Source organism: Arachis hypogaea, chromosome 17, assembly GCF_003086295.3.
Source record: "Arachis hypogaea cultivar Tifrunner chromosome 17, arahy.Tifrunner.gnm2.J5K5, whole genome shotgun sequence".
Lineage (NCBI taxonomy): Eukaryota > Viridiplantae > Streptophyta > Magnoliopsida > Fabales > Fabaceae > Arachis > Arachis hypogaea.
Window position 1 is genome coordinate 102462873 of NC_092052.1, and position 71441 is coordinate 102534313.

The 71441-nt window shown below is 35.7% G+C and overlaps 5 protein-coding genes and 1 non-coding gene across 8 annotated transcripts; 3 read left to right on the forward strand and 3 right to left on the reverse strand.

Moving 5' to 3' along the window:
* The first annotated feature begins 7877 nt into the window (after window positions 1-7877).
* Window positions 7878-10990, forward strand: LOC112766937 (F-box/kelch-repeat protein At5g42350). Its single transcript, XM_025812830.3, has 3 exons — window positions 7878-8074; window positions 8210-8300; window positions 8909-10990. The coding sequence occupies exon 3, from the start codon at window positions 8975-8977 to the stop codon at window positions 10709-10711; it is 1737 nt and encodes a 578-aa protein (XP_025668615.1). The 5' UTR covers window positions 7878-8074; window positions 8210-8300; window positions 8909-8974; the 3' UTR covers window positions 10712-10990.
* Window positions 10991-12031: 1041 nt separating this feature from the next.
* Window positions 12032-16088, reverse strand: LOC112764690 (U-box domain-containing protein 44). Its single transcript, XM_025810420.3, has 4 exons — window positions 15611-16088; window positions 14489-15055; window positions 14043-14352; window positions 12032-13815 (listed from the first exon to the last, which is right to left on the reverse strand). Exons 2-4 carry the CDS (start codon window positions 15044-15046, stop codon window positions 12236-12238), a joined length of 2448 nt encoding a protein of 815 aa, XP_025666205.1. The 5' UTR covers window positions 15047-15055; window positions 15611-16088; the 3' UTR covers window positions 12032-12235.
* A 4293-nt stretch (window positions 16089-20381) lies between these two features.
* LOC112764692 (uncharacterized) lies at window positions 20382-22127 on the forward strand. Of its 3 annotated transcripts, none has more exons than XM_025810424.3 (7): window positions 20408-20706; window positions 20792-20909; window positions 21017-21094; window positions 21303-21328; window positions 21489-21576; window positions 21685-21812; window positions 22005-22127. In XM_025810424.3, the coding sequence occupies exons 1-6, from the start codon at window positions 20518-20520 to the stop codon at window positions 21777-21779; spliced, it is 594 nt and encodes a 197-aa protein (XP_025666209.1). In that variant the 5' UTR covers window positions 20408-20517; the 3' UTR covers window positions 21780-21812; window positions 22005-22127. The 3 variants fall into 3 exon arrangements, with proteins under 3 accessions (XP_072078187.1, XP_025666209.1, XP_025666208.1); XM_025810423.3 differs by having other exon boundaries at window positions 20418-20706; window positions 21005-21094; XM_072222086.1 differs by having other exon boundaries at window positions 20382-20706; window positions 21005-21094; window positions 21685-22127.
* Window positions 22128-22733: 606 nt separating this feature from the next.
* On the reverse strand, window positions 22734-30833 carry LOC112764693 (uncharacterized). Its single transcript, XM_025810425.3, has 13 exons — window positions 30194-30833; window positions 28638-29934; window positions 27880-28098; window positions 27566-27783; window positions 26983-27057; window positions 26164-26235; window positions 25987-26085; window positions 25754-25825; window positions 25557-25671; window positions 25001-25069; window positions 24627-24912; window positions 24400-24478; window positions 22734-24027 (listed from the first exon to the last, which is right to left on the reverse strand). Exons 1-13 carry the CDS (start codon window positions 30329-30331, stop codon window positions 23266-23268), a joined length of 3501 nt encoding a protein of 1166 aa, XP_025666210.1. The 5' UTR covers window positions 30332-30833; the 3' UTR covers window positions 22734-23265.
* A 1086-nt stretch (window positions 30834-31919) lies between these two features.
* Window positions 31920-33378, reverse strand: LOC112764695 (WUSCHEL-related homeobox 8). The gene is made up of 3 exons (XM_025810427.3): window positions 32930-33378; window positions 32459-32851; window positions 31920-32192 (listed from the first exon to the last, which is right to left on the reverse strand). The coding sequence occupies exons 1-3, from the start codon at window positions 33102-33104 to the stop codon at window positions 32131-32133; spliced, it is 630 nt and encodes a 209-aa protein (XP_025666212.1). The 5' UTR covers window positions 33105-33378; the 3' UTR covers window positions 31920-32130.
* Window positions 33379-52958: 19580 nt separating this feature from the next.
* LOC112768522 (small nucleolar RNA R71) lies at window positions 52959-53066 on the forward strand. Its single transcript, XR_003185939.1, has one exon. It is a non-coding gene; the product is annotated as a small nucleolar RNA R71 (small nucleolar RNA).
* Window positions 53067-71441: the final 18375 nt, after the last annotated feature.

Genomic DNA, 71441 nt, shown 5'->3' on the forward strand with positions numbered 1-71441 from the left:
CCTATTTAATTGCTCCATATGTTCTCTAGATAGAGTTAATTTTAATTGGTTTGGCCTCTCTTGATTATTCCTACTTTACGTAATTACCTCTTTTTATGTTTTTTGTTTATATAACTTTTAGGTAGTTTGTTTTACATTCTTTAGGATTTGTTAAGGTTTTCTTATGCAAAGAATTTTTCATTTTTATTGGATTGAATTAAAGCTTCACAAATGACATGAAAAGGTATTATTTCAAGACATATTAATAGGATTTTTTTAAATAAGTAATTTAAATATTTTATTTATAAATATAAATAATTTAGACATAATTTATATTTTTATGTCTTATTATTTATCTCGTTTATAGTGTAAATGAATTAATTATACACGAATTCTGATTTACACTGTAAATGAAATAAGACATAAATACTTGTGAACGTATCACGACACACATATTAAGTAAAGCATATTTCATTTTTTACACTATAAACGAAATATGTTCAAACATCGCCTATATATAGAACTCATTCATGGCGACTTTAAAGCATCACTTTCAGAGGTTTTTCACTTCTCTTCTCTCTCTTACGCCTTTTTTCTTGAGATATTTCAGGTGTTTGGACACTATGGTGCGCACAGATATACGGGAGAAACGATATCAACCGACTGAATGCGACGTGGCATATTGCTGGAACGATTAACTTCGAGGTTAATGTTGTTATTTTGTTCTTTCAATAAAAGAGTATATAGTTATAATTATGGTAGTAGTGTTGTGTAGATATATTGTAATATGTATGACTAGATTAGATGTTGTGTTAGAAATATAATATAGGTTAGGTTAGTTGCTAGTTTAATTTTTATTAGTTGTCGATATCTATTTTTAGTAATTTGTGTTATTGAATATTAATTGAAATTTTTGTTAAATAAATATTTTATTTAGAAATATTAGTTGTTAGATGTTTTATTTAAAAATATTTTATTTGGATATTATTAGATTTGAAAGTCTCATCACACAAAAAAAAGATCTAAATTACCTCATCAAGTTGGCTGCAATCACAGACCATCAAGTGTCCCTCATAGTAAGGTACTGCACCAAAATCATTTATCGTGTTTGGACAACAACTCTACAATGCTTGTAACAACCTCAGAACTTTGTTATATGATTCCTCCTAATTACTATAAATTTGTGCAATTGCCTTTTGCTTTGTCATTCACAACTTCTTATACGAGGGCTTGAAGTGATAGCTCTATCTAACTACACCTTATAGGACAGGAATAATAATAGGGTTTAGACTGTATAAGCGGCATGATGATACTACAAATGAGGTTACTATCCAACTGTCGATAGTCCTAAGACATGGTAGGGGCTAGACAAGTGTGCGTTGGCCTAGTAAGCCTTGTGTTCCAATTCAACAGGGAGATGACGAGACTTTCTATACACCAATTGGTAAGGTGACATGCCAATTGGTGTCTTAAAAGCTGTCCTATATGTCTATAATGCATTGTCAATCTACTTGGCCTAGTCTTTCCTTGATGCTCCCACTATTTTTTCTAGGATTATTTTAAGTTCTCTATTGAAAACTTCAACCTGGCCACTTGTCTGGGGATGATAAGGAGTGTCAATCTTATGTTTAACCTCATACTTGTCAAAAATAACTCCCTCCATTACTAATGAGTATTCTAGGGACACCAAATCTACAAAAAATATTCTTCTTGAGAAAGTTAGCAATAACTCTAGCATCATTAGTGAGTAGTGATATGATTTCTACCTACTTTAAAACATAATCAACTACAACAAGTATATATTTGTTAGAATGAAAGGAGCCCACAAAATCAATTTTCCAAACATCAAAGAGTTCAACTTCTAAAATGAAGTTTTGTGGCATTTTATTTCTTGCTGAAACATTTCCAATCCTTTAACACTTATCACAAGATGTAACAAATTTTCTGATTTCTTTGAATAGAGTTGGCCAATACAATCCACATTAGAGTGTAACACAGAGACTCCAAAGACATCCTGCTGCAGATTATCTGCAACGCACATGGTACTATGTTCAATCAGACTCCATAATCTTGTACTCGATACTCCTCTGGATGCTGGAATTCTTCGTATCTAGCATGACAACCTCCTTTCTCTTGAATATATGACCAATACAAAACTTCACAATACTATCTATGTTGAATATATTGAAAATGGAATATCCTCATGCATTGTGTCAAAATTTAGCATGTGATAATGGCTAGCTGCAGTTGACAACTCCAAAACTAGTTGTGGAGTGGGCAGAAGGTATTGAATTGTTCCACCTACTGGGATCTATGGTACAAACTCTTCCTCATCCTCATAAGAATTATTTTTATTATTGTCTATGCGTATTCTTCATTTGACTCCTCAATATCTACGTCCATGTGTTCCATTAGACTAGTATAGTGCAAAGAAAATGGTGCAAAAGGTGGGTCATTTTGGACAAAATTCGAATGCCCAAAATCACTACCACCTATGTCACCAACCTCTGCAGAAATCTCCATTACTTGTTGGACTATGATTCTCCATGGACATCAAATATTAGGTGCACATGTGCATTGTCATCAAGACAAAATACACGAAAACGAAATACTCTATTTTCTATTGGTACTAACAACCTATACCCAACTCTTCCAATCTCTTTTGTCCCATTAGCACTTATGCTCGTCATTATTAGGCTCTTTAACTCAGACAGAGAACTTGAACGATGAGTGTGTAAAAAGATAGAATTATCACACTCAAATACAACCCCATCATCACTATTTCTCATGTAATAATTAGAATATACACTCACCAAAATGTATTTACCACTAGCCATTTTTACTAAATTTATTGAAAGTATGGAGAAGAAGAATGGAAAAAGAGTGAATTGTCTATGAGAAAGGCTAATACTTGCAGTTCCTTTGTAGCTGGTTTAAATTTATTGCACTGTATCTTTTTACAGTATAAATGAACTAATTATGGACATATCTCATTTATAGTGTGTCTGAGTTGATTTAACACATATTTATTTATGTTGTAAACAAGATATATATAATTCGTCGTCTCTCACGTTTCACGAATGCACCTGTTTTATTAGTTAAAAATAGGGATAAGTACGATTATGGTCCCTAACGTAGAGGTCGAAAATTTATTTCATCCCCGACCTTTTTTCGCTACAAAATGGTCCCCCAAGGTTTCAGTTTATTTTAAAATCGTCATTTTTACCAATTTTATTTTTTATTACAAAATTACTCCTCATTAAAAAAATTATAAAATAAAATAAATATAAAATAAAAAAAAGAGGAAAGAAAGGGTACAAAGAAGCGGGGGTGGGAGAGAAAGAAAGGGGGGTGGGGCGCGAGAGGGGGGGAGGGAGGAGGGGGAGAGAAGGGGGACGCCATACCGCCGCACCGCCACTGCCCGCCCGCCGCCGCCGCCGCCTCTTCTTCTTCTTCTTCTTCTTCTTCTCCCGAGAGCAACTGCGACCCTCTCCCCTCCTTCTCTCCTTCCCTGTCTCAGACTCGTCGAACCAGAGCTCACTGCCGGCGAGCCTCCCCTGCTTCACCATCGCGCAGTAACATGGAGCCTCCCCTGCTTCACCACCGCCAGCGAGCCTCCCTACTTCCCCTCCCTCAATCCCTATCACAGAAGGAATCAGAGCTCACCGCCGCCCGTTACGCTCCCTTCAGCACCTTCCTGTCATGCCCAGACCACCGGCGCTCCACCACTGCCTTTCCTGTCCCCTCTTTTCTGTTTTCTATTTTTATAATCTGGTTATCATTTTGCTTTCAATTTCTATTTTTGGTTAGTGTTAGATGCTTGATTTGATTCTGGATTAGTTTAGCTGGATTTTAATTTTCTGTTAGTTGATTTTAAGGTATTGAATTGCTGAGAATTGCTGCTGAATTGTTGTTGTTGTTGTTGAGCTTCTGTTATTGAATTGCTGAAAATTGCTTCTGCTGTTCTTCTGCTTCTGCTTGATGTTCTGTTTTTAGTTGATGGTTCTTCTGATTTTCAATTTTGTTGATGGTTCTAATGATGATGATGATGACGATGACCATGATGATGGTGGTGGTGGGTTCCTGGTTTAACTTGGGTTCCTGGTTGATTTTGTTGTTCTGATGATGATGGTGGTGGTGCTTAGGCTTCTTTGCTGAGGTTGGTTGATTTTGGAGGTGAAGGGAAAGGGTATTTTCGTTCGAAGGACGATTTTAAAACAAACTGAAACCTTGGGAACCATTTTATAGCAAAAAAAAGGTCGGGGACGAAATAAATTTTCGATCTCTATGTTAGGGACTAAAATTGTACTTATCCCTTAAAAATATGTATTTTATATCATTTTAGTGTAATAGCTATTTCATTTACGTTGTAAATAAGATAAATAATAATATATAAAAATGTAAATTATGTTCAAAATATCTATATTTGCAAATAAATTATTTATTTAAAAAAATCGCAGATTAGTAGTCTCTAGCCAGTAGACACACTAATGTGACTTATTATATAAGAAAAAAAATTAAAAAAATAAATAAATAAAACGCTAGTTTAATATTAAGTAAATGGGAAGTTCTATGGTGCTGTCCTAAAAAACATGCATGTCATGCTGTCTCTACGTGTTGTGCTGAGATAAAGACACGTTTAGTTTTTTTTTAAATTGAATCCCGTTCTCCGTTTTACTTAGGGGAGGGATTAGTTGTGATTTTTAAGATTTGTTATGTGGATAGTGGGCTTGGTAGTATGGGCCAAAGTAGTGAATATGATGTCAAATAAAAAAGGACAGGGAGAAAATTGCAATGGGTAAAACAAGCCAACCCAAAAGAGAAAAAAAATCCTTTGAGTTACAGGTATTATTTTAACATGGGACAAACTATTTAAACAAAGTTAATAGAGAATAACAAAAAAAACAATGTTGACCAAAAAAATTTCTATAAGCATGAAAACTGTTGACCAAAAAAAATTCTATAAGCATGAAAACTGTTGACCAAAAAAAAAAAAGTAGCATATAAATAATGTTTTGCCTAAGTATACTTACTGAATTTAATTTTCTTAGTATAAGCATGACAATATTTTAATTTGCTTGTGTTGGATGTAGTTATTATATTAGATTGCCTTCTACTGTGTGTACTTCATGTATTACATTTATCGATCATGTTTAGATTTTTTTGTTTTTGGATTTAATTTAGTGTAACTTCAACCAATATCCTATCTGTTATGGGTTGGTGAAAAGACATGTCCAATCCATATATGAATTTCAAGTTTGTTATTGTTACATGTATGATTCTATTATGGAGTATTATAACACATTGATTTTTATTTAAGTAAAAAAAAAAAATTTAATCATAAATTATTATTTTTACAAATTAAAATATAATTTCTTAAAAAAATTTATTAAAATAATAGTTTATCATCAAAGACAGATACATGTATCACATTATACAAAAAAGCGCTCCACTACAATTAATAAAAGTTTATATAATAAATATTTTAATTCATAAAAAATATAAATTAATTTTATACTTATTGAAATTAAATTAATTTGATAAAATTATTAAAATGATTTAATAAATATTTTTATTGGATATCTATATAATTTTACTAACTTAATTCAATTTTCAAAAAATATTAAATTAATTTATATTTCCATTATTTAAAATATTTTTATTTTGTTTTTTACTTGAAAGAAAATTTCTTTCGTAAACACAAACATCTTATAGAATATTAGATGACAACCATTCATAAGCATTTAGCACATCAAGAAAAAGTAAAATACATAGTAGATTATTTTTTTATTTTGGGTTGGCCTTTTTTATCCACTATAATTTTCTCCCTACTCTTTTTTGTTTGACCTCATATTCACTACTTTGGCCCATACCACCAAGTCCACTATCCACATAACAAATCTCAAAAATCACAACTAATCCCTCCCCTAAACAAAAACGGAGAACGGAATTCAATTTTAAAAAAACTACACGTGTCTTTATCTTAGCACAACACATAGAGACAGCATGACATGCATGTTTTTTGGGACAGCACCATAGAACTTCCCTAAGTAAATACCCATTTAAGATATGTGAAGATGATTGATATCTATTTGATAATTTGTTAGATGATTTAAGATTATTTAATATTTAAGCTTAAAAAATTTTAGGATTTTGGTTTAATAATTGAGAGTTATATCAAATTTCAAGAAAAATATTACATTTTGATAGCAATAAAGAACCAGTAATAATATTTCCTTTTTATTCGACTTAATAATAACCTAATAATTTCACTTTATGAGTTTAATGAATTATATTATAACCATCATTCTTTTTAATAAAAATGTTACGATATTAATTATATATATGTCTAAGGAAATAAAATATGTGAAAAATAAATAATTTACTATTCTAGAATCAATTAAACGGCAAATCATAATTTCAGAATTATGATAAGATTTTATAACATATGACACATACACTATTTTAAATATGTGACATTATAGTATAATTTTTAACATAATATCTCTTATAATCTATACTAACTTGAGTTATTTAAGATATATTTTCACCATAAAAAATGAAAAAAAATAAATGAATTACGACAGTTTTCTATTTCTAATTTATTTTTTGATAATTTTATTAAGATAATTTTTTAATTTAAAAAGTCATAAAATACTTCTAGATGTTTTTATATAAAATTATTTTTATACGAGTAGTCACTTAATAGTAAATAATACTCCCACAAAATTTTTATATAAAGATGATAGTTGGATTAGTTTGTTTGGCATACTTAATTATATTATTTTATTTACATTTTAATTTTTAACTATTATATTTTTCATCTTTATACCAATATTCACTAAAAATAAAATAAAGAGTAAAATATTATTTTTGTCCCTAATATTTGGAGTAAATCCTAAAGTTATTCCTAACGTTTTAATCGTCCTATTTAAGTCCCTAACGTTTCAAAATTGACTTAATGTTGTCATGCTGTTAGGGATCCGTTAACAGAATTGACGGTGGGACAAAATTAGGACGATTTTAAAACGTTAGAGACTTAAATAGGATAAAAATGTTAGGGACAAAAATGATACATAAAAATAAATTTTAATTTAATTTAATTTTTCAATAATATTAATTTTTTACTGTACATAATATTCAATTATTTTTTAATTACATCTAAATAAATTACACTTAATCACATTACTTTTATTTTAAATAAATTTATTTTTTTATAATTTTAAAGAATTTTGATATATTAGAGACAAAAGGTATAATTTATATTTTATTATATATATATATTATTTTTTTCTGCAAGTTTATATACTAGTCATTCTACAAATATTTCATGATAACTAAAAATCTTTAAGAGTAAAATTATAAAAAAATTAATTTATTTAAAATGAAAGTAATATGATTAAGTGTAATTTATTTAGATGTGATTAAAAAATAATTGAATATATGTATAATAAAAAATTGATATTATTGAAGGATAAAATTAAAATTTATTTCTATGTATCATTTTTACCCCCTAACGTTTTTGTCCTATTTAAGTCTCTAATGTTTTAAAATCGTCTCAATTTTATTCCGCCGTCAATTTTGTTAATGGATCTCCAACGGCAAGACAATATTAAGTCCGTTTTAAAACGTTAGAGATTTAAATAAGACGTTTTAAATAATTTTGACCAAACGTTGGGAAATAAAAATGAGAGGGTAAAGAAAAGAGAAAGGAGAAATAAATTATCATTTGTACCCATAAAATATACAGACACGCAGATAAATTTACCCATATAAAAATAAAACGATAATTGTAACTACGGAAGATGATTTTTATGTGCCAAAAGTGTCTGAATATTGGTTATGTAATTAATCTATGTATTTTTGGCACACATAAACTATGTTCTATGATTATAATTATTATTTTATTGATACATTTGTATGTACAAATGGTAATTTATTCAAGAAAGGAGAGATTGAAGGGGCTGTATGAAGGGTGGTGGTTCGCTTTTTAATGAGTGGTGAAGTCGCTTTACTAAATTCCCGTCTCCACCCACTAACCTTCTCCTCATCCAATGTCTTTTTTTCATTTCTTGAATCCCCTAATCTCACTAATGTATGTTCTTCTTTTTCTCTTTATTTATTTAATATTACTATTATTCTTCTGCTTTCTTCTTCGGTTCCTCCTAATCGTAGAGGTTCCATGAAAACAAAAGGTAAAGTTGTTTTCTTTTCTGTGTTGATGTGGTAGGTACAAGTACAGCATGACCATTTTAATTGGACTCTCGAATTGGTGATTCCTTCCCCACCTCTTTCTCTCTCTTTTTCAATTGCATTGCAATGTAAGTCTTCTCTTTCCCCTTTCGTTCTCTTCTTTTTTCACACTTTCTTCTGCTTTGGAAATTCTGTGAACGTTTGTTTCCGTTGTGCACAAGATTAGATTTATCCAACCACAAAAGTCGCATGGATATGTGAACTCAATTTATTTCCTTCTCAAGATTTTAGTTTGCGGTGTTTTTTGTTGTGTTGTGTTAGGTATCAGTCACTGTTCACACTCATCTTTCACTCTCACTCACTGCTACCTCTTTTCTTCCTCAAGTTCATCTCTTTATTCTTATTATTTTATTTTCTTTTTCAATTTCCACATAGATTTGCAATTTTCACCCTATGTTTCCACTTCCCTTCTGGATCTGGGTTCATTCACTGCCTTCCAAGGAAATTTCCGTTTTTTATTCATAATTTTTGTTAGAAAAAAGTATATTTTAAGGATCGTTCTTGTTTTTTCATCTCTGCAACTCTTGATGGGGTGTAGCAAGTGTTTTTAACGGAGAAATGTTTTGTTGTGTGTGGAACGTTAACTTATAGAACATTAATGATGTATGTGTGGTGTTGCAGTTGGTGATTGTGATTCTAATTTATTGTGTTTTTTCTTTCTTGAGATGAATCATAGAAGGCAAGTTTCAAGATAGCTATGGGGCTTGTATTTTTTCTTGTGAAAAATTAGTGAGTGAGCATAATGTTTTCTGAAGGATTGGGGGCAGACGAATCTCTTTGTCAAGATGTCCATAGTTTGAGCGTGTCCAAGCGTCTTGTGAGGAGTGTCAGCCAGAAGCTGAGAAAGAAGAATAACAGAAGTGCGGGGGAAGAAGATGATGATCTGAAGGGTGTTGCTTTGAGATGCCTAACTCTGTACAGTCGAGGTGGGGGCTGCAAGGTAGGCGCCGACACCAGTGATGAATTCAGTGATTCAAATGGTAGGAGGAGATCGAGTGCCAGTGAAGAGGGTAGGGGATATAAACCTATTTGTGGCCCTGAAGAAACTGCCGTGGATTGTTTCTCGTATGGGGTGAGGGACATATTTTGGCGGAGACACTCTAGAAAGAATTCTGAAATTGAAGAATTGGCAGCAAATACTAGAATGCATATCTTTCTCCCGGACGATGTTCTGGAAATGTGTTTGGTCCGGCTCCCGTTGACAAGTCTCATGAATGCTCGCCTTGTGTGCAAGAAATGGAGGGCATTGACTACCACTCCTAGATTCCTCCAAATGAGAAGAGAGGGTTCATATCAAAATCCATGGCTGTTTCTGTTTGGTGCAGTTAAAGATGGCTTTTGCTCTGGGGAGATACATGCATTGGATGTGTCTATGAATCAATGGCATAGGATAGATGCCGAATACCTAAGGGGAAGGTTCTTGTTCTCTGTTGCCAGTATACAGGATGATATCTTCATTGTTGGAGGATGTTCTAGCCTGAGCAGCTTTGGGAGGGTGGATAGGAGCTCATTCAAGACGCACAAAGGGGTGGTCGTATTTAGTCCCTTGACGAAATCTTGGCGTAAAATACCATCTATGAAATATGCAAGATCAGTTCCTATATTAGGAGTTTCTGAGGTCAGTTCGGATTTCCCAACATGTCAAGGTCATCAAAGCCGGCAGGATAGACGTCCAAGATCAAGGATCGGTGGGGTGTCGGATGTCTATGAGGATCCTCATAAGCTCTCAATGAGACGTCATTGCAGATCTTCTTTCAATGAGAGTGAAGCTTCATCTGTTACCAGTAGAAGGACATACAAATTCCTTAGACAAAAGAGTGATCATTCAAGTTCAAAGGGAAGTAGAAGAGTTTTGCTGATAGCTGTAGGAGGTCTGGGATCATGGGACGAGCCTCTGGACTCTGGAGAAATATATGATTCTGTATCAAATAAATGGACTGAAATCCAGCGATTGCCTTTTGATTTTGGGGTTGCATGCTCTGGAATTGTTTGTGGCAAGATGTTTTATGTTTATTCCGAGACGGACAAGCTTGCGGCTTATGATGTTGAACGGGGATTCTGGATATCAATTCAAACCTCTCCATTTCCGCCCCGTGTTCTTGAATACTACCCCAAACTTGTATCTTCCGATGGCCGTCTTTTCATGCTCTCTGTGTCCTGGTGTGAAGGGGATGGTCAAATCGGGCGCCGGAACAAGGCTGTTAGAAAATTATGGGAGTTAGATCTCATGTATCTTACCTGGACTGAAGTCTCAGTGCATCCTGATGCCCCAATGGATTGGAATGCAGTATTTGTGGCAGACAAAAGCCTTATTTTTGGGATAGAGATGTTCAAGATATTTGGTCAGGTGTTGGATTTTTTCACTGTATGTGATGTGTCTGATATGGCACGCTGGCACCATATTTCAAGGAATCATGTCACTCATGTGCTGGATGCTTCTTCTTGCTTGACCAAAACTGTGGCAGTGCTACATCTTTGAAATCCTTAGCTTACATGCATGCATTTCTACTTTGTATTTGGCTGCACATAATTTTATACGGGCAAGTCTACTGAACTTTGCAGGTTCTCTGTTTCAGGGTTTCTTATGTACCTTATTTAATTCATTTCACACCAATCATAAAGTTGAATTCCCCCCTTTGGCTTTGCACTTGTATTTTTCTGCTATCCATCAAGTTCCTGGAATTATGTGTTTGTAAGATGAATTCTACTCTCTTTTATTCCTTGGTCATCTAAATTCATTTATTAGTTCACCAATCAACCTCATTTTGTCTTTTAGTATCTGGCCTCAAGCATTAGTCATTTTCATAGGTAGGATGCTAATTCCAATTTTCAAGCTTTGCTTAACCTTGGGAGTTAAATGAAAGCATTATTCTACTCTATAAAGCAATTTGGGTCCTGGACTACTCATTTAAGCAATTGCCTATTTTTATTTCTTCCTTATGGTACTTGAACAATTAAGTCAGATTATAATGAGAGAAAATAATAAACAAATTTCGTTTGAAGAGACGGTAGAAATGTGAAGAATTCGAGAAAGAAAAACAAAATAGGGTAACTCTTGGAGTAAGAAATATTTTTCAACGTATTACTTTGTGTCGCTCTATAGGTGTATTTAAAAGGTTATTAATTTATTGAAATGCTAAATTATGAAATAAGGTTTTTATTTTTTTTAAAGAATATCAGATTCATTTATAATTTAATCGTTAGAAGACAACGCATGCCAATGATGACAGGATATCAGTCTGCTTTAAGAGCTTTTGAAAATTGAGTAGTAGGACTAAAAGTTGTAAGGAAATTAATTCTTTTTAAGGGAGTTGTGTAATAATTGGTTATGGAATTAACAAAATTGAACATTTCTAAATTTTTATTCTTTCCATGCCTTTTTTAAGTCTTTTAATGTTTTAAATTTATATGTCAATTGGTTTGCGTGTTTTAACACGAAACTATATATACTTTTTTTCCTTTTAAAAAGATTGAATTAATTAAAATATGTAATCAAAATGCATTATCGTTATTTCTTATTTATGCAACTTAATATAAATTCGATTTTTAATTAAAAATAGTAATATTCAATTATATTGTCATAGATAGCTTTGCCATTACAAGCGACCAGATAACAATGTGGTTCTCTTCTCACCATCTTCTGCGTATTGAAAAGGTCACAACAGGTCTTTATACAAATTTGGTATTGGTTTCACGAATATTTTTAATTTCGATGGGAATTTAAACCAATTTCTGGAATTTCCTGGCCCAAATTTTCATACTGGTGTAAGTTCTGTAAAGAAGTTTTGACCCTTCATAATAGTCTTGCAAGGAAAAATTAACACCTCCTAAAAGAATGGGTAATTAGTATACAACAATCCCAACTGCAGTTGAATCAATGCATAGCAGATAAAATAAAACAAAAATATAGATACAATCCAAAACTGCTTGGAACAACAGAAAATTACATACAAATATTTGTAATCATAATTGTAAACCTCACATTGAAGCATCTACAACAGGCTTACGCTCCTCCCATGTTTGGGAAGATTCCGGAGAAGTTTGGTATCTTATCAACATGCTTGAGGGCACGCTCCGCAATCTGCCTTGTTCGGTAGTCGCCATGCTGGAAAGCATCCACAAGTGCAGTGCTCACATTTTGATCGCCTGAAACTTCATAGGCTATATCCTCTGTTCGCAACAATCTCTCCACTGCCCAGACTGCCCTCCTCCGCAAGTTCTCTGTCCGTTTCTCGAGTAACACATCGAGTATAGGCCTCACTCCCTCGGCATCCAACAACACCTGTACTCCTTGTTCAATATCCACTCCATCATCTATAAGAGTAGATAAGGCTGCAAGTGCTGCCTCAACTACATTCACATTCGTGTGGTCCAGTAGAGCTACCAACTTAAGGACTGCTTGCCCTTCAAAAAGGCAAAATGTTTCTTTTAAAGAGCACAACCCTCTGTGAATCCTACACAGTCCAGTAATGACCGGTTGTGTGTAACAGCATGTAAAGATTGAAGCACAAACACCTGGCGGTGGCAGATCAGGCAACTTTGTTAAATTTTTCGACTCTTGGGACAGATTCTCCAAAGCTGTGGCGGAAACCATCTGTACATTATCAAGTCCGTTAGTTTGAAGCATTTCAATAAACAATGCAGCAAGATTGTGGTCACGACAGAGTGCAAGGGCTTCCGGCTCCTGATCTATGACATATGTAACCCTTGCAAGAATCTTCACAAGCCCTTCAAGAAATGGTGTCATGAAGCGACTGCTCCTGATCTCACCCTTCCTGATGGCAATCACCCTAGATATGACCAGCTGAAATGCACCTTCATCTAGCAGCTGCCTTGTGAGTCCCAAATCCCTCTCAGGAAGATCCGCTAAAAGGCCAACAGCTGCTGCCTGCTCTTCAGTGATTCCTGTACTCTCTGATATGACTTTAACTAGACCACTAAGCTGTCCGACTGAGCCACGTAGAGCATCGGCTAGTTCCTGACCCATGTGGGGTGAGAGATTTCGAAGAAGTCTTATGGAAGCTACACGCAGATCTTTCTGTGGAGCCTCAATGAATTGAACTAAACTGATAGTGGCGCCGGAACTTTTGATAGCAGAAACCACACTCAGAACTGTGGTTGGAGAATTAGTGAGTCCGACAAGAACTTGGAGAAGTTTGCACTCAATTGCTGGACCAGTATTGCTTATGAGATGAAGTAGATTATGAACTATGTCCTCTGAGACCAGAGTTTGGTGACCAGGTCCGAAAGGAATTGAGTCAAAGTCTTCCCCTGAGTTCACCACATTGGCAAGAATTGTAGCAGCAACCTCTTTTAATCGTGTTGGAAGCTGATTTGGACCCACTGCAAAAAGGTCATTGACAAGAGGAGAAAGTATTCCCGCTTCGATAAGAACCTTTGCACTTGGCTCGCACGATATCTGATTTAGTGCCTTCAGTGCAGCTTCTCTTGACTGCATATTACCACTTTTCATTATATTGATCAAAGATGAACCTGCAGTTCTAGCAACATGGACTTTGACGTCATTGTTCAAAACCAGCTCACCAAGGAATCCAGCCATTGAAAGTTTTGTTTCCGGTGGACCTGAAAGAATACATGATAATGATTTGATTCTCACATATGAAAGAGAGTTCTGCAACCAATCTTGAGTCCCGATACTAAGAATAATAACAATTATAATAATAATAAACGGATACCCATTTCAAAAGCAAAATATAAATTATGCTCTCTTGAGAATTAACATAAATAGTGAGCAAAGTAGCCACACAACACAGCTATGATTGAGATTAATTACAGAGTAGTGTTAGCACCTTCAAGAAGTTGGGTCAGAAGAGGCTTCAATCTACCATTTTCAGCCATCTGCCGTACGTTATTCTCACACTTCTCCAGATTCTCCAATGTTTTATCAGCCTTCTCAACAGTAGAAAGATCTTCTGAATTGCTGCTTGTCATTCCAACTAATATAAGAATAGCTCCATTAATTGAACCAATCTTCTCACATAGGGTTTCAGATTTTGAGAGCTCATAAAGCAAAGAGACAGCTTCCTCTCTTTCTTTTGAAAGCTCATGAGACAGGAATTTTACAACTGTACGCACAGTGTCACCTTCAGCCAACAATTCCTTTGGAACAAAGAGAAGATGTTAACATAAATCCCAAAGGCAAACTGCCAGAGCTAAAAAATAAAATTAAAAGTTGAAAAAATACGCACACATACTGCAAAGGAAAATAAATGATAGCCAGCAAAGAAGTCACAACCTTATTTTCATCGTCTTCCTCTACCACAACTCTAAGAGTTTCCAAAGCTCTACATCGTATCTTACGGCTGCTGCTCTTCAACATGTCAACAATCATGGGTATGAGCCCTGCACTGCGGACATTATGCTTATTTGACCTGCTTCTTCGGCATATGTGCTGGATATACTTTAAAGTATGAAGCGTATCATTTTCTGGACTTCCCATATTCAACGAGCGGCGAGCCATATCCAGCTGTGCAGCTTCATTCCTGGCCGTCCACTCTTCAATGGTGTTTCGCAGAGCCATACTTGGATTCAGTTCTGCACTCTTTAACTCCTGCAGAGTCAACGGACAAACAAGTTGCCGTCCACTTTCCTTGCATTCCTTGAACCACTTTTCAATTGCTTCACGTTCAAAAGTCTGTCCATTTTCTAACGTTACAGGGTCCCGCATAACTTGCTTTGTCAGAGGACACACGAAAGCATCATAAATGGGCTCAATGTGCAACCTATCGAAATGAAAGCTATCATCTGACTGGCTGCCAGGGTCATTGCTTCCATCCCAGCTTGAAGCCATCATATATGTTTCCTATTCCCCCAAAGAAAACAACACAGCAAGGTAGTGCTGATAAGTTTCCATTGTTCAATAATGACAATTCATAAGATCAAAAGAGTAGTTAAACAATGAAGAAATTTGATGTAAACGCACAAACAGAATCATGCCTTGGCAAAGATATATTCTTACTACAACGACGAAATTGCAAAGAACCATTGAATTAAGTCAAAATTAGAGAACAGTTCAACAATCTAGTGCTAAAATAATAATAATAATAATAATAATAAGGATCACTGAATTAAGATCTCCCAGAATCGACACATATCGCCTTAATTTAGAAAGAGAGCCATACAAACTAGTCCAGATTAATTTCCATTGAAATTATCGTTGCAATCAAGAGGAAAATTCCGAGAAAATTCAAACCCAACAAAAATAAAAACATTTCTTCAGAGCAGAGATAATTTGGGTTACGACCAAGGACAACAAAACAAAGGGGGGTTGGGGGGGGGGGGGGGAGGATCAATAATTTTGTCTAAATTTCAAAAATAAATAATAAATTGCAGAATTGAGCTGATCAATAAGAGTTACCTGTGTAAATCAAAATTGGTGGAAGTGGCAGAGATACTATTCTGAAACCCTACTTTTTAGTTTATACTAAAGTTTGAGAGTTAAAGAAAAGAGGTTGAGGAAAAGTTGATTGGAGAAAGTGGTTGGTGCAGTGTCATGGTATAAAGAGCTGGAATTGCAGAGATGAAAGTTGAGATGTAGGAACAAAGAAGAGGAGGAGGAGGAGGAAGAAGAGAACAACAGCAACAGAAATTGCAAAAATAAATAAATAAAATTAAAAGAGAGGAAAATCAGAGAGAAGGAGAGAAGGTTGACTGGGAGGAAATAGTCATCAACTCAGCCAGCCTGAGAGAGAGATTATTATGTTTGTTTATGATATTTTTTATGATATAAAAATTATAAATAAAAAACATTTTCACAAAAATAATACAAGTAAAATAACATATTTCTTATTTATGTACAGTGTCCCTTCAAACACTGCCAGGTTGGCTCCACTCGTGTTTTTATCAATATCAATCATTACTTTATAATGATACTACGGAGGCGGTGGACCTTTGGATTGCTAAGGTGCCGCGAGCTCGACTTATATAATATGCGTGTCATCTCTACATACGGTTGTCTGTATGGACAACGGCGGCTGGTAATCATGGTGGTACTGTATCGACTTTTGCTTTGAGGAGAGAGTGAGAGAAAAAGTTCACACCATATTGAGAGAAGGAAGTAATCCTAATTTGATTTCATAAATGACGAGATTTTGATTTGATTTAAATTTTAAATTGAAAACTATTCAAAATTAATTAATTGTCATAACTGATAGGAATTATGATTTGATTCAAATTTTAAATTGAAAACTACTCAAAATTAATTAATTGTCATAACTGATAGGAATTATGATTTGATTCAAATTTTGTCTCTAATTTAATTCTAATTTCAATTTAATCTCATTGTACACATTGTATAAAATATACATTGGCTTTTTCTTGTAACTGTTTAACGTGAGTTATCTTTTTTATTTTTCTATTGACCCTTTGTTTTCTAAACTCTTTATTATTACTTCTTTATTATTACCTGCACACTTACCAACCATTAATTAAAATTTTAATTATGCCTTTTTGGATTCTACGCGTAGGTTTTCAAGGATGAAATGGATGGTGACGGTATAATAAGTGAGTGAGGCAAGATATTTCATCTACTAAAACTCCAGTGGATTCGTTTCTTTAGTCTGAAAGTATTTCATACACCATGAAGAAGAGGGTTTTAAATAATCGCAAGTCTGTTCGTGCAAAGGGTGAGTGTTATGTTGTATTTAGGGGACGGACACCCGGAATATACAACACTTGGGAGGCGGCAGAACCACAGGTGAGTGGCTATCCGAAGAATTTGCATCGCCGTTATCGGAGTTTTGAAGCGGGTAGGAGAGCATGGGTTGATTACATGCACGAGCAGTGTGTGGGTGTTTCAAACAACGGCCAAGGAAGTCAGCAGTTACCTGTTGGTGTTGCCTCTGGTTCGGCAAGTGCAAGCGACTCCCATCTTCATCATGACCTATACTTCACAGCAGACGTGGTGAGTGGTGGACCGCATCTTTGTTTTAACTCATCCTCACATCAGGTGTCACAGCCAACTTCCCCAAATGAAAGTGAAGACCACCTCCCGGGTTCCGACGGTAAGTGCTTTTTATGATACTGTTGGAATTTTTCTATTTTAGACTGTGAATAAAGAAGTTGGGTTTATTTTTGAATAACCGATCGTTTATTGTGGTGTTGCATTGGCGCAGCAAGTGCCATTGCGCGACTTCAACATGCAGTCAGCAAGTTAGAGGGGCGTGTGTCTCAGCTAGAGGTGGAAAACAAGAAGCTTTTAGAGGCAATGGATCAGATGTCAAATTTGTTAAGGACGAAGACTCACAACAAGTAACAATTTTTCCTAAAAGTCGGTTGATTTTGATGTATGCTATGTTGGGCGATTCATAAGTAATTGACTAGTGAAAGCAATGCACATGGCCTCATTATGTGAGTTTTTTTTTGTTGGTTTCTAAAATGTAGCTGTGTTCAATTTTTGGTTATGTGTTTTATATCGTCTGAATGTCATGTTTTGTGTGTGACTGCGTTGTTCGATTTTTGGTTATGTTGTTAAGTAGGAATGAATTGGATCTCCTTAACCTTCGTAACCTATTTGGTTCAATGATTCATTGTTGATTATCTATAAAAATATATAATTTATAACAATATATAATGGGAATTAAGAGGGTTTGGTATTCAATATTTTTTTTCTATTTTACCCCTATTTTTATAATCTAAAACTACATCCTCAATCACGTACTCACGTACGACAGAATGATGTAACTGCTTCACTTAAAAAAATTGCTCACTCTCAATCGTAAGATTATAAAAATGGCTCTATTTACACTATAGTTTAAACAAGGTAATTTTTTTAATTAAATGTACAAAGAATAATTTTTCTCTTTAAATTATTATCATACTATTTTAATATACTTTTGATGCTTATCTACAATATATAATGATAATTAGTGTCTAAATTTAAATTCCAATATTACTCTTAAAGAGAGGTTTATTATTAAAAAAATTCTTTTGTCAATTACGTTAAATAAAAAAATTTCTACCTATTTTTTTACAGTAACCTCATTAAGATATTCTTATTAGATGAAAATTATTGTTACAAGTATTTTTATTAAGATATGTTTTTAAGGAATAAAAATAAAATAGTTCAATAAGAATAATTTAAAAAAACAATAAATTTACACTAATAATTTTTCTCTTCAAATTATTAACGTACTTTTTTAAATACTCTAAGTACCTACACAATATATAATATCAATTAGCGTTCAAATTTAAGTTCCAATATTATTATTAACGAGAGAGATTTATTAGTTTTTAAAAAAATTTACACACAATAATTTTTGTATCAATATATCATGATTCATTTTAAAAATAATATTTATTCATCTAAGTCATAGAATGTCTTAAAAAAATTATATTTAAATAATTTTTTTATCTTTTAACTATTTTATATTTTTAGATTCAAAACTTTGTATTTTTTTTATTCAAAATTTATTTTTATATTTTATTTTAATTCTATTATTCAAAACTATTAATATGAATTTTAGTTTTTAGGATAAATAAAGAGATGGGATTTTTTTTATAAATTAAATTATTGAAAAACTTATTTATTATAAAAGAAGTCAAATGTATTTCTTGATTATAAGAATACATATAATTCAACTTTTGAATGTAATCAAAATAAATATAAATTTATTCAATTTTTTAAAATTTACATTAATTATTAAAATTATAATATAATGAATGTACTCCTATACAAATATAAAAACGATTTCATAACTATTTTTTTGTTAGGAGAAAACATGACTTAATAAGCATAAAGTCTAATTTAAACAACTATAGATAAGTAAAATAAGTAACAAAAAACGAACATAAAATTTAATTTTTTTTGTTATTTAGTATAAAAATAAATATAATAAAATAAATCATTGTTTTCATACAAAATGACATAAAATTTGACATTATCCCTTTCTAGAACTATTTATTTTTTTTAGTTTTTATTCTTATTTTTGTGCTTTATTTTAATTTTGTTAAACAAAAAAGTTCTAATATTATTTAACTTTAATTTTTAACTTTTGCCACAAATAAAAATATATGACTTTGTGTGTATTAAATAATAAAAAAATACTCGAAACAAAAAAAGTTAAGTTTGCTCTTTCATTATATTTATAGGAGTGTAAATTATTCGCACAAGTGTTACAAGACCTTTTTTTTTTTTTTACTTTTTTTTTTAAAGTAGTATTCACTTTTGATTGTAATAATTATGAATTAATACCTGGTGATAACTAATTGCGATTGTAGAGAAGATAGAAGGAGAAGAAGAGAGAACAAGCCAATATAAACATGGGGATGAGCCAATGATAAATATGTAGATAGATAATGGTAAGGAAAAAGAATAATGAAAACAAAAATTAAAAATTCTAAAAGAATAATAAAACTAAAGATAATTTGAAATGTTGAATATAAAATTATTAAAAATAAAAGTTTTTTAGCCATTAAAATTATACGAAAGAAAAGAGTGATTTAAATATAAATTTTTATATTTACGCTAGATTAAATAAAATTGAAAAATGAATAAATTTATAAATATTTATAATTTTTTATCTTCATTGTTACACATAATAACAACTTAATGATTTAAGTATTATACTTAAATTAATTTAAATTTAATTATTCTATATATTAAAAAAATTAAATAACTTATAGATTTTTTTTTATTTTTTATTTAATTATTTTATACAAAATTTTTGAATGCTTGATATCTTAATTTTTTTTAAAATGATAAAATATGATTTAACAAGCAAGTATGAAAAATAAATATCTGAATAATAGTTATACATCTAAATATCTAAATCAAACAAAAAAAATAATTTTTTTTAACAAATCTTTAACAACTCTAAAGTTAATATAAGGGATAGTTATGGATCAAGGCGATGAACAAAAATGAGAGCTATTATAATGATGTGGTGATAATTGATTGCATTTGAAATTAATAGAAGAAGAAAACAAGGAAATAGAATAAAATAAAGTTAATAGTGACGAGACAATAATAATTATTAATATAATTTTATTTTAACAAAATATGATATAAATAAATCACGTTAATATTAAAATAAAAGAATATTTATCAAATAAATTTAAAAAATAAATAATATATCAATAAAAAAATTAAAATTAATTTCTTAAAAATAATAGAAAAACAGGAAGCAGCTAGGATATATAATTTAATTTTTTTTTTATGCATCAAGATTAAATCAATACATATCGAAATTAGTCAAATTACCAATATTTGGGATCAAACAAGCGTTCCAGCGATCGGAGGCTGGAATTGTGAACTAACTAATTTTCATGGAGGAACGGCATTTCATTCCCGAAAGTGGCGGCGATCAAGAACCATCGCAGGAGGCGGTTGAAGTTGAGAATCGACGGGAAGTGCGACTCCAGCCTGGAGCTGAAGAGAAACTCGTGTTGCAATTCATGGACTCGCTTAATAGCTATCTTTCCCTCTCTCACTCTCTCTCTTCCACACTTGGACAAGTAGGTATTCATTCTTCTTCCTAATTCCCTAAAAAACTAAAATCTTCTCACAATTCTGCAATTCATTTGCCCTAATTTTGGACAGGCATGGATGGAATTAGCAAGTGCGAGGCATTCCATGGGAACTGCACGCATTAATACTTCTCTTTTGGACCTCAAATTCCATCCAGCTTCTACAACGTTGAAGATTACCGAATATGATGGTAAAGTCTGTGTTTTTATAGTGGAACATGGTGGTAATTGTTCAATCCTTTTGCTGTGTACTTCTTGATTATTTATCTGTTTGAATATATTGAAGTTGATTCGGTAGATGCAAAAGCATGGTTCGTGTTGCGTAAATGGGTATCCTCTGAAGAAGATGAAGATAGTAATAGCACCAAATCTTCTGGTATGGCATTCTTACCTGAGTAATTAGGGTTGTGCTAATTTAAGCATATTTTTAAATGAAACATACCTACTCAAACCAAACTTCTGCTTCATTTGTTATTTGATTCTGCTGTTGTGTACTTTTAAGTACTTCTGTTAGATGTTTCTAATTTTCTTATACATGGTGGTTTTACAAACTGCTGAGATGACCATTGCAAAGAAATTTTCAGAACTCGCAGATGATGATGATGTAGTAGTAAGTATTCTACACTTTCTTCTTCTTGCACTGGATTGTTATTAAGATCATTGCTACCATGATGGAATCATGGAGTGAACAAATTATAGACATTTCCCTTGTACAAGTTTCTAAGCTTTGAATTGAGTTATTGTATAAATGTTGTTAGTGATATTCACAGGTTCGAAGGGAGCGAGCGAAGTCATTGTCAGTCTTTGGAATTTTAATTCCGCCAAAGCTTCGAGCCGCCCAACTGTCATTTGAGAGAGGTAGACATATAAGAATTAAGAATTGATGATCTTAAATCTCCTTGCTTCCCTTGCAAATGTGCTGATAACCAGGATATAACACATTCTGTCGAATGAAATTCTTTGCAGCACTAGAGACACTAGTAGAAATGGCAAATATGCGATCGTCATTCCTATATTCGTTTCACCAACTTCATCAAGAGGTAGAAGATACTAAGGAATAGGCAGCATTGGGTGGCAAGCAGTATCATCAAAGGGTAACATGATTTTCCCTTTATAGAAACCATTATCCTTTCTTCCGCCTTTAGCTGGAAAGACAGAGACAGAATGAGGAAAGTAAAAGTAATTGGTTTGCAAGATAACTCAATGATTAGCGAGAAATTCGTAACCAAATAGAATTTTTTTTCCCCCACTTATTACTAGCATGCTTAATTTTTTTGCATGTACAGGATGCCGGAAATGTGTAGCATGTGGATTATCTGATTATAGTAATGGGGACCAGCATTCCAGGTTGTTGACGTTAAATTGACTGATTTGTCAGAAGATAGTGAAATATATTCGCATCATGTTCATTTCGTTTTTGCATCCCGCGTATAAAATTATCTTTCAACGGTTTATGAGATGTTAAAGATGAAGCAAAAGCAAGTTCCTTAAGATAGTTTTGCCGACACTAGCTTCATGTTTCTTGTGTTTGGCTTAATAACGCACTCTATTTATTCATCAACCTTACTGCTCACTTGGAAAATGGCGTGTAATTATGCTTGTTCTTTTTCTATAACATGGGAGGCTGAAAAATGAATAAATTACAATATTAAAACGAGCAATTTTTCTATTGTTAGGATTACAGTAATATTTGAGATGATGTATTTTTTAGAATTAATTTGAGGCTTTATCTAACTAAGCAGCCCGAGTGCCCGAAAAAGAAATAGAAAATGAGAAATGCTAAGAAACTATCAGAATTTATTGTTTTTAACCATTACTTAGTAATCAACTTAATTCTTTTAGCATAGTGATACAACATACGGCTTTTCATATTTTTAAACATTTAAACATTGATGACTAATTGATGGCTAAGAATAATAAATTCTAATAATCCTCTAACATTCTTCATAGAAAATAAAATAAAACAACTTAGAAAAACAATCTGCCACCACTCAAAATAAGGAGGGAAAATAAAGTAAGTTCAACATAAATTAATATATTCAATCATGAATATAACTCTCACCCCAACTCTAATTCTTATTTTTTCATCCTTAGATATGGTTTTGACTATTAAGAACGAAGAATAAGAAGAAAGATACACATACATAACCAAATACATCAGAGGGAAGCTGCATAGCACTAATGCTTCTATGAACCTACGCAGAGTGAGCACTGCTCTCTAGTTTACAAGAAAAATAGATCTTATAAGTGGCAATGCTCCTAATAGAGATTGACTTGCGATTCAACTCAGTATAGTACATATCACATCAAATCATTTAATCTCACATCTCTCTCTCACTCACTCTCATTCTCACTCATACACATCCTCCATCAGCCCCAGGAAAAAAAAATCCTTAAAAAAAAAAAAAATCTTTAGACTAATACATCAACGCCACAAAATACAATAATACCATCCAGCTTTTCTTCTAACTATACACAAAAAATGGCCTACAATGAACAATCAAGGAAATGGAAACATAAAAGGAAACAGGAAACTTGGTTTACAGGCTAGAATGCACTCCAATTATCAGAACCCTTCTTCGAAGAATTAGTATCTGAAGAAACCTTAAATGGCCCAGAGGAACCAAATGGATCAGTGTCATCGAAAGAGAATGCACTGCTGTGGCCTAAGTCCTTGGTGCTACTAATTGAATCAAACCTTGCATGCCCGAAATCTTTGCTGCTGCTACTCATGGAATCAAACCTTGTGAACGTCTCAGGATGGTAGCCGAAGTCTTGGCTGCTGCTACTTATGGAATCAAACCTAGAAAATTTGTCATTATTGAACCCAACATCTCTGCTGCTACTAATGGAATCAAACCTTGCAAATTTATCATTATTTAAGCCAAAATCTCTATTGCTACTCATAGAATCGGACCTTGTGAAATTCTCACTACTGTAGCCAAAATCCTTGCTGCTACTAAAGGAATCAAATCTTGTAAACCCCTCTGGTTGTGGAGAAAACCCACCATCATGCATGCTGAAGGAATCGAACCTTGAATCAAACCTTGATGTCTCAAAGAAATCCCCTGCCTCACTGTACCTTGGAGAGTTGCCAAACTTGGAAAGTGGAGTTGCAGGTACTGAATCATCAAAAGTGGAGTTTCTGTATCTCGGAGAGTTGCTGAACTTGGAAAGTGGAGTTGCAGGCACCGAATCATCAAAAGTAAATGGGCTCTTGGCCTGGAACATGCCATCTGCATGTGTAGATCCTGTTCTAATTGGGTTAATACCAAAGTCACCAGATTTGAAGAAATCTCCATCAGAGTCCTACAGAACCAAACAAGAAAAATTATCATAGCATTAGATCAATTACTTCACAAAAGCAAAGAACCACAACGGGACAGGGTTGTGTCAAGAAAATCAAAGCAACTGATATCTGAAAATGGGATAACTTTGAAAAATAAGGGTAATATTGAAGACCAACATTACATAATAATAATAATAATAATAATAATAATAATAATAATAGTAAATAATGATGATGATGATGATAATAGTAATAATAAATAAAAAACCACATTATGTTTCATACATATATGGGCTTTCTCCACCTCCACAAGTATTTACAGACACCGAGAATTTGTTACTTTTTTTAAAGAAAGAAAACAATACAAAGAAAAGCTATCTGACAGAAGTTACCTTGGTACCAGGAAAATTCCACACAGAGTCTACATCGTCATTATTGTCGAATGCACCCCAAGTCGATTCATCAAAACTTCTGTTACCACATTAATAATATCTTAATTACTAAATGCACTACATTCAAATCCAAGTACTGCAGAGAGGAAGAACAAGCCACAAAAAGATAGGAAAGGACCCAGAAACCACCCTATCAGCAAATAATAAAGAGAAAACAAACAAGTTACCTAGTTTCTGCATCTCCTCGAGGACTTTTCACAAATGGACTGTCTTCCACAGTAGTCCTTCCAGCTGGACTACCACGAGGGCTTCTTGCAAAGCCATCTTCACTGTGTGTATAAGATTCATCTTCAACTGCATAATCACCATTAATAGCAGTTTCTTGCTTCCCATTTGCATTCACAGGTGAACCATAAGCTGAATTGTCATCAGGGAAATTTTGCTCTCCTTTAACGAAGGTGGGTTTTGATTTTGGAGATGCATGTTTTGCAAAAGTGAGATCATTGGCAAATCCTGGAAGTTAAAATAGCAAATAATTGGGTATTAGACAAAAAACAAAAAACACAAAAACAAAAAACTCAAAGAAAGAAATATTGCATACCTTCATCTTCAAATTTATCCCAATCTTCATCCCAAAGAGCTGCTCCCTCTGCAATCCCAGGTTGCCATCCTATGATTCAAGACACATGCACGATCATGTTTTTATGTTAGACAGAGAGAAAAATGCCTTCATAGCTATTAATATGCTATACAGATCTTTCACCTATGATTACAGCCACTTATACATACAACTTGGTAAAGTTAATGATACATTTTAAACAGAACCAATGTTTTTCCCCAAGCTCTCACATACTTATTATACAGTACCCATGTTTAAGCAAATTGCTGATGTTCAATTTAGTGCATAACAAGTAGAGAAGGATAAACAACTATGTAGGGCTTGCCACCAGTATACCCTCGTAAAATTTAGGTTTCTAAATGGCTCCAAGAAGTAGATTAATTACATAAGAAAAATAACTAGAATCACATATTACAAGAGGGAAAAGCAAAAAGTAAAAGAAAAAATGACAATTTTGTAGTGTGACCCTTTGAGAATCAACAATAAATTAAGGGGTTAAGCAAGAAGCCACAAGGAGACAAATCAACATCGAACTTACCGGTAGGAAGCTGAACCATTGCAATTGACTTCACATCTATCCCATGTTTCTTGCATCGTTCAGCCAAAGCCTTAAATAACTCCTCAAGATCTGACTGTATGCGATCAGCCCGGACCTATGGAATTAACTAATCTTCAGCAATAAAATAATGCAGAGGTTTTCTAGAACACCAGAAATTATTCAGAGAAAAAAAATACCTGAAGAATACCATCTGCACTGCCTCCTTGTTCCATTTTGACAATGGCTTGCTGCAACTCCACCTTCCTTTCCTAATATGTATAAAGTAATGGTTACGTGATGCATTGAAATGTTCAAGTGCACATCCTCCTAACTAACAGAAATAAATTCATATTTGCAGCACATGGACAATGCATGTCAATTGATCCTATCTTTTACTATTTGTCAAGTAATAATGAAAATTTCTAATTACCTGTATATCACGAAATTTAGCTTCTTCAACAGTCAATTTGGATGCTATTTCTGCTACCTGTTTGTACTTCTCTTCATATTTCTTGCTTAACAACTCTGCCTGTAAAATAGCAGCAACTGAGAGTTTATTCTTCTAACTTCAAGTTAAATCATATATTTAAAGAGAAAAGGAACATACCTCACGTTTGTCCGCAGATGCCCTTTCTGTAATCTCATTCAGTCTATTATCACATCTGCTTTTATATAGAACCTGACATACATATAACAAAAAGGATTCATCGGTGTGTAACAAGTGAGTGCACCACCAAATGTTTGTAGTCGCTCATAACATTGCATACAGTTTTATATTAACAGCACATAATAAGCCATCATACTCAATTAAAAAGCTTAAAAAATAATATTTCTCACTTTCTTGAACTCCAAACAGTTCCTTTAGATGTACCCATTTATAAGCCTTACTTTCTATAAAATGCCACCATGATTCTAACTAGTAACTACAGTTTCTCAGGCAAAAGAAAAGCTTCTCCAACCATCACAATCCTAACTACAAATCAAACTGAAGCCTAACTAGAACCTTAAAGCTACCATTAAGTCACTATAGGTTGAATTTCAAATCGATCCCTACCCATTTATTAGCTGGACTAGCTATATTGAATTAACAAGTTAAAGACATTCCCTCACACTAAACTGCATAATTCTAGTACCACTGTTTGATTAGATTAATTTATGCTTAACTTCAAATGCTTGAGTTGAGATCATTTCCAGCAAGAAAGGCAACCATGTGCTACAACTTTCACATAAAAGGGTCATAGATAATTAATAAATTTATATTTTGAAGTAGCAAGCAGCTGTGCATCAACCCTAATTACTTATAACCAAGCTACCAGCAGCACGACCTTGAATCCCCCATTTAGTTTATCTCAACGTATAAAACCTTAAGTACATATACGCAACATCAGTTCAAGATCAAAAGGAAAAGATAAATGTGACGAATTACCAGTTCCTGCATTTTGTTGCGGTAGTATTCCAACTTCTCTTTTGAATCCAAAATCACATTCTCTGCTTCTTCAGCCTACAACAACAGAGAGTGATATCTTTATGATATATCAAAAGGTGCAAAGGAACTGAGGCCACATACAAAAATACATGAGATGGGAGACTTTTGGTTTCCAAAAGTACTTATGAGCCCCATAAACCGTTTAAAATAATTTCTTGCAAAATTAAATTTGGGACACTGGGCTAACATCCTTAAAAGGTGGCACTGATATAAATTTTAGGTTAAAATTAATATTGAAAGAACTACCAAACTGGCACTTAATGCTCCTATTTCAAAGTCAAAGGTGTCCATTGGCCTTCAAATTGTTATTGGATGTAATTAAACTTATTGGTTTAAGATGAACTTCATAATGTTAGCATTTTTTATTTATAAAGAATGAAGGAACTGTTTTCAATAAAAATTAGGACAATCATAAATTAAGCACAACAAAGAGAGGATAATTACAAAGACTCATGAGGAGGATAAGGGTTCATTGATAACGTAAAAAGAAAAACAGTTACGGAACCTTCATTTCTGAAAATACCTTCTCTGTAGTAGTTGCATCTTGAGGCTTTGGCATATGCTGCTCACCATTATTTGTGCGATTCATAAAGGAATCCTCCAACACAGGAGCACCCGACTTTTGCTGATTGGGCAGCATATTGCCACTAACCTGGACAGAAGTTCCTTGAACCAGCGGCCTCAAACCAGCTATTGGTGCCACCGGCCGAGCACCTGGCGTCCCTTGTTGCTGCTGAAAACCTTGTGACAAACAAGAAGTAAAAATACCATCAAGAATATCCTAAAAAGACAAGTGGAAAAGGAAACTTTCATGATCTGTAGGTTATTGAACTATACCTGGGCGTATACCCCAAGCAGCACCTCCATGAGGAATTTTAGGATGGCCCAACATAGACAATAGTGTCTCATCAAACATGACATTATGTGGAAGGGTTGGCGGAAGAGAGTGACCTTCCCTGTACCTCTCCATCAAATAAAGAGCATAACAAAACTCTTTCAAAGAAAGCATACTATCATTATCCTGATCAGATAAGTCCCACACCTTCTTTAAGACATCTGCAGAAAGTCCAGCACATATTTAATTATATGCTATCAAAGGAGGTCGTCCCAAGAATTATACAAGAGCATGTCCAAATAATGAGATATGCAATCAGATAGAACTTAAGCAGGAAACAGATAGTCCCGAGCTTTAGTGGATAAACATATCTAATAATAACATCATCTCATCAGTGTAATGTTTTCCCCCAAGCACCTTCTAAAATACATTAGCATGGCACAGAATCTTCAATAGCAACATCAAATTTCGAGCCAACACAAAATTGTTTAAAGTATTCATTTCATAAAGGATGAGACTTAAGGACTTGGAATTGTTAAATATTCTTGGCTTTAATCAAGTGGATTCCCAAATGTGAATTTGATCTCAGGTGTAATAGTTGTCACCAACCATATAAACCAGCAAAAGCATCCGTAATATTCTCAATTTCCAATTTTAGGAAGCTATGATGCAACATATCATGGAAAAGTTAATACATTAATGCACATAATGCAGAAACAACATCAAACAGTTGTCACAGCATGAAAACAAAAGGTTTTACCAATAGGTAATCTCCAACTTAAAAATAGACTGCGGGCCTGCTCCCCTGTGATTTTTCCATCCCTATCAGTGTCAACTTCCATAAACACCCTTGTATACTTCTGCACATCAGAAGGTTTCATTTTTGGCCAAGACTGCTGTGAATTGTCAGAATTAGTATTTCCAAGTCCAGCTGATATCCCAGATGATGCATGGGGAGAAGAAGCAGGTGGTGAAATCTGCTGGCTAGGGTGTGAAGCAGAAGCAGGTGGTGAAATCTGCTGGCTTGGATGTGAAGCAGACTGTCCTCGCTGAAATTGACTACCCACAGGCTGCATTGAGAATGCACTCTGCAGTGAATCAAGAGCATTCTTCTTTGTTGCAGGTTGGGCACCACTAGACACTGGAACAATGGCTGAGGAAGCAGGTGAACTGCTAAATGAAAAACTCTGTCCAGCCGGATCTTGTTTCAGTGTGGATGATGTGGTTGAGAATAAATCATTTCTCAAGACTGAATTGGAAGAGAAACCATTTCCAGAAACAGATAACGCTCTTGTGTTGACAGTTGTTGGCTGGGACATTGGTGAAACAGGAGCGAGTGGTGGTGTTGACGTTGATAAGGGAAGTGATGGAGCTAGTCCTCCAGGCCTAGCAGCAACTGTACCAGGACCTCCACTATTCCAACCACTTGAGATGCTAGGATTAGAGAGATTGTGGCTAGCCACATTAACTCCTTTAGAAATATCCGGGCCTACAACCCCCTGTTGTGGGCGGGGAGCGCTAGTAGCTGGCATAGATTGAGGCGGTCTCATGGTCGGACCCAGCTGGGAAGGAAAATATTGCTGGTTAGCAGCAGGACCAGGAAATCCTTGCCCTCTGTAGGCAAAACCTTGGGTTGATGTTGGTGCAGTTACACCCATCGTCATTGAAGCTGCAGACGAAATCGAATTCGGATGCGGTGCAGTCACCCCCATCTGTGGCATTGAAGCTGCAGGAGCTACCGAATTCGGGCGTGGAGCAGTTACACCCATCTGCGGCATTGAAACCGCAGGAGCTACCGCATTTGGGCGTAGTGCGGTGACACCCATCTGCGGCATTGATGCAGCAGGAGCTACTGCATTCTGGCGTGGTGGGGGTAATGCGGCAAGATTGATCTGAGGCGCAGGGATTTTTGCAGCAGCAGGACCATATAATGCGGCCTTCACGATATCAGGCGTCAAATCTCGCTTACTCTGAGCAACAGTTACCAATCTCAGAGCATTGTAAAACTCATTCCTCCCAAGGAAACCAGTTTTGGCCTGATCAGCATAATTCCATACCTGTAAAATACACCAAGCACACCAAGTATTAGGCTAGATCACATCTAAGTTTCCATCATATAATTGAAGATAATAAACAAAGCATCAAACAAAAAACCTAGAACAAGGATCCGAAGCAAAACAAGCACGAAACGATATCCATATTCCATTACATCATTGAATCCCAAAAAAGCAGAAGATATAAGTTAACAGAAGTACAGTGGCGTGATTCGTATGGCATAGGTTAGAATTAGGAATTATAATGAGAATATAAATGAACCTGAGCAAGGACGGGTTTGGGCAAATTGGATCCCATGAAGAACGAGACAGCTTCAGCTCCACTGATTCTTCCATCACCATCTAAATCCGCTCTCCTGAAATACGCTTCGAACTGATCCATGTTAGGTGGTGCTGCCATCTCATTAATTGTATGTATTCGGCTTCAATCTTCAACCGCTAAATTAGATCGCACGCCGCAGAAGGAACTGAATCAGATTTAGGGATTTGTTAAGTTGAAAGAGAAAGGGACGGAAATGATGAATTGGGAGAAAAGGGAATATCGGTGGATGGCAAATCGAGAATTCTACGCCTGAATTGGAAGAAATTAAGAAAAACTGGTGGCGGGTTTAATTTTTCCGGCGAGATGCGGTGGCGTATTGTCGGTGGAGAACAGAGGTCGAGATTCGACGGAGAAATTTCACTGACTCGTTTGTTTAAGTTTGATTTGGGCCTCTTTGGGTTTGTGGGGATGAGACGAGAGATACTAAGAAGCAGAAGCTTCATTTGATTTCATCTACATAAAGTAATATTAATATTAATATTAATGTTGTAATAATAATCCCCAGCTTATACACCATCAACAAACCTTATCATAAAATAATAATCATATATTAAATAATTCTTATTAGCTGTCCTGCTGTAGCATTATTCTTTTGCACCCGCTGATTATAAGGTTATTTGTAATAATTTATTTAACATCAGCATTTTTATCAATTTTAGAAGAAGGGGAAAAAAAACCAGCACAGACACTTTAGCATTTTAATATTAATTAATATTCTTATTTAATATATTTATAAGTAAAATGTAAATTTTAATTTTTACTCTTATTTTTATGTACTATTTCAGCTAATTGCTGAAAACACAAAATCTATTTCCGATGTGCTTGATGATTCGATTGATTTGATTTTGGAGTCCTAACAAAACACACAGAAAGTTATCTACCTGCCCCATTTTACAATTTTTTTGTAATATTTAAAAGGAATGGATTAGGAACAAAAAGGAAAATTAGAGTGTAGCAGTCCAACTTATTTTATGTCTGCATAGAAAATAAGAATGATTCCATACATGTACAAAAGAAAGAGACAGTTTACATCCTTAAACATTCTATACGAAGTAAAAAGTGTTGTATTTTTAAAACAAAATTAAACAAATAAATTATATTTTTATCATAAAAAATTCTGGACTAATTTATTCATCAAAAGAATTTAAATATATTTTTTATTTATCAAAATTTTGTATTTTTTAAACACTTTAAATAATTATCATACTTGAACTCACTTCTTACATAACAAAATGGATATCTAAAAATATTTATGCTATTTAATTTATGATCGCTAATAACAAGTCATCATTTGAGCGATGCCATACTATTTGCCAAAACCAAAAATGATGGGATTGATGTATCATTATTATATTAAAAATGTTATTTATATATTAAAATTAATTATTATGTATGAAAGAAAAAATATATATACTACCATGGTTTAGCAAATGCTGCTGCCAATCATATTGCAAAGAGAACGACTGATGGGAGTACTGCTCAGCCTTCAATTTCATTTAGATACATGGTTGCCATCAGCTAAAACGAAGGTTCTACTAACATGTTCCCTGTTTTTTTTACGGGATAACATGTTCTCTCTTCTATATAATACCCCAATGGTGCTAATTTGTATGCTAAACCATGTTTCCAAATCCAGTTATGCGAGTTTCATTATTAACATCGTGGAGATTAGAATTTCTGGTATTAAGTAAATTGCCACAGAATCACAGTGATGTATAATAAGCAGTAGTTAGTTCTTGAAAGCACCAACCATAGTTTCTACAATACACTATATATATGCTATGCCACATTACTTGTGGTTAGACTTAGACAACATGTTCAGCTGGATGAAATCTCCTATTTTGGGATAGCACCATCCACAATCATTTGGCACATCTCTAAAGAAAATAAGAACCATAGCAGCCTCCAGTTTCTAGTTTACTCATCAGTTGTTCAAATCCTGCATAACAAAACAAACCAATCAGATTTAAAACTAATATTTATACAAGTCAAAAGAATTCATATATTTATATATTTTTATACTAAATTAAGTAAAGTCTAAAGATTACAACGAACCAACTCGTGTCAACTGAACCCCAATACATAACTAGCAAATTATCCATGGTGAACTAAAAGGATTCGCTTATAAACAAGCAGTATTTTTACACACAGTTTGATGATACAAGGTTAAAGAAAGATTGGGTGCTCTAGCAAAACGGTATATACCTATATCAGGACTGTGGGACAAGTTCTCATAGGAAGGAACTTGATGAATTGTTTCTTGAATTTCTGGCATCTTTTTCTCCTTTGGAGACTCTACTTCTACATCTGCTTCTGCTTCTAGATTATTCTGGGAGGGAAGCAGTTGCTTGCGCTTGGAACGTGCTCTTCGATTCTGGAACCAATTATAGACATTAGTCTCTGAAATCTGGCCATGTTGGCCAAGCTCAAGGGTTATCTCCTTGATCTTCTGCTTGTTTGGAGTGCCATTCCCTTCGTCAAATATACGCTCCAGAATTTGAAGTTGAAGAGGCGTCGGCGTCCACCGCTGCCTCGCCGTTATCTTGTGGCCGGAGCACGCCATGAGAGGATCACAGTATAAATTCCCTAACCTCATTCCTAGACAACAATTAACATTCATTCATGACTCTCCTAATTGATGACAAATTAGATCGTGAAATTAAAGATGAACCGAACCTGCGAGGTCTTGCTGAGTGGTGATAGATTTGTGCATCTCAACCAGGCGGTCGCAGATGGTGGCGTAGACCGATATCTGTTGCCGCAGCATTTCCAGTTGTTCATCGGTCATCACTTTCATGTATAAGCTTCCGATTCCATTGTTAGCTCCTGATGTGGCTTGCTCTGCCTCCATCCTTTTTCTCTTTTGCAGTAACAGCAAATGGAAGAAGATGATGAAGAATTGTAAGCAATTGCATCTCTATTTGCAGATAGAGGCTTCTCTTCTCTTAGTCAACCAGAAAAGGTAGCGTAGTTAACTGCGCAATTTGGCCTAAGCTCCCGCAAATCACGCAATTTTCCCTCCTTTCTCTTTTCTTTTCACTAGGATGTGCCCCGCGCAAAAAACCGGTCCAGTCTTTATATCACTGAATCATACCCCAACTTGGTTAGTCCAGTCTTTATATCAATAGCCCAACCCAACTAATCAAAGTTTCTATTTATCACAATTACATGCTACTCTAGTCGGTGTAAAAGTAAAACTGTGAACGGGGCAGAAGATCGGGGTCGGGTCGGGTCGGGCTATGGGTAATAACTGGGTTGGGCTGGTTCCTCAAGCCTATACCTATGACAAAAAAAAAAAAAAAAAACTAGGCATGTTTATCGAAAGAGAAATAGATTTTTTTAACTCTTAATTGATTTTGTTGATTTTGTAAAATGTAATTTTACATTATATAAGACCTTTTTTTCACATGTTTTTATTTGATCCTAGTTAAGTTTTGAATAGTGCGAGATAACATTTTACAAGATTAATTGAGAAAAAAATTTAAAAAATCTATTTCCGTAAGAAAATAGTTTCTCGGCCAGTATCTATTACATTATGCAGCAAGGTTTTGAAAACTAGTCTGAATCGGCCGATCGAACCGTGAATCGCTGCAAAAAATGGATCAGTCAGATGCTAAAATTGCCAATTTAAAAAAATACTATTGAACCGTCGAACTGGCCGGAAATTGGTTGGTCGAACCGAACCGTAACCGGCCGATTTTTTGAATTAGGAAGCAAAGGTTGTCGTTTTGGTTGTGCTGAACCCTATCTTCACAACTCTACTCCAGTCCAACCTTAATTCCAGACTCCAGGAACGCGCTCTCTGCCTCTCTCTCACTCAGTCCAAAGCTCCTCTCATCGAGCTCCTGGTCTTCCTTCACTTCCGTTCAGCCACCGCCTGCTACCGCCGTCGTCGGAACTTCCAACTTTGAATAGCCACCGCCTGCTCCCTCATTTCCCTTCCATCGCGCTGCAGCCATCGTAACATTCCTTCCCCTCCATCGCGCAGCCACCGTGTGAACGTGGAAGCCTCTATCGCGCAGCCAAGGTTGCGCCGGCGCTAGCTCTATTCCATCGCAGCCACTATCCTTTTCGAAGCCCATTCGAAGGTGCTTGATGTAGGCCAAACGTCAGTTCGAAATTTCTTCTCAATAAAAGAATCGCTTCGTTGCAACTATAGTTCCAAACCAACAATTGACCCGCATTAGAGTTTAATTTGTCTGTCACAAGTGCAAACCAATAAAAATATCGAGAGTATTAGATCTCGGGTCGTCTCTCAAAGGAATTGTAGTGAGGTATTCATATTATTGGTTATCAGATTCATAGGGTGGTTTGCAAATAAGAAGACGAGAATCTAAATGATAAGAAAATAAAGCAAACAACTAAAGATAGTAAATACTAAAAAGGCATTCAAGGAGAGGAATGAGAATTGAGATTTTCTATCCTAGTCATTAATCATAACACAATAATTACCAAGATTTAAACCTACTACGTTATCTCCAACATTAGGAGAAGGTCAAATAGGCCTAGTTAATCACAATCCATAAGTAGTATCAATGAAAACAAGATTAACTAACAACTCAAGATTACCAATATAAATAGGATATTAATGACTCAAGAGTACCTAATTTTTCTTTCTAAGTCAAGAATGCAAAAAGTCTACTCTAAAATTAAGCCAAATATTTTATCAAACACTTGGTGTGCATAAAAAAAAGCATATTAAATTCTAATAATTATAAAACCTAAAACTATCAAATGCAAGATAACAATAATAACAACTCAATTAAACACCAATAAACATAAAAACATCAAATTACATTAAATAAAATTAAAAGTAATAAAGGTTCATGAAACTAAAGGTGACACGAATGAGAAATTAACAAGATGAACTAAGAGAATCAAAGCAATTAAACAAGGAAAAGCAATTGAAACTAGATCAAAGCAAGAATTGAAACCTAAATCTAAGAGGAAAATAAACTAAAAGCCCTAAATTTTAGAGAGAAGATGGAGCTTCTCTCTCTAGAAAATGCATAAAACATGGTTCCTAAGCTACCCTAATTGCTCTCCCCTTGTTCCATCTTGGATTTGGCTTCAAATACTTCAGAAATGAGTTGGATTTGGGCTTAAATGAGCTTAGAAATCGCCAGCCACGTTTTCTTTAAGTGAGTCACATGCTGCATGTCACGCGTACGCTCAAGGTCAAGTGTACGCGCCATATTACGATTTTCCAGGTCACGCGTACGCGCCACATGACAGATTTTCAAAACTTCATTTCTTCCTGAATTCTCCACTTTTACATGCTTTTTCCTCATTTCTTCAATCCAATCTTTGCCCTCTAAGCCTGAAATCACTTAACAAACACATAAAAACATCGAATAGAATTAAAGTGAATTAAATTTAGCAAATTAAGAGTCGAAAAAGCATATTTTCAATCTTAAGTGCAATTTAGGAGAAATTCACAAAACTATACTATTTTATTGAATAAATGTCAGATAAGTTGATAAAATTCACTAAATTCAACACAAGATAAACCCTAAAATTGGGGTTTATCAATCTCCCCACACTTAAACAATAGCATGTCCTCATGCTAAACTCAAGAAAGACAAGAAAGGGGTATCAACATTTATTCAATGTAAACTATCTATATGCACTCTATCTAAATGCATGAAACTACTTGGTCAAAATAAATCAATTTTCAAGAATACATATATGAACAAAAGGGCTAAAGCAATCACATCCAAGTCAAATCCAACAATTGATTAGAGTTGTTGAAAGGGGTTTACAAACTTGCAAGATAAGAGATAATCACAGGTGGAACCATAAAATTGAGCAATCGAACCCCTCATCGGATGTGTGTACTCTCTAATCGCTCAAGTGTATAGGGTTGATTCTCTCAATTCTCTTCTAATCATGCTTTCTAAGATTTTTTTCATCTAACTATCAACAATTATTCAATGCATAGATACAATTATCATGAGGATTTTTCACAATGTTGTAATGGGACTAGGGTCAAGGTAAGGATATATATGGCTAAGTGAGCTTGAAATTTGCATCTTTGATTAACCTAAACTCTCACCAAACACATATAATAACCTATACAATTCTAATACAACACCTAGCTACCCATAATTCCCACTTTTTTCCAAGGTTCTGAAAACTAGTTCGAACCGGCCGGTCGAACAAGTTGAACTGCAAACCGATGGGAATCCCGGTTCGGACTAATGACAAAACCGTGGGATTAGAAAACTGACGTCAAACCGCCAAACCGAACGGGAACCAGTCGGTCAAACCGAATCGTGAACCGGCTAGTTTTTGAAATTTTACCAAAACGCCGCCGTTTGGACTTTCCATTTAACCCAACAACCCTAACTCAGTAACCCATTAACCCTTGCTCCACACAAGACACAACGGCACAGCACTCCCTCTCCTTACTTCACCCTCGAGCTAGTCCTTCCTCTCACTGTCGGTGAGTTGTCTCCGTCACTTCCGTCCAGCCGTCGTCACAAGTTGGAGCCTCGAAGATTACTGTCGTGATCGTGCATCTCTCCACCATCATAGCCGTTTTAGCTCTGGAAGCAGCGTCATCGGACTCGCCTCCTGTCTCCGTCGCACACCTCTGTTCCACCATCGCCAGCGTCAGCTCGGTTGCACCGGTCAATTTTGTTAACCGATTCCCCCTCTGTTTTATACTTTTATGCTTCTAGCTTCTAGGTTTTTCATAATTGTTGAATAATTAATTAATTATTGTTGAAAAATCTATAAACTTGTTATGAGTTGAATAATTGTTAATTATTTTGTGAATTTCGCTACTGTTATTGGTTGAATAATTGTTGAATTTTGCTGCTGTTATTGGTTGAATTTTGCTGCTGCTATTGGTTGAACTTTGTTGTGGGTTGCAGTGAAGCACAGTCACCGGGATCGCCTTCTGCCTCCATCGCGAACTCTATTCCACCGTCGCCGACGCCATCTCTGTTCCACTAGCCAGCGCTACTCCCCCTGGATCTGCTCTGCTCTGTTCTGTTCTGTTCTATTCTATACTTCTAGCTTCTAGATATTTTTTATTTTTTTATAACAATAATTGTTGAATAATCTGTGAGGGTTGAATAATTATTAATATTTGTGAATAATTGCTGCTGTTACTACCTATTACTTAAGCTACTTGGGAAAATCTATTAGTTTATGCTATTACCATATATTCACACTGTATTCCCTCCCAGATCAGAAGCTCACCAACTTTTTTATAACTTCGAGGATGAATTTCTTCTTTAGTTTTATTTTATCTTCTTCTACATGCCCGAGGCCTAGCTAGTCAAATGTTTGTGCAATATGACATATTATTTTCACCGATAACATATAAATAACTCTATGTAGGTAGATATGTTAAGTAATAATGTGTATTATACTATTTGTTGCTAACCATTCAATGCATTATCAATTTATTATTCATATCAGACTCTTATGCATAGAGATAGAGATATAAATCACAAATGCACTTTGCTGTTATAAACCTTGTTGCTGTTAATTAATTGTTGGAATAAAATGGTTTTTTCGGTTGAATCTAGTCGAACCGGTTGAACTAATAAACCATTGAATCAGCAGTTAGAGCAGTTTGATGACTGGTTTGGTTTTCAGAACCTTGTTTTTTCACATACTCATGTATTCTTTTCAACCATAACATATATACATTGTTATTATTACTCTTCTTTGGGACATTTTGTCCCCTTTTTATTTTTTTCTTTCTTTTTCTTTTTCTTTCTCTTATATATATATAAATTTTTTTCAACAATAACATAATATATACAAAAGGTGAATGCATATGGTTTACATAATTCATACATGAGTATGTACCCAAATTTCTAATATTTTCAAAAGAAACATAAACCACATTTTCATCAACCAAAGTTTCTAAATTTTTTCACACTTAAATGATACACACTCTCACTAGCCTAAGCTAATCAAAGATCCAAATTAAGGACATTTATTATTTTTTACTTAGAGGTAGTGATGTGCTAAAATAAAAAATAAAAAGAGATTAAAATAAGCTCAAAATTGGTTAACAAAGATAGATAAAAGGGTAAAGCTATTTGGGTAAGTGAGCTCAAATGAAATAAAGGTCTCAATCATATAAATGCATTCATACACAAAATAATGGACATAAAAAATCAAACAAATCAAAGATTACATTCATAGAGAGAGAATAACACATAACAAGGAAAATAGTGGTTATATGATGCAACCGCACAATTATGCTCAAAAACTCACAAGCTTATGTGTTCTTAGCTTAAAAACATATTCCATAATATAGTCCAAGCAAGTTTTATGAAAAATATTTTAACTCAAAGTAATTTTTGGAATGCCCTATATATATATATATATATATGCAAACCAAGAAAACGCTACTAAAAATTCTAAAAGACATGGTAATAACAAAAACAAATTTTGAAATATGAAAGTGTTGGGATTAGAATATTTCACCCAAGATTGGCCGATTGGTCGGATGACCTCCCCATACTTAAAAGTTTGACTGTCCTTGGTGCATTCAAAGATGAGGTACGGCGACTATGCGGATTGCCATCTTCAGCTGGTGGATCAACCGGCTGCTGCATGTTCTTTCTTCTTCTTCCCTTTTTGCTTATGGTGAATCATCCTCCAAGATAGAAAACATGATAGCAAGATGAGTAAATGCAAAAGCAAGGAAGCATAGATTGTTGGAATGAGGTGATGATCACCAAAATGAAGTGAGTGAATCAATGCGTGACATGAATTAAAATAAGTATGTGAATTCTAAGTTGCGCGCACACACACACTAGCATTGAAAGTTATGTCACAATTACACAAAAGAATTATGTACTTTACTCATTCTAGTGTGCTTGAGATACTTTTAAAAAAACTTGTAAGTTAAAACAAACAAACAAGTAATAAAGAAGCATGAAAGTACTCAAGCAAGAATCAATCGATTGTGAAATGGATAATGAATGGACATTGGTTCATGTGCAAGAGAACTTAACAGACCAAGATACATATGGAACTCACACATCAATCAATGAAACACTTTGAATTTTTGTTCACATCACCTAGTTGACATAACGTGGGAGACATGATTGCTATGCAACTTAGAAAATGAGAGATATAAGGTAAAATCAATCACATAGTAAGCATGGTCCATATAGCTTGAGAATTTCAAAAAGATGTCCCTAAGTGAACTTACAATCTAATTTTACAAATTCCATAATACCGATGCACAAACTTAGTGATGTAAATAAAAATCAACATAAGCAACCATTACCTAACAACAAAGGAATCAAATAGAAGTAAACTACCTAATGATAGATAATGAAATCAAATCACATGGTAGTCAAAACATGAAATTTAAAAATTTTAGAATGCTTTGAAAGCAATTTCAGGTACTTGGTATGTAAAAATATCAAAGAAGCAAGATTCAATACCAAGCAACAAATTATAACCTCAACAAAGAAATCCAACAATGATGCTAAAATGGCAATAAGTCAGTAATCACCAGCAATATCCCATCAGAATCAACAAATCAAATCAAATCAATAATCCAACACTTAGCACCAAAACAGAAAATTAAATAGAAAATTAAACTAACTAACTAACTAACTAACTAACTAACTAAAGGAGATGATCGTGGATGGGGAATCGTAGTGGTGGATGGTGGGTGGAGGAGGGGAAGAGGAAAAGAGAAGAGAAAAAAAGAAAAGAAATGAAGAGAAAAGAAGAAAAGAAGAGTGTGTGAAGCAGGGGGTCACACGTACACGTGACATGGGGAAAATGGGAGGCGACGTGTACGCGTGGGGCACACGTACGCATGACATGCAGTTGTTCCCAAGGCACAACTCCCGCATGATCCTGGCACAACTCTTTGTCCATGCCATGCGGTAGGATAGTCCACGCACTGTTGATGCATGGTCAGATTCTGGGATGTCACGCGTATGCGTGGGGCATGCGTACGCGTAATGCTCTCTTTTTTTTTTTCAACATGAACTCAAACATAAACAAGAATTTCACCCACTAATTACATTTTAAAACCAACCAATTTCAAAATGAACAAACTCTTAAAATTCTAAAAATTATTTAAACATTCAACTATGCAATTCAAACAAAAATGCAATTCAAAACAAGTTTTTCAACTATTCTAACATACAACTTAAAACACAAATCTAACCAAGCAAACTAACATCTAGGGGCAATATATACAAGAGTGATATAAAGAAAGAAAGTACCTAATAATGGAAACTCAATTCATTCATCAACTATATACACAAGAGAATGGAAAGAGTTTACCATGGTGGGGTATCTCCCACCTAGCACTTTTATTTATAGTCCTTAAGTTGGATATTTTGGAGAGCTCTTATCAAGGTGGCTTGTGCTTGTATTCATCCTTGAACTTCCACGAATGCTTGGACTTCAAGTTTGCTTTAACACTCCAATTGATATCCACCAAGCCTTGATGAAGTTCACAACAAGCTAGGTGCTCCCAAAATTGATCCTTATCTTGTAATCTGGGATCCCAAACCTTATTTTTACACCCGTCTTCAAGTTGATCATCATGATTCCATTCGGGTGAAAAGCACACAGAATTCTCATTTAGGCACCAAATCATCCTTTTAGACCCATTCAATTTAGCATTCCTCCAACTATGGGGATTAAACCTTGAGGGTTCAACCTTAATGAGCCTAGCATTATTTTTCCAACCATTACACAACTCGCTCTTACTCTTAAATTCACAAATAGTTCGAAGTTGACCATTCGTTTCAAGTAAACCATATTCAAGTGGAAAAAATAAACAAAGAGATATGAATTTCACCCACTCAAATGATATGATGGATGGTTGCTCGGTGAGAAAGGCTCCAACCAGCTTTGGCAAGGTGATTGCAACTCCCTTTGACTCCTCTTTGATAGCTACCACCCCTTGACATGCTTTGTTAATTACGATTCCTTGTTCACCAACTTCTTCTACACATTTCTCATTACTCAAGTCATGTATTGGAGGTTGATAAACCCATATTTTATGATATATTTTGTGCTTAGTTTGAGTGATTTATTCAATCCTTCACCCACTTATTCATATTAATTGCATAGTTTTACTTTCCCTTCCTCATTAGGTGATGTATGTGAAAAACATGTTTCCTATGCTTTAAAACTAATTATTTTAATTACCTTTAATTCCATTCGATGCCGTGACTAGTGTGCTGAGTAGTTTCAGATCTTCTAAGGCAGGAATGACTTAAAGGATGGAAAGAAAACATACAAAAATGGAAGGAAAGCACAAAACAGAGTTTTTAAAGAAACTGGCATCCACGCGATCGCATGGGCGACGCGAACGCATGCCAAGCGCGAATCAACAGCGACGCGGCCGCATGACTGACGCGACCGCGCGCCTTAAGCAAAACACATATGACGCGGCCGCATGACTGACGCGACCGTGTGACAAGAAAAGCTCCGAATGACGCGACCGCGTGACCCACGCGGACGCATGACAGAGGCCACGCACCAGAAATTGCAGAAAATGCTCCCAGCGATTTCTGAAGCCCTTTTTGGCCCAAATCCAAGTCCAGAAGGCATAGACCAGAGGTTATAAAGTGAGGGAATGCATCCATTCATAGAGAGACGACTTTAGTTTAGTTTTCATGAGTTAGATTTAGTTTGGAGAGAGGTTCTCTCCTCTCTCTTAGGATTAGGATTTAGGATTTCTCTTAATTCGAGAGTAACTCTCGATCCCAGGTTTAATGTTCCTTTACTTCAAGCTTCTCTTTTACTTTTATTCACTACTTTAGTTGATTATTTACTTTTGCAATTTAATTTATGAATTCTTCCATGTTACAGATTATTATTTTGGATTAATGTTATTTGAGGTATTTTAGTTAATATTGCTTTCTTTTATTTATTAGTTACAATTATTCCCAATCTGAAGACATCCTTATTCCAGTAGATTTACTTTTCTCCTTTTGGTTTTGGTTAAGAAATCAGTAACTCAGGAGTTATCAAACTCAAACATGCTTGATAATTGTTATCTTTGTTAATTGAATTGAGCTTCAAGAATCCCAATCTTTTCTTAGAAAATAAAATAGGATCCGAAGATCAATCCAATTAATCCCTTGACCTTCCTTTATCTTAGTAAAGGTTAACAAAGCGGAATTAAGATTCAATTCTCATCATCATTAATAAGGATAGCCAGGATAGGACCTCTAGTTTCTCATACCTTGCCAAAAGTTTATTTACAGTCATTTATTTATTTTACTTGCCATTTAAATTGCTTGTTCTTCATTTACTTTATTCGCTAATTAAACTATTCACTCCTCATTCTCAAAACCCCAATTTACAATCTCCATAACCAATAATAAGAACATACTTCCCTGCAGTTCCTTGAGAAGACGACCCGAGGTTTGAATACTTCGGTTATCAATTTATTTAGGGGTTTGTTACTTGTGACAACCAAAACATTTGTATGAAAGGACTTTTGATGGTTTAAAAACTATACTTGCAACGAGGATTTATTTGCAAATTTCTAGACCACGCAAAAGTTCTCTCTTCAGAGGTTGTACACGGTCCTCCTTATCATCAATTTCACAACATAATGAGGAAGGTTCAACAATCTCACTAGCACATTAGTTGGTGCGGAATCATCTTCAATGGTGGGGCTTACCGCTTGCTCAACTTCTTCCAATCTTTCATTATTTACAATATGCCTTGGAGGTTGCGCATTATCCTCCTCAACATCAATTTCAAGCTCAATAGAAGAAGGTTCTACCACCTTGGAATCCACCTCACACTCAACTTCTCCTAGATCTTCAACCACTTCTTCCTCTTCAATGACCTCAACTTTCTCTACTTGCTGCAAGGCATACTCTATCTCCTTGTTCTCAAGTTGAGATTCTAAAATCTTTTCATGCTCCGATCTTCGGTTGATTCTCCACATTCATCCGTAGAAATGCTTTGTTTGTGGCATGAATCCTATGAGTTCAAGTTGGCTTTAATTTTGGCAAAGTTAGTCATGATAGCTTCATGCCTCTTTTGGGCTTCCTCTTGCTCCTTTTGAAATATGATTGCTTTAAGTTGATCCATCGCTTTCTTGAGACAATCCCTTGGCTCTTGTTCCACTTGGCTAATGTAATTAAGATCATGTTGCTCTTGGATCAATGGATATGAGTATTTTTTCATGGAGGGTTATGGTGGGAAGAAGAATTCATCATGTGGTTAAAAGTTCTCAAATGCACGGATTTTGATGAGGTAACCATATAACACGTTTCCTGGGAAAGGAATGCAAGAGCGGACCTATTGTCAAAGCTGGCTAGCACCAAGTCCATAGCAGGGAACTATTCTCTCATCCAGGAAGCAATTAAGGAACCCTCAGTCACCCTGGTCCTGAGTCAACCAGAAGGCTTGAATTGGATGACCCCGACCAAAGACTTCATCAAAAAAGGAAGTCTTCCTCCTAATCTATCCGAGCAAAAAAGGCTCAAGAGAGAAGCAGCCAAGTACACAATAATACAAGGGGTATTATATCGAATTGGCATCTCGCAACCGCTCTTGAAGTGCCTCCTCCACGACCAAACGGAGTACGTCATGAGAAAAGTACATGAGGGTTGCTGCAAATACACATGGGAACTTCCACAAGCTCCCAGCAGAAGAGTTTTATACCATCACGGCCTTCCGACCCTTCGCTATGGGGGGAATCGATCTCATGAGTCCTTTCCCTACGGCCCCGGAATAACTCAAGTTTCTTATAGTAGCCATCGACTACTACACCAAGTGGATACAGGCTGAAGCCTTGGCCAGCAGGCAACACAATGCAAAAAATTCTTTTTAAGGCAAGTGATAATTAGATTTGGCATACCGGAGGTTGTTATCCCGAACAATGGCACCCAATTTACGAACAAAAAATTCCACGACTTCCTCAAAGGTCTGGAAATTTGGCAAAATTTCTCCTCGGTAGAACACCCCCAACCAATGGGCAAGTGAAAGCCTCCAACAAAGTGATCCTAAAGGAAATCAAGAAAAGACTGGAGCAGAAAAAGGGCGATTGAGCAGACGAACTCGGCTCCGTCCTCTGGTCACCACATCGAAGGTACACCAGTAATAGGTCCGGAGAACACCCCCATCCGAAAATACGAACCCCTGAGGTTGAGGATCGGCTCTCCTCTGCATCATACCTACAAATTGGGGGTACCACCACCATTATTGTAAGCCTAAACACTACAAAAACAGAGGTCTAAATCTAACAAAACTCAAGGAAAAGCTAGCCTAAGTCCTAACAGAGAGGTTGTGGCACCATCTCTAGCCTCCTAAAAACACCTTCACGGCGGAGCCACACTACCAACTACAAACTACCAAAGCAAAAGGAAGAGAAATGGCAAAGGTAACAAGCTTACTTAAATGGCAATAGAAGACGATTACAAGCAGAGAGCAGTGGAGACAATGTGGCAAGCCTTGATCAATCACCACTAGAGCAAATGCCATTCTAGAAATGGATAGCACAACCCACCAATGGCGAAAAATAGAAGCCAAAACAAGGAAGAAAGCACGAACAGAAATGATGGAGAGAGAGAGAGAGAGAGAGAGAGAGAGAGAGAGAGAGAGAGAGAGAGAGAGAGAGAGAGAGAGAAGGGAAGCTAGAAAAACAATGTGAGGGAAATGAGAAGCTAACTAAAGTGGTTTTTCAAACGAATACACTTCAAAAAGCACAAATACGAAAAGACCAAGGGGCAAAATGGTAAAATCAAGAACAATGGCATTAAATGATCCCTCATGTCAATTGACGTGACGCCTCGAAAAGCACACTCACAATCACCAAGACCAGAAGCCCTGAGGTGACTATTCACTGCTAACTAATCTATCAAAAAGTAGGGTGAACTCGAGTCTACGAAGTGTGTTGTTGTCACCAATACCGAACATGCCATGTTTGGGGCACTGTTACGGACCCGGATCCTGACTTCAATGGCCCAAACCATCCTTGCAACCCAAGAACCCAGAACAAGCTAGATAACTAGGAATCGCCAACCAACAGTCAAATTCAAACATCTCCCATATCTTAGCTAACCGAAAAGATAAGATAACAAGGCAAAACTATATAAAGGGGAATCTAGAGCTCCCCCAGGTACGTTACACACACACTTAAAATCCTACCTCTTAGATCCATTTTGACATGAGCATCGGAGTGTCTTTGCAGGTCACCCCCCATCATGAAGCTCGCCGACCAAGCCGGATTGTGGATCCCATCGTTCAAGGTAGCTCGGAAACAATCTTCATTATCATCATCATCTTCTCCTCCTTCTCCACTTTCTTTATCATCATCATCATCATCATCATCTCGTTTGATTTTATTCCTTCCTTTTTTTTCTTCCTCCTCTTCTTTCATTATCACCATCACCATCATCATTATCATTATCATCTTCTTCTTCATAGTTTAATATCACACAATTAGTTGAATGATAACAAAAGTCACATAGAAATTTTTAGCTAATGACAAAAAAAATCTAATGAAAATAATACTGAAATTTTTTACAAACGACATAAGAGATCTTTAAAAAATTACAAATCTAAAATTTGAACTCACTCAATCAATAAAACACATTCAAATATGTCTTGGAACAAAAAAATATATCAATTTGTTATAAATGACATAAGAATGGCTAGACCTCTTATATGTGAGTTTAATACAACTCAATTAGTTCAATAATAAGAAATATTGGTTAAGAAATTTTTTGTGTCACAGTTAAAAGATTTCGGTGTCAAAATTAAAATATTTTATGTGTTACGGTTAAAAAATTTCGGTGCTATATTTCTAATAAATTCTACAATTCAAAACTCTTACTTCCTCATCTTCTTTTTCTTTCACATTCTCATAATTTTTCTTATTTCACCCTTTTAACAAGAACTTCTTCTTTTTTTACATTCTCATAATTTTTTTTATTTCACCTTCTTAACAAGAACCTCTGTGACAATTAAAAAATTTTGATTTCATAATTAAAAAATTTTCTGCATTACAGTTAAAAAGTTTTAGCACTATTTTTTTAATAAATTCTGCACAATTCAAAACTTCTCCTCTTTCTCTTCTTTTTCTTCTTCATCATCTTTTTCCTTTTATTCTTTGTCTTTTTTTTTGGAAAATTTTATGGAATAGAATAAAAAAATTATTACTTCCCAAAAACAATGTTTTCCTTTTTATTTACCATGATCTAACCTTTTTTTTGGAAGCTGAAGCAAGTTCGCTCACTGCATCGGCGAACTTACGTAATTTGTTGAAGTTCACCTTTTCTAGCAGCGAACTTACCCCAAGCCCTAATATAAAATTTCATACACTGAGTTCTCTTCATTTATGTCTATATTTATTTTTTCTCATTTATACTTCTCATCACTATTCTCCCTATAATGTATGGAATATCATTGTTATTAATTCATTATGATGACGAAATCGTGTTTGATCAAGATGGATCTATTGTATTTAGCGGACAACCAACTTTTGTATACTTTCCAACTGAAGTGAGAGAGGTGTGATGTTGATAAATTTTATAGTACATGCGATTAAGCAACAACACACGAAGAGGGTAAGAAAAATCTATATTACGGATATCTGATGGAGGTGTATGGCACTTTAATTTACAAAAGGTATTTTATTTTTTGTTATTTCCTTATTTTGTCGAATCTTTTTTAATATTACTTGTTTATGTAAACATCACTTCTAATAATTTTTCATTTGATATAGGTATCGAATACATGATGATGAAGACATACAACTAATCAAGGGTTGGCACAATCATTTTTCAAATGTCTATCTGTTGGAGTTATTTGTGTTTCTGGTTGATATATGTGCAGAAACTTCTTCAAAAGTGGGTGATCAGAAACCATCATCTGCGGCAGTCAGAACAAACATTAGAAGGTTGATGGTTGATTTGAACATGCCACCCGAGGGGCCAAAGGGAGTCAAATCCTGAGGATTATGAAATCCATTATGGTTTTACGGTCAGAGACCTAATGATGGATCCTTATCAAGCTCACCCTGTGTTCGATGATAAAGATGTAGATGCCGAACCGGTAGATATACCTGAGGAGGAAGATAAAGAGCTAAACAACTTCATAGTGTCACAAGTTGTGCTAACTGGTACGCGGAATCGTGATTACACTTTGATTATGTAAAATTTATCGCTCTTTCTTTCCCTGGTAATGGCGCCAAGAACATGATGCCAAGACCATGGTTCACAACTCCGTGTAACTAACCAGCAAGTGCACTGGGTCGTCCAAGTAATACCTTACGTGAGTAAGGGTCGAATCCCACGAAGATTGTTGGTATGAAGCAAGCTATGGTCACCTTGCAAATCTCAGTTAGGCAGATATAAATTGTAATGGGTTTTCGAAAATAAATAATATAATAGGGATAGAAATACTTATGTAATTCATTGGTGAGAATTTCAGATAAGCGAATGGAGATGCTTTCGTTCCTCTGAACCTCTGCTTTCCTGCTATCTTCATCCAATCAGTCTTACTCCTTTCCATGGCTGGCTTTATGCAAGGGCATCACCGTTGTCAGTGGCTACATCCCCTCCTCTCAGTGAAAAATATGCTCACATGCTCTGTCACAGCACGGCTAATCATCTGTCGGTTCTCGATCATGCTGGAATAGGATTCACCCTCCTTTTGCATCTGTCACTAACGCCCAGCACTCGCGAGTTTGAAGCTCGTCACAGTCATTCAATCATTGAATCCTACTCGGAATACCACAGACAAGGTTTAGACTTTCTGGATTCTCTTGAATGCCACCATCATTCTAGCTTACGCCACGAAGATTCTGATTAAGAGATCTAAGAGATATTAATTCTAGCTTATTTCATGTAGAACAGAAGTGTTTGTCAGGCACGCGTTCATAAGGGAGAAGGGTGATGAGCGTCACACATAATCATCACCTTCATCACGTTCTTGGGTGCGAATGGATATCTTAGAAGCGAAATAAGATGAATTGAATAGAAAACAGTAGTACTTTGCATTAATCTTTGAGGAACAGCAGAGCTCCACACCTTAATCTATGGAGTGTAGAAACTCTACCGTGAAAAATACATAAGTGAAAGGTCCAGGCATGGCCGAATGGCCAGCCCCTCTGATCTAAGAACCAGGCGTCCAAAGATGTCTAATACAATAGTAAAAGGTCCTATTTATAATAAACTAGTCACTAGGGTTTACAGAAATAAGTAATTGATGCATAAATCCACTTCCGGGGCCCACTTGATGTGTACTTGGGCTGAGCTTTAAATTTCTATGTGCAGAGGCTATTTGTGGAGTTGAACGCCAGGTTTGGATCCATTTCTGGCGTTCAACTTTGGTTTTTGATCCATTTCTGGCGCTGGACGCCAGATTTGGGTAGAAAGCTGGCGTTGAACGCCATTTTACATCGTCTATTCTTGGCCAAAGAATGGACTATTATATATTGCTGGAAAGCCCTGGATGTCTACTTTTCAACGCAATTGGAAGCGCGCCATTTTGAGTTATGTAGCTCCAGAAAATCCACTTTGAGTGCAAGGAGGTCAGAATCCAACAGCATCAGCAGTCCTTCTTCAACCTCTGAATCTGATTTTTGCTCAGGTCCCTCAATTTCAGCCAGAAAATACCTGAAATCACAGAAAAATACACAAACTCATAGTAAAGTCCAGAAATGTGAATTTAACATAAAATCTATTAAAAACATCCCTAAAAGTAACTATATTCTACTAAAAACATACTAAAAACAATGCCAAAAAGCGTATAAATTATCCGCTCATCACAACACCAAACTTAAATTGTTGCTTGTCCCCAAGCAACTGAAAATCAAAATTAGGATAAAAAGAATAGAACATACTATAAATTCCAAACTATCAATGAAACATAGCTCCAATCAAATGAGCGGGACTTATAGCTTTTTGCCTCTTGAATAGTTTTGGCATCTCACTTTATCCATTGAGGTTCAGAATGATTGGCATCTATAAGAACTCAGAGTTCAGATAGTGTTATTGATTCTCCTAGTTTAGTATGATGATTCTTGAACACAGCTATTTTATGAGTCTTGGCCGTGGCCCTAAGCACTTTGTTTTCCAGTATTACCACCGGATACATAAATGCCACAGACACATAACTGGGTGAACCTTTTCAGATTGTGACTCAGCTTTGCTAAAGTCCCCAATTAGAGGTGTCCAGGGTTCTTAAGCACACTCTTTTTTTTTGCTTTGGACCTTGACTTTAACCGCTCAGTCTCAAGTTTTCACTTGACACCTACACGCCACAAGCACATGGTTAGGGACAGCTTGGTTTAGCCACTTAGACCAGGATTTTATTCCTTTAGGCCCTCCTATCCACTGATGCTCAAAGCCTTGGGATCCTTTTTATTTGCCCTTGCCTTTTGGTTTTAAGGGTTATTGGCTTTTTGCTCTTGCCTCTTGGTTTTAAAAGCTTTTGGCTTTTTCTGCTTGCTTTTTCTTTTTCTTTCTATTTTTTTTTCGCCTAATTTTTTTTTCTACAAGCTTTGTTCTTTGCTGCTTTTTCTTGCTTCAAGAATCATTTTTATAATTTTTCAGATTATCAAATAAAATGTCTCCTAGTCATCATTCTTTCAAGAGCCAACATATTTAACATTCTTAAACAACAACTTCAAAAGACATATGCACTGTTCAAGCATTCATTCAGAAAACAAGAAGCATTGTCACCACATCAATATAATTAAACTAAGTTCAAGGATAAATTCGAAACTCATGTACTTCTTGTTCTTTTGAATTAAAACATTTTTTTATTTAAGAGAGGTGATGGATTCATAGGACATTCATAACTTTAAGACATAGTTACTAATTACTAATGATCATGTAATGAAGACACAAACATAGATAAGCATATAACATAGAAAACGAAAAACAGAGAAAGTAAGAGAAAGGAATGAATCCACCTTAGTGATGGTGGCGTTTCCTTCTTAAGGCACAAATGATGTCCTTGAGCTCTTCTATGTCTCTTCCTTGCCTTTGTTGCTCCTCCTTCATTGCTTTTAGATCTTCTCTGATTTCATGAAGGATGATGGAGTGCTCTTGATCTTCCACCTTTAATTGTCCCATGTTGGGACTTAATTCTCCTAGGGAGATGTGGAGGGAAGTGCATCCCCTGAGGTATCTCAGGGATTTCTTGATTTGCAGCCAAATGTTCTACCACTGAGCTATAGACCCTTGATGGAAGCTTGTGTCTTCCCTTTCCTCTTTCTAGAGGTTTCTCTGGCCTTAGGTGCCATCAATGGTTATGGAAAAAACAAAAAAAGCTATGCTTTTACCACACCAAACTTAGAATGTTGCTCGCCCTCGAGCAAAAGAAGAAAGAATAGAAGAAGAAGAAGATATGGAGGAGATGGATGGATGTGTGTATTCAGCCATATGGGTGGGATTGGGTGGGAGAGAGATGTTGAATTTTGAAGGTAGTGGGTGTATGGATGTGAGTGGTAAATGAAAAACAGAAGGGATGATCATGAATGGGAAGAGAGATGATGAGGTAGGTGGGGATCCTGTGGGGTTCACAGATCCTGAGATGATCCTGTGGGGTCCACAGATCCTGAGATGATCCTGTGGGGTCCACAGATCCTGAGGTGTCAAGGCATTTACATCCCTGCACCAATTTAGGCATGTAAAATGCCCTTGTACACAACTCTGGGCGTTCAGCGCCAGGTTGGTGGCCATTTTGGGCGTTCAACGCCCATTTGTGTGCCATTTCTGGCGTTGAACACCAGAACCATGCCTGTTCTGGCGTTCAGCGCCCAGAAGCTGCCCATTTTGGACGTTCAGCGCCAGAACCATGCTCTGTTCTGGCGCTGAATGCCAGACAGATGCTCCTCCAGGGTGTGATTTTTCTTCTGCTGTTTTTGATTCCGTTTTCAATTTTTGTATTTATTTTGTGACTCCACATGATCATGAACCTATAAAGACATATAATTAAGAAAAATATAGTTAGATAAATAGAAATTGGGTTGCCTCCCAACAAGCGCTTCTTTAATGTCAATAGCTTGACAGTGGGCTCTCATGGAGCCTCACAGATATTCAGAGCATTGTTGCAACTCTCCAACACCAAACTTAGAGTTTGGATATGGGAGTTCAACACCAAACTTAGAGTTTGGTTGTGGCCTCCCAACACCAAACTTAGAGTTTGACTGTGGGGGCTTGGGTTGACTCTGCTTTGAGAGAAGCTTTTTATGCTTCCTCTCCATGGTTGCAGAGGGAGATCCTTGAGTTTTAAACACAAGGGAGTCCTTATTCCATTGAAGGACTATTTCACCTCTGTCAACATCAATCACAGCTCTTGCTGTGGCCAGGAAAGGTCTTCCTAGGATGATGGATTCATCCTCTTCCTTTCCAGTATCCAGGACTATGAAATCAGCAGGGATGTAAAGGCCTTCAACCTTTACTAACACGTCCTCTACTTGTCCATAAGCCTATTTTCTTGAACTGTCTGCCATCTCTAATGAGATTTTAGCAGCTTGCACCCCATAGATTCCCAGTTTCTCTATTACAGAGAGGGGCATGCGGTTTATTCCTGAACCAAGGTCACATAGAGCCTTAACGATCATGGTGCCTATGGTACATGGTATTATGAACTTTCCAGGATCCTGTCTCTTCTGAGGCAATGTCAGTTGATCCAGATTACTTAGTTCATTGATGAACAAGGGAGGTTCAACTTCCCAAGTATCAATGCCAAATAATTTGGCATTCAGCTTCATGATTGCACCAAGAAACTTGGCAGTTTGCTCTTCAGTAACATCCTCATTCTCTTCAGAAGAGGAATACTCATCAGAGCTCATGAAGGGCATAAGGAGGTTCAATGGAATCTCTATGGTCTCTAGATGAGTCTCAGAGTCCTTTGGTTCCTCAGAGGGAAGCTCCTTATTGATCACTGGACGTCTCAGGAGGTCTTCCTCCTTGGGATTTGCGTCTTCCTCTCCCTCTTTGGGTTCGGCCATGGTGCTTATGTCAATGGCCTTGCACTCTCCTTTTGGATTCTCTTCTGTATTGCTTGGGAGAGTACTAGGAGGGATTTCAGTGATCCTTTTACTCAGCTGGCCCACTTGTGCTTCCAAATTTCTAATGGAAGATCTTGTTTCATTCATGAAACTTACAGTGGCCTTAGACAGATCAGAGACTAAGTTTGCTAAATTAGAAGTATTTTGTTCAGAGTTCTCTGTCTGTTGCTGAGTGGATGATGGAAAAGGTTTATTATTGTTAAAGCTGTTTCTTCCACCATTATTAAAGCCTTGTTGAGGCTTTTGATCCTTCCATGAGAAATTTGGATGATTTCTCCATGATGAGTTATAGGTGTTTCCATAAGGTTCACCTAAGTAATTCACCTCTGCTATTGCAGGGTTTTCAGGATCATAAGCTTCTTCTTCATAAGAAGCCTCTTGAGTACTGTTGGATGCAGCTTGCATTCCATTCAGACTCTGAGAAATCATATTGACTTGCTGAGTCAATATTTTGTTCTGAGCCAATATGGCATTCAGAGTATCAACCTCAAGAACTCCCTTCTTCATAGGCGTCCCATTATTCATAGGATTCCTTTCAGAAGTGTACATGAACTGGTTATTTGCAACCATGTCAATGAGTTCTTGAGCTTCTGCAGGCGTTTTCTTTAGGTGAATGGATCCACCTGCAGAGGTGTCTAATGACATCTTAGATAACTCAGACAGACCATCATAGAATATATCCAGGATGGTCCATTCAGAAAGCATGTCAGAAGGACAATTTTTGGTCAGTCCTTTGTATCTCTCCCAAGCTTCATAGAGGGATTCACCTTCCTTCTGTCTGAAGGTCTGAACATCCACTCTAAGCTTACTCAGCTTTTGAGGAGGAAAGAACTTGGCTAAGAAAGCCTTGACCAGCTTATTCCAAGAGTTCAGGCTGTCTTTAGGTTGAGAATCCAACCATATTCTAGCTCTGTCTCTTACAGCAAAAGGGAAAAGCATGAGCCTGTAGACTTTAGGATCTACTCTATTAGTCTTAACAGTATCACATATCTGCAACAATTCAGTTAAGAACTGAAAAGGATCTTCAGATGGAAGTCTATGAAACTTGCAGTTCTGCTGCATCAGAGAAACTAATTGAGGTTTCAGCTCAAAGTTGTTTGCTCCAATGGCGGGAATGGAGATGCTTCTTCCATGTAAATTGGAATTAGGTGCAGTAAAGTCACCAAGCATTCTCCTTGCATTATTATTATTTTCGGCTGCCATCTCCTCTTCCTGTTCGAAAATTTCTGACAGGTGCTTGCTGGTTTGTTGTAATTCAGCTTCTCTTAATTTTCTCTTCAGAGTCCTTTCAGGTTCTGGATCTGCTTCAACAAGAATATTTTTGTCCTTGCTCCTGCTCATATGACAAAGAAGAGGGCACAGAAAAATAATAATAATAGAGATCCCCTTTTTTTTGTGAGTAAGGGAGAGATGTTAGTAGATGAATAAACAAATAGAAGGAGATGAGAGAGAAGAAAATTTTTGAAAATTATTTTTGAAAAAGGAGTTAGTGATTTTCAAAAATAGTTTTTGAAAAAGGTTAGTAATTTTCGAAAATTAAAATTAAAAATTAAAATAATTAGTTAATTAAAAAGAAATTTTGAAAAAGAGGGAGATATTTTCGAAAATTAGAGAGAGAGAGTTAGTTAGGTAGTTTTGAAAAAGATAAGAAACAAACAAAAAAGTTAGTTAGTTAGTTGAAACAAATTTTGAAAAGGTGAGAAGTTAGGAAGTTAGAAAAGATATTTTGAAATCAAATTTTTTAAAAAGATAAGATAAGAAGATATTTTTGAAAAGATATGATAGAAATTAGTTTTGAAAAAGATTTGATTTTTAAAATCACAATTAATGACTTGATTCACAAGAAATCACAAGATATGATTCTAGAACTTAAAGTTTGAATCTTTCTTAACAAGCAAGTAACAAACTTAAAATTTTTGAATCAAAACATTAATTGTTATTGTTATTTTCGAAAATTTGATATAAAAATAAGAAAAAGATTTTTGAAAAATATTTTTGAAATTTTCGAAAATAACTAAGAAATTTGAAAAAGATTTGATTTTTGAAAAAGATTTTGAAAAAGATAAGATTTTCAAATTGAAAATTTGATTTGACTCATGAAAACAACTAGATTTTAAAAATTTTTGAAAAAGTCAAATCTAATTTTCGAATTTATGAGAGAAAAGAGGGAAAGATATTTTTTTTTATTTTTGAATTTTTATTATGAGAGAGAAAAATACTAAAATGATGCAATGCATGAAATTTTTAGATCAAAACATGTGATGCATGCAAGAATGCTATGAATGTCAAGATGAACACCAAGAACACTATGAAGATCATGATGAACATCAAGAACACATTTTTGAAAAAAATTTTAATGCAAAGAAAACATGCAAGACACCAAACTTAGAATTCTTTAATGCTTAGACACTAAGAATTCAAGAATGCATATGAAAAACAAGAAAAGACACAAAACATGCAAATGCAAAGATCAAACAAGAAGACTTACCAAGAACAACTTGAAGATCATGAAGAACACTATGAATGCATGATTTTTTCGAAAAATGCAAGATGCACATGCAATTGACACCAAACTTATAACATGACTCAAGACTCAAACAAGAACACAAAAATATTTTTGATTTTTATGATTTTATAATTTTTTTGTATTTTCTTTTAATTTTTTCGAAAATCATTTTGAATAAGAAAAATAAAGATTCAAAATTTTTCATATGAATTCCAGGAATCTTGTACTCTTTAGTCTAAAGCTCCAATCTGAGGGTTAGACATGGCATAATAACCAGTCAAGCTTTAGAATGGATTTACATCCATTGAGGTGATTAGTTGAAGATCAATCCCAAAGGAGTTTGGGTATGGCTTTTTAGCCAGATAGAATTCAACATGTTACCATGAAACTCTAGAATTCATTCTTGAATGTTTTGAAGCCATAGAATAATTTATTTTTGAAAACATATTTTTATTATTATTATTATTATTTTTTTTCGAAAACAAAGGAGAAAATTTTTGAAAACTTTTTGAAAATTTTTTTGAAAATAAAACAAAAAGAAAATTACCTAATCTGAGCAACAAGATGAACCGTCAGTTGTCCAAACTCGAACAATCCCCGGCAACGGCGCCAAAAACTTGGTACGCGGAATCGTGATTACACTTTGATTATGTAAAATTTATCGCTCTTTCTTTCCCTGGTAATGGCGCCAAGAACATGATGCCAAGACCATGGTTCACAACTCCGTGTAACTAACCAGCAAGTGCACTGGGTCGTCCAAGTAATACCTTACGTGAGTAAGGGTCGAATCCCACGGAGATTGTTGGTATGAAGCAAGCTATGGTCACCTTGCAAATCTCAGTTAGGCAGATATAAATTGTAATGGGTTTTCGAAAATAAATAATATAATAGGGATAGAAATACTTATGTAATTCATTGGTGAGAATTTCAGATAAGCGAATGGAGATGCTTTCGTTCCTCTGAACCTCTGCTTTCCTGCTATCTTCATCCAATCAGTCTTACTCCTTTCCATGGCTGGCTTTATGCAAGGGCATCACCGTTGTCAGTGGCTACATCCCCTCCTCTCAGTGAAAAATATGCTCACATGCTCTGTCACAGCACGGCTAATCATCTGTCGGTTCTCGATCATGCTGGAATAGGATTCACCCTCCTTTTGCGTCTGTCACTAACGCCCAGCACTCGCGAGTTTGAAGTTCGTCACAGTCATTCAATCATTGAATCCTACTCGGAATACCACAGACAAGGTTTAGACTTTCCGGATTCTATTGAATGCCGCCATCATTCTAGCTTACGCCACGAAGATTCTGATTAAGAGATCTAAGAGATATTAATTCTAGCTTATTTCATGTAGAACAGAAGTGTTTGTCAGGCACGCGTTCATAAGGGAGAAGGGTGATGAGCGTCACACATAATCATCACCTTCATCACGTTCTTGGGTGCGAATGGATATCTTAGAAGCGAAATAAGATGAATTGAATAGAAAACAGTAGTACTTTGCATTAATCTTTGAGGAACAGCAGAGCTCCACACCTTAATCTATGGAGTGTAGAAACTCTACCGTGAAAAATACATAAGTGAAAGGTCCAGGCATGGCTGAATGGCCAGCCCCTCTGATCTAAGAACCAGGCGTCCAAAGATGTCTAATACAATAGTAAAAGGTCCTATTTATAATAAACTAGTCACTAGGGTTTACAGAAATAAGTAATTGATGCATAAATCCACTTCCGGGGCCCACTTGGTGTGTACTTGGGCTGAGCTTTAACTTTCCATGTGCAGAGGCCATTTGTGGAGTTGAACGCCAGGTTTGGATCCATTTCTGGCATTCAACTCTGGTTTTTGATCCATTTCTGGCGCTGGACACCAGATTTGGGTAGAAAGCTGGCGTTGAACGCCAGTTTACGTCGTCTATTCTTGGCCAAAGTATGAACTATTATATATTGATGGAAAGCCCTGGATGTCTACTTTTCAACGCAATTTGAAGCGCGCCATTTTAAATTCTGTAGCTCCAGAAAATCTACTTTGAGTGCAGGGAGGTCAGAATCCAACAGCATCAGCAGTCCTTCTTCAACCTCTGAATCTGATTTTTGCTCAGGTCCCTCAATTTCAGCCAGAAAATACCTGAAATCACAGAAAAATACACAAACTCATAGTAAAGTCCAGAAATGTGAATTTAACATAAAATCTATTAAAAATATCCCTAAAAGTAACTAGATTCTACTAAAAACATACTAAAAACAATGCCAAAAAGCGTATAAATTATCCGCTCATCACTAACACAGCCTCTTATTTCTAGACCGATTGATCATCATGCTCACACAATGAATGGAGATTGGTCCTTTGGTCAGGGAGGGCTCGAGGATGATCCAACGCATGAGTTTGAGATTGGGCAGCAATTCGAAAACAAAGAAGAAGTCATGATGGTGATAAAGATGTATAGCATCAGAAAGGTTGTAGAGTATAAGATATTTGAGAGTGACCAATTTAAGTATGTTCTACTTTGCACTCAATTTGGGTCAGGATGTCAATGGAACATACGCATTTTATATCATTGAAAGCAAGAAAAATGAGAGGTTAGGAGAAACAGTGGTCTGCATTCTTGCATGCTGTTGAGTTTGGAAAACTTGAATGATTATGATGATCAAAACATTATTAAAAATATTAATTAATTGTTATTTCAATATTTGCTTCCAACTGTTTGTATGATGATTTTGTTAATGTGCAGATTTTTATTATTGGGCCAAAGTAACATAAGCCCAATGTGATGAGAATAATCAGCTCTTGTGCAAAAATGCTTCATACTAAGTGGCTGAATTATTTAAAAGGATATAAAAGCTATTTGGGCCAGGAAATATATGCACAGACCAAATTAATCTTTTTGTTAGATCAACAAAGCCTTTGGTCCGAAATTGAAGAAAGAAGGAATGGAAAGAGAAGTGGTTCGGTTACCCACTCCCTTTTGATGGTGGAATTCAAATTTTAATTTAATTGAATGCATGCATTGGTTACTGGAACACAAAATTCAATTTGATTAAATGCTCACATAGGTAACCGAAGTCCACAATTCAATATCATTTAATTTTACATTGAATGCTTTGTTTCTTCTCTCTCTTCTCTCTCTTTGTTTCGGTTGTCACTTCACTCAGGAAAGAAGAATGAACAAGTTATCAGAGAAAATAGTGAAGCTATGAAGAAGAAAAAGGCTAGGTTGATGATGGCATTTGCAAAAGGAAGATCCGAAGCATGGTGTGGCTAAGATCTTTGTCATTGAAGGCAAGATTTCAAGAGAAGCTTCAAGATCTTGCATGCCAAGAATAGGAAAAATCCGTCTCGGTCAAATAAGAAGATCTCAGTGGGTAAAGCTCATTTCCATTTTTGTTCATCCAAGAGAGAAGGTAGCTACTGGAGCTACGAAGAGGAAGAAGCAAATATGGAAAGGAAGGAGCTGTCAAGGATCAGAGGTTCATCAAGGGTTAGAATTCTTTCTTGGAGCCAAAGTCAAGATCAAGGGCTCAGAGTGAAGGATCTTGTTGAAAAGGGTTGAGAGAGGTACATGCATGTTGGTTTTGTTTTGATTTTCCTTCTCTCTTCTCTCTATCCGAACCGCTGCTATCTCTGTGTTGGAGAAGATGTTGGTGGCTTGGTTGAACCGGTTTCAACCTTGGAAGCTTTCCCTTCTATAATAAGGGAGAACGGTCAAGGGTTGAGACAAGGAGAGAAAGCACAGAGTTCTCATAGCTATCCTAAGCTAACAGAGTTCTTCTCCTTCAATGGGTTTTATTTTGTTTTCTTTTCTTTAGTTTTGTCTGTCTGTGTCTCATGGTGAAAAAGTCAAAAGAGTGAGGTTTGTAAGAAAAAGCCAGTGAGAGGAAAAAGGCAGTGGCAAAATTAAAGAGTTTCTTTGTACATCTATATATTGTGTTTCATGATCCTATGGGGATTCCCTTGCAAGTTGGGTTAGTACTTTGCGGTTGAAAGCTTGGTAGGTGTCCAAGTCAAGTTCAGTTTTGGGGATAGAATATGGACTTGTCCTAGATAGGAATGGGTAGTTCCTAGGAAAGATTAGTGTATGTAATCTTATGATTATAGTGAAATTTCATCACTGTTGTGATGGAGACTTGATGTAGGCTACATTGTACTTAGCAGCTGAACCATGATACTTCTGGGTGTGATTCTCTCTTTCTCTTCTACTTTTATTCTGTTTCTGTTGCCCTGGAGACAAAATTGAAAAATATCTCCTAACCGGGGTTACGAGACAAAAAGAAAATGTTGCTTGACTTGTGATGAGACAAAAAGCAGAAATATCTCCTGAAGTTCTTTTAAAAGGCAGTAATTAATATTCAACAAAAAAGGGCTAAGATTCAACCCTCCCCTCTTCTCTTAGCCACTGATTACCATCAATTGGTATCAGAGCTTGGTCTCAAAGAGATCAAGCTTTACAGCTGGAGAAAAGATCCTGATGGTAGCTAACAGTGGCTCAAATTTGGTTGCCTATACTCTGACAGAAGGGCAGTCAAGCAACAGACCCCCATTCTTCAATGAAAAAAACTACAATTACTGGAAAGAAAGAATGAAGATATTTGTTCAATCTGTAGACTACAGACTTTGGAAGATAATTTTGGAAGGTCCACAATTTCCTACCACTACAGGAGCTGATGGTGTGGTTACACTCAAAGGTGAAGCCGATTGGAAGGATGAAGACAGAAAGAAAGTAGAGCTCAACGCCAAAGCAGTCAACTTGCTCAACTGTGCAGTCAGTTTCGAGGAATACCAACGGGTATCAAGATGCACAACAGCAAAGAAAATTTGGGACAAACTTCAAATCACTCATGAAGGCACAACTCAAGTCAAGAGATCCAGAATAGACATGCTGAATAGAGAATACAAAATATTCTCAATGAAGGAAGGAGAAACGATAGATGAATTATTTGAAAGATTCAACGTCATCATCACTGGCTTAGATGTTATGGGGATCACAAATTCTGAATCTGTGCTTGTGAGGAGAATATTGAGATGTCTCACAAAAGAGTGGAAAACCAAAGCAATAGTGATAGCTAAAAGTAGTAACATTGATACTATGACCTATGATGATTTGAGAGAAAATTTACTTGCCTTTGAAAACATATATTTGAAAAAGATACAAAAAAGAAAGGAATTGCTCTCAAATATGTTACTGAACCTTTGGATGATGAATCTAGTGATAACTCATCTGAAAATGATTTTTGTTTTGTTTGCTAAGAAATTTAGGAAAATGGTGAAGCTGAAGGAACAAAACAAAGGAGGCAGCTCAAGGAAGCCAAAAAGGGATCTCAGCAAAGGGATCTGTTACAAGTGTAAAGAAGCTGGGCACTTCAAGTTTGATTGTCCAAAACTGAAGAAGGAGGACAAGCCGAAAAGAGGAAAGAAGAAAGATCTCATGGCATCTTGGGAAGACTTGGAAAATGACACTGATGAAGATGAAGAATCAGAAACCAAGTCTCAAACCTGTCTTATGGTCGATCACATAGAGCAGGTAGTATTTCTTGATCCTTCCACTAAAGACCTTCATCTTATGATTGATCATCTCTCTGAAAAGATTAAATGTTTCTTAAATGAAAACCAAGATCTTGAGTCTCAAATAGAAATACTAAAAGCTGAAAATGATTTTCCTAAAGATAAATTAAGGGAAGCCGAAACTGCTGTTGATCTTGTTGAAGAAAACAAGCGGTTAAAAGCTGAACTTAAGAGCTGTGAATATCATCATTCTATGACTACAAATCTGAATTATTTTGAGGAAAATGAGTGGCTGCATAAAGAGATAAAAAGACTTAAAGAAGACTTAGCCAACTTTGCTCAAAGTTCTGAAAATTTAAATCAACTCTTGGTTAGCCAAAAACCTCTTTATGATAAAGCTGGTTTGAGTTTTCACAAATCTGAAAAACTCATTGAAAAATCTTCTTTTACCAACATGGAATCCTCTTCGAAGGACATAAGGTTTCAAAACCCAACAAGCTTTAGAAAAATAGCAACTCATAAATTTTGTAGATTATGCAATCGGAATGGGAATTTTCCTATTCAGTGTTTCATAAGAGAAAGGATGATTAAAGAAAAAATTTACAAAATTGTTTGTGATTATAATGGCTTGGGACAAAGAAGATGGTTTGACATCAAAGGATCCAAAAAGATTTCGATACCTAAGGTCACTTAAGCTTGTTTTATAGGTTTGCCTAGCATCCAAGAGAAAAGACAATATGTGGTATATGGATAGTGGGTGCTCTAGGCATATGACCGGAAAGTCAACATTCTTCATCAATCTTGATGAGTATGATGGAGGCTTCGTTACTTTTGGTGACAATGGAAAAGAAAAAATAGTGGCCATAGGGAAAGTGGGTAAGAATTTCTCTTCTTTCATTAATGATGTTTTGCTTATTGATGGATTAAAGCACAATCTACTAAGCATTAGCCAATTGTGTGATCTTGGTTATGAGGTTATTTTTAGAAAATTGGATTGCTTGGTTATTTGTGAAAAATCCGGTGAAGTTTTGTTCGAAGAAAAAAGATGTAATAATGTGTATGGATTAACTCTAGAGGATTTAAAAGATCAAAAAGTAACATGTTTTACTTCTTTTGAATCTGAAAAATGGCTTTGGCATAAGAAATTGGGTCATGCAAGGATGTACCAAATTTCTAAGCTTGTTAAGAAAAACTTGGTTAGAGGAATTCCTAATATTAAATTTGATAAGGACATTACTTGTGATGCTTGTTGACGAACGGATTTTTGATGGTATAGAATTTCACAAATGAATTCTCGTTGCAAGTATAGTTTCTAAACCAATCACTAATCCTTTCATACAAAAAGTTGTTTGTCACTAGTACAAACCCCTAAAATTTATAAACCGAAGTATTGGACCTCGGGTCGTTCTCCCTAGGAATTACAATAAAGTGTCTTGTTATTGGTTATGAGTTATTTTGGGGTTTTGGATAAGAAGCATGAAAAGTAAATGGCAATGAAAATAAACTAACAACTATAAAAGGCTCTTGGTAATGTGTGAGAACTAGAAGTCCTATCCTAGTTATCCTTCTCAATTGTGATGAGAATTGTTCATTGCTACCACTTAGTTAACTCTTACTAATTAAAGGAAAGTCAAGTGGATGAATTGACTTGAGCCACGAGTCCTAGCCAACTCCCAAGGAAAGACTAGCTTTAGTGCACTCCAAACCAATTAGCAATCTCTCCAATTATCAATCAACACAGGAATTAGATAACTCAAGTGTCACTAATTACTCTACCTAGGCCAAGAGGAACAAAATCTACACTAAAAATAAAAGAGACATTTCAACAAACACATAAAGTGCAAGAGGAGTAAACATTATTAAATGCAAGAATTTAGAGGAATCTACAACTACAAAAACAAGAGATCAACAATAGAAAAGCAAAGAAGACACATTTATTATGAATTACCTCTTATTCAATTGGAAGAATGTAGAAGGAACAATACTAGATCTACAACAAAGTATAAGAACAACATAAAGGAAATTACAACAAAGGAATAGAAGAAGATTGAATGTAGCAACAAAGAATTGAGAGATAGAAGTGGAAGAAAGCAAAGATTAAAACCTAGATCTAAAAACTAAACCTAATTATAATCCTAATTCTAGAGAGAAGAGAGAGCTTCTCTCTCTAGAAACTAACTCTCACTACTAAACTAAGCTAAAACTAAACTAATGGTAACTAACTTCTAAAGTATGAAAAGTATGAAAAGTATGAAAAGTATGTTGATTCCCCTTCAATCCTTGGCTTAAATAGCATCAGAAATGAGTTGGATTGGGCCCACAAGGCTTCTAAAATCGCTGGCCACGTTTGCATTAAGTGGGTCATGTGCCACCATCGGCGCGTCCGCGTACCGTGCGCGTGCGCGCCCCTATGCGCGATGCAACTATGGCAAATCTTATATCGTTTCGAAGCCCCGAATGTTAGCTTTCCAACCCAACTGGAACCGCATCAATTGGACCTCTGTAGCTCAAGTTATGGTCGTTTAAGTGCAAAGAGGTCGGCTTGACAGCTTTCCGGTTCTTTCATTTCTTCATGAGTTCTCCAACTTTTCATGCTTTCTTTCTTCATTCCCTTGATCCAATCTTTGCCTCCTAAACCTTAAATCACTTAACAAACATATCAAGGCATCTAATAGAATAAAGGTGAATTAAATTTAGCTATTTTGAGTCCTAAAAAGCATGTTTTCATATTCAAGCACAATTAAAGGAGAATATACAAAACCATGCTATTTCTTGAATAAATATGGGTAAAAGGTGATAAAATCCCCAAAAATCAATACAAGATAAACCCTAGAAATGGGGTTTGTCAACCTCCCCACACTTAAACTAAGCATGTCCTCATGCTTAAGCCAAGAGAGAAACAAAGGGTATCAACATTTATTCAATGTAAATAAACTATATGCAACCTAAACTATATGCAATTATCTAAATGGATGCAACTAAATGCAAAAAATGGTTTTACCTACTTGGTTAAAAATCAATCCTCCAAGTCATACATGCACAAGTAGGGTCAAGATCATATAACGATTCATGAATTCTACCAATTCGAATATCAAAATGAAGTTCAAGTAGACTTGCAAGAAGAACGCTCGTGAAAGCCGGAAATAAAGGAGTCGAGCATCGAACCTTCACTAGAAGTGTTTGCACTCTAGTCGCTCAAGTGTGTAGGGTCAATTCTCTCAATTCTCCCCTAATCATGCCTTCCAAGATTTGTTTTTCATCTAACAATCAACAATTATTCAATGCATGCATACATGTATCATGAGGTCTTTTCTTTAGGTTGTAATGGGGCTAGGGTCAAAGTAGGATCATATATGGCTAGTGGACTTAGGATTTGAATCTTTAATTAACTTAAACTTTTCCACCTAACCTATATAATGACCTATACAATTAAGTACTAATCTAACTACCCCTTCCTCACTTTTTCACATACTCATGCATCCCTTTTCATTTCACAATACTTATGCATTGATCTTTATTGGACTTTACTTTGGGACATTTTGTCCCCTTTTTATTTCTTTCTTTTTCTTCTTTTTCTTTTTTTTTCCTATTTTTTTTCTTTTCTTTTCTTTTTCTCTTTTTTTTTCACATTTATTTTTTTTCTTTTTTTTTTTCTTTTTCTTTTATTTTTCTCATTTTTTTTTCAAGAATATCAATGCATAAGGTCTTACATTTAATTAACGCATGAGTATGTACCCAATTCCCAATATTTACATTAATAATACAAAACTACCCTTTTATTCACCCAATGTCCCAAGGTTCCCACACTTGAATGATACTCACACACACTAGCCTAAGCTAATCAAAGATCCAAATAAGGACTTTTATTGTTTTCCGCTTTAAGGCTTGTAATGTGCTAAATTAAGAACAAAGTGGGTTAATCGTAGGCTCAAATTTGGCTAACAAAGGAAGATTGAAGGTAAGGCCATTTGGGTGAGTGAGCTAATGAAATGATGGCCTCAATCATATAAATGCATGAATACACAAATAATGGACATAAAGAATCAAACAAATCAAAGATCACAATCATAGGAAGAGAATAATGCACACAAGAAGGAAAAATAAGTGGTTATAAGATGTAACCACGCAATTAGGCACAAATCTCACTTGCTTATGTTCTTAGCTCAAAAACCATATTCCAAAATACATTCTTTCAAGCAAGTTCAACAAAAAGTTTTCAAATTGGTAGGTTGCCCTAAAACGGTTTCTTGGAAAGAAAATCATCACCCTAACCAAGTAGTCCTAATAACAAAGAAGTGGTAAAAATATGTACAAATTCTAACTAACATGCAACCTATCATGCAATGCAATAGCTAATCTAATTAAAGAAAATAAAAAATTTGGTGTTGAAAAGGAAATTTTTACCCATGGAGATCGGTCAGACGACCTCCCCACACTTGAAGATTGCACCGTCCTCGGTGCATGCAAAGAAGAGCAAGGTGGACGGGTTGCTACAATTGATGAGCTTCTTCACAAGGCTGCGCGGAGGACTTGTTTGGTACCCCATTTAAAAGCTTTTCCTTTCTCCCTTCTTGGTGGCCAACCTAAAAGGAAAGAAAAGGAAAGAAAATTAAGCCTATAACAAAGATATCAAGGCAATTAGAACATAGGCGGGGCTAATGCCAAATAAGAGTATGATTTCCTACTACATGTTAGCTAAGCATGTGAGTGAGAAAACAATGTAAGCTAAGGCATATCATTAAGCTCGATGCAAGAGTAAAGTTAAAGTATAAAGAGTGTGTTGAGCATCAAGTTCAAATGAGAAGAAGTGGGTCATGAAAGACAATATGAGGTCATATCAATGCACAAAGACACAAAAGTCATACAAGACGAAGCATTGATTTAAAAGTTTCATCACCCAACAATATCAAACAAGTCAAGAAGCACCAAAATAATGTAAGAAAGTCTCAACAATTGAGTAGGAAAGTTCAACACCATTATTAAAATGGAAAACTTAGAAAATAAAATGAGAACAAGGTAAAAAAGAACAAAATTAAAATGCAATGAATGAAAATAAGCAAATGCAATAAAAGCAAATGGAGGAAAAGAGAAAAAAAAAATTTTTTGTTTGTTTTTTTTTTCTTTTTAGTATTTTATTTATTTATTTATTTATTTATTTATTTATTTATTATTATATTATTATTATTATTATTTTTATTAAAAAAAATTTTCATTTATATTAAAAGAAAAAAAATTTTCTAAGAGAGGAAGAAGAAGAAAAAAAATTAGAAAGAAAGAAGAAGAGAAGAGGAAAGAAGGAGAAAGGAGGAAGGAGAAAAGCAGGGTGCAAATCCGCGCGCGCGCGCACAGCACGCTCACGCGTGGATGCAGCAAGGACGATCCGCGCGCGCGCGCACAGCGCGCTTACGCGTGGATGCAGCAAGGACGATCCGCGCGCGCGCACATAGCGCGCTTACGCGTGGATGAGCTTGTGCTCCCAGCACAATGCTGGCACAACGCGCGCACAACTCTCTGGTTTTTGTACCAGAAGTTGCAGAAGTGCAATGTGCGCGCGCGCGCACAGCGTGCTAACGCGCCGATGGCCGTTTTTTTTTTTTTTTTTGCACCAATCTCAGCATTCTAAACCTCCAAGCATCTACCAAAACACCCTAAAACCTTATTTAACATACTAAACTACCAATTAAACTCAACTATCTAAACAAAACATGAAATTAAACTAATTCTATCAATATGTACAAAAGAGAAAATGAAAGGATTTTACCATGGTGGGTTGTCTCCCACCTAGCACTTTTGTTTATTGTCCTTAAGTTGGACTTATGGGGAGCTCCTCATCAAGGTGGCTTGTGCTTGTATTCATCTTGGAACTCCCACCAATGCTTGGTTCTCCATTGTGCCCCAAGATTCTTCATGGATTGAGCCAAGTCTTGATGGAGTTCTTCACAAGCTTGGGGCTCCCAAAGTTGATCCTCTTCTTGTAATCCGGGATCCCACACTTTGTTTTCGCACCCGTCTTGAGGTTGATCATCATTATTAGTCCAACCGGGTGGTGAGTGAGGTGAATTCTCTATATAGTGGCCAACAATCCTCCTAGACCCATCTAATTGAGCACTACTCCAACCTTTATATCTCATGTTTGATGCATCAACCATAATGAGCCTTGATTTGCAACGCCAACCACGAAACATCTTTCGCTTACGCTTCATCCCACAAAGGATCCTAAGTTGACCATCCGTTTCAAGCAAGCCATACTCAAGTGGGACAATAAAGCTAATAGAGATGAATTTTACCCACTCAAGTGAAGGAGTAGATGGCCACCTAGGCAAAGATGCTTCCAAAGATCTTGACAAAGCATAACCAACCCCCGTTCTTCTATTTCTAGGGACTGCCACCTCTTCACAAGATTTCTCTAATTCAATCCTTTGTTCATTAATAATCAAACTATCTAAGCCTTTTCCCTTAATCAAACTATAATTGGGAGGGTGAAAGGAGTTTACCTCCACAACCTTTTCAAATGCACCGGGAGAAGGTTCTTCAAGTTCAAAGGATTCTCCACTACTAGGACTTGATGCTTGCTCTTTATTGCCATGGGAACTCGGTTCTTGCTCTATCCCATCCAAGTCTTCATATGGAATATGCCTTGGAAGGTGTGCACTTTCCTCCCTAGCATCAATTTCAATCATCTTGGAGGGGTTTTCTTCAACTCTATGTTTCCATGGAAGCTCCGCATCTCCTAAGTCTTCTACCACTTCTTCCTTGTCTTCAACAATTAAAGCTTCCTCCAATTGTTCCAATACAAAGCAACTTCCCTCATTTCTCACCGGAGTTTCCAATCTCTCCTTCATGCTATGTTCTTCATTTGATTCTCCACATGTAGCCATGAGAGTTCCTTGAGTGTTCAAGCATTGGGAGGCTAATTGATTTGTTACCGCATCCAAGGCGGCCATGAAATTTTGCACATCCCTTTTCATCTCTTCTTGCCCTTGAACAAGAACACCAAGGGTTTCATCCCTTAGAGATTGGGGTGGGTGGAAGGTTTCATTAAATTGGGGGGAGGGTTCATAGTAGGAAGGTGGTTCTTCTTGGTAGAGTTGTGGTGGTTCTATGTTTTCCACTCTTTCCACTTGTTGCACAACACACTCCATGGTTGCTTGAAATTGATCCAATGCTTCCTTGAGACGATCCCTTGACTCTTGTTCCTCTTGGATAATATGATTAGGATCATGTGGCTCTTGGATTAATGGATATGAGTATTCTTCCATGGGAGGTTATGGTGGAAAGTAGTATTCATCTTGTGGTTGGAAATTTTCATATATTGGAGGTGGTTCATCTTGGTAATAATGTGGAGGAGGTGACTCTTGAAAATATTGATGTTGGAATGGTGGTGGCTCTATATGTGGTTCATATTGCTCATATGGTTGTTGATAGGATGGATATGGATTAGGGTCATATGAAGATGGTTGGTAAGAAGGGGCTTGTGAGTATGGTTGGGAGTTATGTTGAGGGTATGGATCATAGGCATATGGTGGTGGTTCCTGAAAATCACAAGGTGAGTCACCATAGCCATTGGATTGGTATGCATCATAGAATGGCTTTTCTTCATAGTGCATTGGTGGAGGTTGTTGCCATGAGGATTGATCATATGCATATGGCTCCTCCCACCTTTGGTCATCCCATTATTGATACACATCTTCATTATAGTCCTCATTTCCTACAACATGTTGATAACCAAACTCATAGCCAAGGTGAGAATTCATGATAGCAAGAAGAAAATGAAAACAAAATCAAATAAGAAGCAAGAAAATTAAATCCTAAAACTAGCAAGAGCTAACAAAAGCAAACATATTCACACTATTCACATATATACAATAACCAATAACATAACACCATTGCAATTCCCCGGCAACGGCGCCATTTTGACGAACGGATTTTTGATGGTATAGAATTTCACAAATGAATTCTCGTTGCAAGTATAGTTTCTAAACCAATCACTAATCCTTTCATACAAAAAGTTGTTTGTCACTAGTACAAACCCCTAAAATTTATAAACCGAAGTATTGGACCTCGGGTCGTTCTCCCTAGGAATTACAATAAAGTGTCTTGTTATTGGTTATGAGTTATTTTGGGGTTTTGGATAAGAAGCATGAAAAGTAAATGGCAATGAAAATAAACTAACAACTATAAAAGGCTCTTGGTAATGTGTGAGAACTAGAAGTCCTATCCTAGTTATCCTTCTCAATTGTGATGAGAATTGTTCATTGCTACCACTTAGTTAACCCTTACTAATTAAAGGAAAGTCAAGTGGATGAATTGACTTGAGCCACGAGTCCTAGCCAACTCCCAAGGAAAGACTAGCTTTAGTGCACTCCAAACCAATTAGCAATCTCTCCAATTATCAATCAACACAGGAATTAGATAACTCAAGTGTCACTAATTACTCTACCTAGGCCAAGAGGAACAAAATCTACACTAAAAATAAAAGAGACATTTCAACAAACACATAAAGTGCAAGAGGAGTAAACATTATTAAATGCAAGAATTTAGAGGAATCTACAACTACAAAAACAAGAGATCAACAATAGAAAAGCAAAGAAGACACATTTATTATGAATTACCTCTTATTGAATTGGAAGAATGTAGAAGGAACAATACTAGATCTACAACAAAGTATAAGAACAACATAAAGGAAATTACAACAAAGGAATAGAAGAAGATTGAATGTAGCAACAAAGAATTGAGAGATAGAAGTGGAAGAAAGCAAAGATTAAAACCTAGATCTAAAAACTAAACCTAATTCTAATCCTAATTCTAGAGAGAAGAGAGAGCTTCTCTCTCTAGAAACTAACTCTCACTACTAAACTAAGCTAAAACTAAACTAATGGTAACTAACTTCTAAAGTATGAAAAGTATGAAAAGTATGAAAAGTATGTTGATTCTCCTTCAATCCTTGGCTTAAATAGCATCAGAAATGAGTTGGATTGGGCCCACAAGACTTCTAAAATCGCTGGCCACGTGTGCATTAAGTGGGTCATGTGCCACCATCGGCGCGTCCGCGTACCGTGCGCGTGCGCGCCCCTATGCACGATGCAACTATGGCAAATCTTATATCGTTTCGAAGCCCCGGATGTTAGCTTTCCAACCCAACTAGAACCGCATCAATTGGACCTCTGTAGCTCAAGTTATGGTCGTTTAAGTGCAAAGAGGTCGGCTTGACAGCTTTCCGGTTCTTTCATTTCTTCATGAGTTCTCCAACTTTTCATGCTTTCTTTCTTCATTCCCTTGATCCAATCTTTGCCTCCTAAACCTTAAATCACTTAACAAACATATCAAGGCATCTAATAGAATCAAGGTGAATTAAATTTAGCTATTTTGAGTCCTAAAAAGCATGTTTTCACATTCAAGCACAATTAAAGGAGAATATACAAAACCATGCTATTTCTTGAATAAATATGGGTAAAAGGTGATAAAATCCCCAAAAATCAATACAAGATAAACCCTAGAAATGGGGTTTGTTACTTGTCAACTAGGCAAACAAGTAAGATCTTCTTTTAAACCAAAAGATAGAATTTCCACTAAAATGCCATTAGAAATGTTACATATTGATCTTTTTGGTTCAACTAGAACTCAAAGTTTTGGTGGTAAGCACTATGGTTTGGTAGTGGTGGATGATTACTCTAGATTTGGTTGGGTTCTTTTCTTAGCTCACAAGAATGATGCGTTTCATGCTTTCTCTTCTCTTTGTAAAAAGATTCAAAATGAAAAAGATTTGAAAATTGCTCACTTGAGAAGTGATCATAGAAAGGAGTTTGAAAATCAAGATTTTGAAAAATTTTGTGATGAATTTGGTATTGCTCATAACTTTTCATGTCCTAGAACTCCTCAACAAAATGGGTTGTTGAAAGAAGGAATAGAAGCCTTCAAAAAATGACTAGGGTAATGCTTTGTGAAAATGATGTACCAAAATTTTTGTGGGCTGAAGCTGTAAAGACAGCTTGCTATATTCTTAATAGAACCATCATTAGAAAAGGTTTAAAGAAAACTCCATATGAGCTTTAGAAAGGAACTCACCTAATCTTAAGTATTTCTATATTTTTGGATGCAAATGTTTTGTGCTTAATAATAAAGCAAATCTTGAAAAGTTTGATCCAAAATCTTATGAAGGAATGTTTGTTGGATACTCCACCACTAGCAAAGCGTTTAGGGTTTACCTCAAAGAACATAAAACAATTGAGGAATCCATATATGTATCTTTTTGTGATTCTAACTCTATTCCAAGTGCTATGTTAGATGATGATGCAGGTAGTGAAACTGATGTAAATCAACAAGCCAGTCAAGAAAAATCCAAATCTGTCCCAACTGTTGAATCTGTCTGTCTAGAAACGTCTCTTCAAAATGAAGGAGACATTTCTGTTTTGTCTCCTGAACAAGCTAGAGAATCCAGAACAGAGTTGTCCAATGAAACTCGTCAAGGCAGAACCTTTTCTCAAAGGCCACAAGAATGGAAGTTTTTGAAGGGTTACCCCCATGAATTTATCATTGGTGATCCTTCCCAAGGCATAACCACTAGATCATCAAGCAAGAAGCAAGTGGAACCAAGCAATGTTGCCTTCTTGTTCCAATTGAAACCTCTCAATGTGAAGCAAGCTCTTGAAGACCTCTCATGGGTTAAAGCCATGGAAGAAGAGCTAGCACAATTTGAAAAGAATGAGGTTTGGACTCTTGTACCAAATCGAAATGGTAAAAAAGTAACCAATACAAAATGGATTTTCAAAAATAAATTAGGTGAGGATGGTAGTGTTGTTCGTAACAAGGCTAGATTAGTGGCTCAAAGTTACGATCAAGAGGAAGGAATTGATTTTGATGAGTCATTTGCCCCGGTAGCAAGAATGGAAGCAATTAAGTTGCTTCTTGCCTATGCTGCCCACAAGGGTTTTAAGATGTTTCAAATGGATGTCAAATGTGCTTTTCTTAATGGTTTATAAATAGGGAAGTATTTGTGGCTCAACCCCCCGATTTTGAAAGCAAAGAGTTTCCAAATCATGTTTTTAAACTCTCTAAGGCTCTTTATGGCCTTAGGCAAGCTCCAAGAGTTTGGTATGAAAGGCTTAATGCCTTCTTGTTGGAAAATAATTTTCAAAGGGGAACTACCGATACTACTTTATTTATAAAAGAATCTAATGATGATATCT

What these genes read in the sequence shown, in the direction of transcription:
- LOC112766937 (XM_025812830.3), top strand. Translation starts at nt 8,975, where the DNA reads ATGTTTTCTGAAGGATTGGGGGCAGACGAATCTCTTTGTCAAGATGTC.
- LOC112764690 (XM_025810420.3), bottom strand. Translation starts at nt 15,046, where the DNA reads ATGATGGCTTCAAGCTGGGATGGAAGCAATGACCCTGGCAGCCAGTCA. An exon ending in AGGAAGACGATGAAAATAAG is followed by an intron (nt 14,353 to 14,488) that starts GTTGTGACTTCT and finishes TTTGTTCCAAAG; the next exon opens with GAATTGTTGGCTGAAGGTGA. An exon ending in TCTGACCCAACTTCTTGAAG is followed by an intron (nt 13,816 to 14,042) that starts GTGCTAACACTA and finishes GTATTCTTTCAG; the next exon opens with GTCCACCGGAAACAAAACTT.
- LOC112764692 (XM_072222086.1), top strand. Translation starts at nt 20,518, where the DNA reads ATGGAGGAACGGCATTTCATTCCCGAAAGTGGCGGCGATCAAGAACCA. An exon ending in TCTCTTCCACACTTGGACAA is followed by an intron (nt 20,707 to 20,791) that starts GTAGGTATTCAT and finishes AATTTTGGACAG; the next exon opens with GCATGGATGGAATTAGCAAG. An exon ending in GAAGATTACCGAATATGATG is followed by an intron (nt 20,910 to 21,004) that starts GTAAAGTCTGTG and finishes AATATATTGAAG; the next exon opens with TTGATTCGGTAGATGCAAAA.
- LOC112764693 (XM_025810425.3), bottom strand. Translation starts at nt 30,331, where the DNA reads ATGGCAGCACCACCTAACATGGATCAGTTCGAAGCGTATTTCAGGAGA. An exon ending in TGCTTGGGGTATACGCCCAG is followed by an intron (nt 27,784 to 27,879) that starts GTATAGTTCAAT and finishes GTTTGTCACAAG; the next exon opens with GTTTTCAGCAGCAACAAGGG. An exon ending in AATGGTTCAGCTTCCTACCG is followed by an intron (nt 25,070 to 25,556) that starts GTAAGTTCGATG and finishes CTTGAATCATAG; the next exon opens with GATGGCAACCTGGGATTGCA.
- LOC112764695 (XM_025810427.3), bottom strand. Translation starts at nt 33,104, where the DNA reads ATGGAGGCAGAGCAAGCCACATCAGGAGCTAACAATGGAATCGGAAGC. An exon ending in CACTCAGCAAGACCTCGCAG is followed by an intron (nt 32,852 to 32,929) that starts GTTCGGTTCATC and finishes ATTGTTGTCTAG; the next exon opens with GAATGAGGTTAGGGAATTTA. An exon ending in GTCCCACAGTCCTGATATAG is followed by an intron (nt 32,193 to 32,458) that starts GTATATACCGTT and finishes TTTGTTATGCAG; the next exon opens with GATTTGAACAACTGATGAGT.